Source organism: Larimichthys crocea, chromosome XII (genome assembly GCF_000972845.2).
Source record: "Larimichthys crocea isolate SSNF chromosome XII, L_crocea_2.0, whole genome shotgun sequence".
Classification (NCBI taxonomy): Eukaryota; Metazoa; Chordata; class Actinopteri; family Sciaenidae; genus Larimichthys; species Larimichthys crocea.
The window spans coordinates 25,764,530-25,834,367 of record NC_040022.1 but is presented as its reverse complement, the minus strand read 5'-3'; the positions used below and the strand labels follow the sequence as shown (position 1 = coordinate 25,834,367).

The window sequence follows — 69,838 nt, the reverse complement described above, 5'->3', positions numbered from 1 at the left end:
TATGATATGTCTGTATCTATGATAGACAAATGGCACGTCACTGGCAATCATATTGTGGTGTCAGATACAACCTCCACAGCATGTACTAGGAAATAACTTAATTATACTATGTATCCAAGTCAACATGTAGCCTATAAAGAATACTCCAGCTGTTTTAAAGGCACACACTGCTGTATGCGTATCCCTCTGCTGCAGGACTTTGTGTTATTGTGTTTCCTGACTGACACCTGTTGAAACACAGGAAACTCTGTCATGATGAGACATGCATCTATGCAGGTGAATCACAACCAGCTGAAAGAGCTCCAGCAGGTGACGAAGCCACAGGCGCACACACACATGCAAACAGACACACTTTTTTTTTTTACAAAGGAGGCACGAGCAGGAGTGTACAGCTGATCTTCTGATCGTCGATAAACAGCTCAAAACTCCTAATCAAGGCCAACCAATCACCACCAACTCCATGAAATCAAACCCAGCACTGACTTACACAACTTATATGATACAATATGTTGTGAATTAGGTTGAGTTATGCATGTTTAAATGCATTCTGTGTGCCTGCAACTAAATCCAGATGGTTTTGGAAGCAGCGGAGTGATCCACAATATTCATAGCAAGATTAAACGTGCCTTCACATGTGTCTGTGACACTGTGTGCAGACCAGACTACAAGAAAAGCTAAGCAGGTTTGAGCCCCAGCCATTTCAACCGTATGATGAAAATCCGAAGGATATGTCTGCTAACAAAGCCAGCGATTCAGCGGTGGGCTCGCTCTGCACCTCCACCCTGTCTCCTCGCCAAGCCTCAGATCAGACCAGCAGCCTGCAGAGTTGTATGTTGCACAATGGGCCCATTGTAGGTCGTGAGGTAACACCATAATTGTTACAATCTTTCCATTCAGGTGAAAAACACTCCCCCTTTTGACTCCCGGTGACATTGAGAGAGGCTTGTGGTTTTTAGTGATGTTATGTTAATCAGATGTAATGACAAAAAACGTGGGTGGCTCATGCACCTGAGGTCAAGCTGAAATAAGCTTTTGTTTGTATTTTTATGTGCGTCTCCTTCAGCCAAAGTCCAGACCACAACCTCCGTGGAGCTGGATTGACAGATTTAATAACATCCTGATATTTCCACGAGGTGGATCAGTGATCTGTGATGAAAGAACGGTCCAATGGAGAAATTTAATAAATCCTTGCTGCCAATCTGAAACCTCAAATGAGAAATAAGTTTTCCACTTGGATGATATTGCAGATAATTTGGCCAGCCTAACGACACATAAACGAATGTGCTGAAAAGAGTACATCTATATTGCTGAGATTGGGTTTCTGTTTTCGGCTTGAACATCCATTTTATTCTTTCCCTGGGCTGCCTCTTATCACGGAGCTTTATTGTGTTTAACAATAGGGACGTCAGACCCCTCTTCCTCCCCACGCGCCTGACACATCCTGGGGAGATAAATCACAAATATGGGTCTGCGTCTGGGAGTGGCCAGCGAGGAGCAAACAGTATTGAGGCCTGGGCGGTTCCAGCTGGCCGGCTTCCAACTCCTAGTTGAGTCTAATGTAGGACTATGAGGAGCTTCCCTGCCTTTCATCCGCTTAGGAAACATCTGGAATCATCTGCCGGTTGAATGAAAGCTTGCACATGTGTGTGTGTCTTCGAGGAGGTTTGCCAGGAATGTTATCATTGTGTAAAGATTAACCTCGCTGGCAAGAAAATAAATGAAGGAAACTCATTGGTGAATTGCCAATAGATGTTTGGGCTTTGACATCATCTCAGTGAATGAATTCCAATTAGTTTACAATCAGTCCCCTCCTCGTTACCGATGGAAGGGCAGTTCACTGTGCCATATCTGCTAACAGAAGACATGTTTTATGTACAGCACAGCATTTTCTTTGTCTTTTAGCTTGTCAAAGAAAAGAGCTCAGAGTGCTTACAAGAGCCTGAATAGTGAAAAACAGTTACAAGTGCATACCGTTGCTGTTCAACAGGGTGCATATTGTATCTACGGGAGCAGGTGAGTAGACAAAGCCTGTGGTGGTGCGGCGTGTCTCTCCTTGCCCGAGCCAAGACATCAGGCCCAGTTGTGTTGACAGAAGCAAGGTCAGGAGTCACACCTGTCGGTAAAACACACTCTTTCTGTACGCACCAAGTGTCGTCACCTCAAAACGCTAAACACACACTCGACGTTGGACTCCAACTGACTGGAAATACCTGCAAGCATGCACACAAACATTTCAAACCCTTTTTGTCAAGACCGCCAAGAATAACAAGCGAGAAAAAACCATCTCCAGCATCTGCTGTGTTAGAGTGTGGTGAAAAAAATGTCAGGGAGTAAAGAAAAATGGCCCTGTTTTCAGCTGCCATGTATTTTTGAGCACATTTAAATTTGTTTTTTAAAGCAACAACACAAGAACATGTAATCTTTCCTACGGAGCTGAAACATGAAAATCACCAAGTGGTTGAGTTAAAGAGGTAAGTGGCTTTCACGCCACAACAAACAACCTATAAAAATATCACGAAAAACATCTCTTCCTCTTTTTCCCCCCCCTCGCTTTCATGTATACAGTGCGGAAACACCCTGTAAGATAACATACGTGCCTCTCAGACATTACAATCTGAACGTTTTCACAGCTGAACTTTGACGCGCCATTTCATCATTTACATACTAGGTGTGTGGGGAAGAGAGCTGCTGTGTTTGGACCGGGGAGAGGATGTTCAGGTCTGGCTGTAATGACACCAGGGGATGTGATTTTTGGGAGTATTGTGGAGGATGTTTTGCCTCCTGTGTGGTGACTCCTGACCCCCACCATCCTCTCCTAACCTGCTTTCACCTCTGTCCTATTGTAGCTCTTATCAAATAGCTGCATGTTGTACATACATTCAGTCCACTGGCCTGCACAGGAGATAACACCAGCTCAGCCACATATCAAAGCAGCCTGTCTTTGCTGTTTTGTTTGTGTCATCTGACCCCTCCATGTATAGTATATATCCCATGAGGTTCGTCTTCCTCAACGTTGGGTTTCTCCATCCAAATCATCACCTGTGTGTCCTGCTGCTCTCTTGTGCTGTACCTTTGCTGGTCGGCTCTCTGGCACATCTCAGCTCCCGTTCATGGGTGTTTTGTCAGTGCTGCGTGACTCCCTCGCCTGCTAAGACAACACAGTGTCGTCCTGAGGGTGCACCGTGGCCCCTGCTGAACACACTCTGCTGACTTGCACTGGAACCACTTCTCATCTTCTCTAACACACACTGACGTGGCCCTTTGAAGTCATGGGGAGCAGCGTGGACCCTGGGACTGGCCCAACAAAAGCAATCTGATCCTCGGCTGATGTGTCCAAGCATGCCTGTACCCCCTTTGACAATGGACTAGGAGAGCAGGGGCCCCCTTTGCAACTTCTGTGTGTACGCAGGAATGGACCTGCATGTCGTTCATGGGGAACTGGACATGTGAAAGATGTGATGAGAGTAGGTGCTGTTTTGTGACCACAGATTGACAGAGGTTGTTTTCCAGCCTACTCCTAGTCCAACTCTCTTGTATTTGGAGGACTGGATGAGCAATGATGCACCACGAAGCTGGTGGTGATTGCAGAGAGGCAATTGGTAAAAATGTAGACATGAAAGTTGAAAATTACTCAGGGTGGGGAATGTTGTGTATTTTTTCTTTGTGCTGAAAGAAGGGCGAGGGACTCACCCAAAATTTAAACTGACAGCTGAGTGTATACTTCAGCCTTCAGGACCAATAAGTCAGATTAAAGAAACAAAGAATAAATGTAAATCCTTTATAATAATAATATAATAATAATAATATTATAGACATATTATTAAATGAATTTATCTCCACCAATAGCTGGCCCCGCCTTACGTTAGTTGGCAGAGAGTAAAAAGAAAAAGTTAAACATGTCATAAAAAGTTGAATATTATAATTGAAGTTTCATTTAATATCTCTTCTTTCAAAGTAGTGAGTCACTGGATGATTCATCATTTTATTATGTTGTCATCAATTTAAAAACGGCTAGTTCCTCTTATAATGTTCCACTTATAGCACATTGTTTATGCTTTGCCTGTTTTAGTTATTAATTTAAACTATATTTTGGGATATAAGTTTTTTTCAACCCCTCTCCCCATTATGCAGTTCGCCTTCATGGAAAACAACAATACAGTTTAGATAATGTTTAGATTTTCATTTTCACTTTATGCTGAATCATATTTCATAGAAGAGTCCTTGTTTTGGCTGGAAGGCTTTATTCATGATGCTTTTTTCGGTCATGAGATTAAGGTATGAAAACCACCACAGACGCCCATCCCTGACCTGTAGCACAAACTCGTTATAAGATCTTTATAATCTGCATAGAAGTTCCTGTCAAACAGTATTTGCACAGTATTTGCATACAGAGAAGGAGAAACCCTGAGTCACATGCCAGACGTGCCGTTTGTTATCTTAACATTCCAGTCTGTGTTTTATGTGTGTGTGTGCGTGTGTGTGGACGTGCTTATGTGTTTACATTTGCTGATATGTGTGCATTAGGCAAGTCGGAACAACGCAAACTCTGCTGGATGTCTTGTTCTGGACTCAAGGCTAAGACTAAGAAGGACTACAGTTGTGTCTGTGTCTGGGACCATTTGGACATACATTGATTGTCTATCTAACAAGTGGAGAGACAGGGATTGTCTTCTGATCTGGCCTTTAACGCTTCTGGTATAATTTATTCGATCCAAGTCGATCACTTGGACTAGAGTACTAGAGATTTGATGATGATTGATATATTCCAAACTGATCAAAGAACACTTGATGGTGAAAGAGGACAAAGGAAGGAAAAACAGAGGAAAGAAAGACAGAAATCGTTGAGAAAGAATTTCTAAACCATAATAAACACCACACTGTTACACCAGAGGGTCTCCGTCTCACTCTGCAATCTATCATCATTATGCAATAACCATTTTTTTCGCATGAGTGACGCTGCATTCTTTGACATCACAAACATGTAATTTATAAATATAGGCTATCTATATTCCCTTCACATTTAGGAAACCATTAGTGCTGTGTGGTGCCTGTGACTGGCAGGTTTAAAACATGAGGCTCCAGTGAAGGACTGTGTTCACTCTTAGCATGAATCATTCTCCAATATATGGAACGCAAACCTGCTCTTTACATCTTTGCCTTAAATGTGCCAACGGCTCTGCCAAAAGACTAAGAGGAACCATGCTTTTATACAGTACATCACTTTACCTATTTTCGGCTTTGGGATCACTTGACACACACCGACAGGAAGGACAACTTCTTTCACACCTGCACAAAACACTTCCTTGTTTGCCTGCAAAAAGTTGACATCATTGTAAGAATGCAAATTATAGGCTATACCTCCGCCCAAAACTGAGCGCAGAAATGACCTCAGCGCAGAGAAATGCGTGCATGTCCCATCCATTACATCTGGTTCACTTTAGCCTCAGCATCAACAAGTGCTCCAACCTCCACACACACACACACACACACAGAGTACATATGAATCATGGTGGATGATGTGCTACAAAGCTTTGTAGATCACTGGGAAAGCATAGCACCTGATGTATATTTCATGAGGCATTAGACGCCGTATTATTCATGCCGGTCTCCTCTGCTGTTTTGTTTGGGAGACAGAGAGCCGAACAATAGATTCATGGCATAGTGATGGAGGATTAGAATACCTCCACAAAAGCCCACAAGCATTCACTGGAGGGGTCCATTCATAATTGTATTAAGTGATTTTCTATGGAAGGATTCTTGTTAATCATTCTGAGGAATTTCTTTACATAAAAAAAAAAAAATGTCTCTGTTTTGGTGGCGGGCAGAGCCGAGGGGTGAATGAGAGACGACTGGAAACAAAGAGTGAAGTTGTGGATTGTGATACTGTAGCATGATAAAGCTTTTTATGGCGGGGTACCATGTGCAAAAAAAAAAAAAAAAATTGGATAATCATCTTTCAACATCAAAAACGGGTCTTGAACTCACACCAACAAACTTTACCCAGACACTGTGCGTGTTCAGAAGAAAAGAACACATTCACTGAACCACCTTAACATTGACCTAACCCCATCCATAAACCTGCTTCTACTACGGTCCCCCTGTCCTGAACAACGCTCCCTTTGTTCCTCCGTGTGAAGAGTGGAAAATAGAGGAGACCGTGGTCCTGTGCTGTAAATCATTTGAAACAGACGGGGGTCACAGGATTTTAGTTATAGTTTACTGTAGTTCAGCCCTATGAGCAATCCTTTCTATGCCAGCTGCTTCTTTCTGCAGGGCTGAATGCAGGTAGCTTGGCAGGAAGCAGGCGCGTGCTCCTGTGACATGTCAAAGATATTTATTTGAACACAGCATAAACTGTGCTGCCATTCATCTCCTGATACATTCCAGTGGGGGAGTGGTTAATGACACATTGTGCTTGGAGCACTTTGTTTTTTTTTTGGGTTAGAGAATGTTTACATCTTTAAAAATGTTTTAATTTGTAGCCTTTAAATGCACATTTAACCAATAAAATGATATTCTTAATTGAATTCTTCACCGATAATCAATATTAGATCGCAGGACAACTTGTATATGAAAGGGCTCGCTTGCTTGTCCCACAGAGAATTATCAGCAGGAGTAGCCGAGCAGCTGAAAAGCCAGATATTTCCCCCGCTGATCAGAAACAGGACTCCAAAGAAATGTTAATGCTGCTTTGCATCTGCTGGATGAATAAACAGACAACTGTATGCTAACAAGTCTAAATGTACTGTAAGACTTACTTACTGATTCTGCACTGTTACTGTGTTCACAATCCTGCGTTTATTGTGTTTTAAGAGTTGCAAATTGATTTTCTTTCACTTTCTATATCAAAGTCAGTTAGATCCACCAGTTTCTCAACAGTTAATGTTGCTTCAGATTTTATTTCCACCAGTTTCTCAACAGTTAATGTTGCTTCAGATTTTATTTATAATCATCTCTCAAATCTTGTTCACAAATTTGATGCTGATTAAACAGCATGATCGTGACACAGGTGTGCCTCGGGCTGGTCACAGAAGAATTATGGAGCTTTTTCTCAGCCGCAGACCACGTGTAGAAACTTCACATCCAGCTTCTTTACCTGCAAAATCAAGACAAGCCAGCCGGGCCGCTGTTCAGTGCCTAATAAATGTACTCTTTAAAGATAAAAGTGATTTTTTAGAGTGGTCTGCTATCGTAACCAGTCCATGGCACATATGTGTTATAGTCATCAGCATTTTGATATGCCACACGTGTCAGGTGGATGGATTATCTTGACAAAGTACTCAATAACAGATGATTTAATGAATTTGTGACGAAGATTTGAGAGAAAAAAACCTTTTGTGCGGATAGAAGAAGTCTTTAATCTTTTACTTCAACTCATGGAGAACCGGAGCGAAAACAGAAATGTTATATTTTTTGATTATTGTACTTCTACTTGATACATTTCAATAGATAAGTAATTGATGACACATTTTTGGCAGTGTGGACACATCACATGTAGATATTCTTTGTTCCCTTCAAATCCACGTTTAAGTTTTTCTTCTGTTAAAATATGATACATTATGTGTGTATGTGTAATAAAGCTTCGCAGCACCGTGGCAGGTGTTTGTGATCCATCTTGATCATTTTGAAAGGTAGATGTTAAAAAAATGACATTCGCGGTGGAGCAGTGTGGAAAAAGCAACACTGAGGAGAACGAGAGTCAGGGACACAGAGAGAAATAATAAAAAACGAGTGGGGGGGGGGAGACAAAAGTGAGCAAATCCAATTTAGCCATATGTGATCCTATCTCCACAGCAACTCTTTGTGTTCGCAGCGAGCAGTTTGTGGGCTTTGGCACTGAGCGACTCTTCTCCCCATGCTAGCCCCTTCCTAACTGCCATCCCTGAAAAGACGAGCAGCGAGATAGAAGGGGGGACGCGATGAAGGGAAGAGATAAAGTGGGAAGAGGAGGAGAATGGACAGAAAGTACAAGGAGAGGAGAGGAGGAAAAATAAAAAGCGAGTGGGGGAATAGGGAGGTGATGAAGTGAGTGGAGACTTTAGAGGGGAGTCGCAGGACATTCCTGAGCCAGCTGTGGGTTGGAGGGGGAATTCTCACTGAATGCCTGACAAATAAAACAAGACACAGGCTATTTCAGTATTCCAGGCAAAAACCCACTGGCACATCATAGTGGAATGAGGGGGAAAGAGGGATTTTGGAAGGAAAATGAGGCAGGCTAATGAGAGAACCAGCAGGCTGCATGGTCCAGTAAGGCAGGCCTAAAACCACAGCAGTCCAGCGGTTAACCTTTAACTGCCTCTCCCTCTACTGTCTCCTCCAAAATGGAGGCAGAAACTGGCAGCAATAACACCGCTTCTTGGGACAGCACACACATTCCTCTTACACAGACAGGTGGTGGGGCTGTTTAATAAATACAGGATTTGATGGAGGGAGTCAGCAAAGACGGGGGGTGTCAAAGGTCATCGCAGACTGTAAACAGCAGAGTTGAGCAGCCATAATATGGCTACTGCTCTTCAGGGAATACAAAACCCGGACTACACTCATAACTCCTTGTTAATGACTCATCTATTCATCAGAACTGCTGCAGACTATCTAAACACTATTGTTCCTATGAAATGAGTCACTTTAGATGGCTCATTTTATGAAGTGGCTTTCTACTATAAAGCTATTGGATTGGAAGAGAGAGCAGTACAAATAGTTTAGTGACTCTTAAATTTGTGTTTGATTTTCTCTAAACACAAGCTGAGCCAGTTGTTTACCAAAATTGTCCGTCTTACAAACATGTAACACATAGCCCTGTCAGACGATATTGTAATAGATCTTTGTTCATAAAGTGGGTGATGTTGGCTGACTCATTACTTTAGCTGTTTTCCTTGAGTTAACCATTTTAACTGTTTATCCAGTTTGTTAAGTTTGTTACTTTAAGCTAATTATATTTAATCATGTAATATGTTTAGTTAGCTAAATTATCCATTAAACAGTTATTTATCCAGTATGTTAGGCTGTTTTAACTGTTGTTTCAAACCTCTCTGCTCACATGCTCACTATGTTTTACACACTAAATTAGCAAAACATTGTTTCCAGGTGTTACAGCTGACTCAGGGACGTGGGAGGGAAATGTGCTGGCAGCTTATCATAAGCTTAAAAGTTATTGTGACAATGAATGTACTAAAGAGAAGCATTTCAAATATATATATTTTTTAATTTAGCTGAGTAGTCTACTACACATATTTTCCAAGAAGCCCAACCCAGGGTAGAAGTTCCCCAGGTTGGGCTACATCATATCTAAGAGAGACCAAGCACCTTTGCTTGGTGTGTCTAGCTGAAATGATTTTTTTTTTTAAAGATTCATTGTGTAGGATTTAGTGGCAAATGAATACTCTTCCACTCCTCATCCTCTTCTTCCATGCATATAGGAAAAACTCAAAGGCCAAGGACACGTCAAATTCAATGTTTGGTTTGTCTGTTCTGGGCTACTGTAGAAAAAATGGTGGTTCAACATGGAGGACTCCATGGTAGAGGACCCACTTTCTCTGTAGCTCTAAACAACTCATTTTGAGACATTCAGTTTTATTTTCAGATGATTATACAGTAATGAAAGCATACTAATGGATATTGTATTTCATTCCTGCTAATAGATACTCCTAAATCTTACACACTGTACCTTTAAACATGCAGTAATTTAATTATGTCCTTAAAAAGTGAACATTTGCAATACAATCCAACAGTAAATCTTACTTACTGACAATGAACCAGATAGTTATTGGATAACATTATATGTGGGTGGAGTGGGTTTAAACAAGCCGATGTATCTTAAAGTGACAGATAAGATGAAGAGGTTTCCTTTATTAAAAAAAAGAAAAGAAAAAAAAGCATGTCATGATTGGGATCTTTTTTTTATTTACTCTCATGGAAATACTGAAGAAGAGCGAAGGAATAAAAATCCCATCTTTTGTTTCACATAACCGTTTTTTTCTCACCTTCAGAATCAGTTGGCGTCGTTACCCATCTATTGATACGTCAGTTGAATTTAATACTTCACACCTTGTGATCCAAATGCGATCTGATGCACCCACGTTCATAAGCCAAATGAACTCATAGTGAACTCAAACTGCTGACAGGGTGTCAGTTGGTGTTTTTCTCAACATACCGTAAATGACGGATAACAGAAAATGGGGGAAAAAGATTTTTTAGCAAGCCTTAAATGACTGATATGTTTATAGTGCATTGTGTCTATCTTTACGGATCTCAGTGCCATCATGACAAACACTTGCTATTGTTCCAGCCGCATGCAGAGACTTGCCTTTTCATCACAGCTAACAGAGTGCATGTATGCGCTGGTAGGGAGGGCTGAGCTGACAGCCACTAATAAGGCATGAAAGACAGATTCACTTGGACAAATGCCACAACAACATGTGATGGGCTGACTGCACCTGTATGACACCTATGACCTAATAGGCTTATATGAGCAATGTAACAATGGAGACTAATTTGTGATTGTGCAACAACCTGTTATATACATGATTCATACATTTTCTGGTCTTAATTAATAATTAGAAACTGTGGCTTAGCCTACGTTACACCACCTCCAGTTGTAGGGCAGCGGCAGCTCTGAAGTGGGACACATCCACCGCTGTCTTTCAAGTACTTTTTTATGTCATGCAGCAGAAGGTCGGGGCTTTCCTGTGAGCAGCACTCCACTGTTACCACCCAGGGCCAGACTGGTGACCATGTGTGTATCAGTGGGGCGCCACGTCGCAGCCTACCCTCCCGCCAAACGTCTTTGTGATCTCGACAACAGCAGCATGCGAGCTGGCCTGCGCCCCTGCACGCGCTTTATCCTTCCTCTGCCCTCCTCCTCCTCCTCCCCCCCCTTAACCACATAGATGAGAGAAGAAGGATGATCATTTCATAGGGGGAATCCCACATCCTGCAATTTTATCTTCTTGTCTGTCTGAAAGGAACCTCAGAAAAATATGATAACATTTCTGGGGTAAAGCAGACAATACTCCTATTTTGACACTGGGCACATTCACTTCCACTGATAAACAGTTCAGTCCAGTGCAACATGCACACTTCCTTTACTCTAGACTGTATGTCAAAAGCCACTTCCTAGAGTCGAGTCAGTCATTTATGATGACAGCTGCTGGTAGGCCGCTGCAACCGCATCCAGTGTCCTTTCTTCCTCAGTCTACTCATCTCAAAGGTCCTCTCTCTCCCTCTCTCTCTGCTCAGCACTAGAATTAGTCTGCACACGCTTCACCCTATTCATGCTGGGTCAAAGCATGAGTGACGCAAATCATTGACAGTTTCAAAGACTTTTCTACAAATGGTAGTCGTGCGGTGATCTTTGCTAAACCGTCTGAAACCATTAATGTGGATAGAGAACGTGCCTCATGGAAACAGCCCTGGAGCGGCAGAGGAGTTTCGGAGTCCTGCTCTGTATTCCACATCACTGATGGAAATGATTAAGTATATTGGAGTGTAATTCCACCCCCCTCGGTCTGGCTCTTAAAATAGAGAAATAGAGGAGGGCGGCTTGCCTGGGCGGATGTCTGAATTCCTCTGATTGGAGCAGAGCAGCAATTTGTTATTAGGCTGATGTCGACCCATGACCACAGCAGCAGGCCTGCCATGTGGGGGAGAAAGAAGTATGGCATCACTCACTCAGAGGCCCCTCTCTCTCTTTGCTTTGCCTCTTGTATAGCCAGCTTTTTCTTGATTATTGATTTCAAAGACATTCCTTACATTTGAATGTAAACACAAACATGCTTGCACACTCACAGTATACCCCTGATCATGAGTAGACTCCAACATCAGAAGAAGTATCGGCTTTGAGTCATGTTTTGATTGGTTCGGTATCTCTAAACATCTATTTCATAGTGTTGGTTTATATGAAACATGTGTTTGAGTACTTTGTGCACAATAGCGCTGTAACTAGTGTGATATTTATCATGTTAATAACCCACACACGTCTGGCACTGTGTAACCGCTCTGGACGTTGTGTTCACTGGAGGCTGGTAGGAAATGAGGCATGAACAGCTGAAAGATTTCAAAGGAAGCAGAGGTTACGCAGAGTATGTACACTGCAACCACCTGAAAGTCGCAGCTTCCAGCCCTGTAATTTGTACTGCTTGCTAAAAGATGAAGCGCTTGCTACAATAACAACAGAAAAAATGAGGAAAGAACTGGCGCTTATTTTGAAAGCTGAGGCTTTCTTTCGCGAACAAAGAGAAGCAAGCAGCTTTTGAAAACAGGTCACTGATTTGTCTCACTGAGGTTAACCAGACAAGACGAAACGGCGGCCGCAACCACAAATCAGACGCTAAAACTCTTGTTAGACAGACAAATAAATAGGATTATTGAGCAGAGAGGCGTTGAAAACAAAAATCCCATCAGACTAACAGATGTCGATGAGTTTTTCAAAGCTAAGCCGTTGAGTCAAATCTGAGTTTTGATGCTACCTCAAATAATACGGCAGAGCAGATGCACCTAACCACAAAAAGCATTTGTTTTTGAAGTGGCTTGGATCCGTCCTCGAGCACATGTAGATGAGTAATATCAGTTCTTGCAACCCGGGCCTTTCCAAAAATATTTCTCTAATCCTAAAAGGCTCCTTGATTTGACCTTTGCTGAACAAAGTCCCGAACACCATAAAGACTTCCTTATAAAGATCACAGTGAACGAAACAAAGCGCATATTGTAAAAAACTACAGCCCCAAAGAAATACGGTGGCAGCGTCGTGCATCACATGACAGGAGGATATAGAAGCTGTCAATGCAAGACAAAAGGACTTTAACAGCCACCCTATCATCTGATTTGAGAGTCCTGTGACGGCCCTGCAGGTCTGAAGCGTCCATCTGTTTGCACATCACAAGTTCAAGACCTGCCACGGTCGATGAACTATCCCCGGAGAGATCGACTTCGGTCATCAGATCCACTCAGCGCTGCAGTCTTATCAAATCACATGCTCCAACCACAAACTAGTGACTGCCTTTGAAGCAATTCACACTGCTAACTGGAAACATTTAAATAACATTTAGTGTGTCAGATATGTTGTAGTTCCTGTGAACTGATGCTATCTGATGTGATTCAACCGTTTTTCTGACTAATAAAGAAACTATTATCGCTATTTCAGTACTGCACAAGTACATATCTCTTGTGTTGCGTCAGACAAGCACAACTTTTCCACTTTTACTTCATTCTGCATTATTTAGGAAATCATTGACCTGAATATGTGTATTTGTGCAGAGGTTTCATGTTAATTCTGGCTACCATCAGAGCTGTCAATTTTTATCCTCAAATAACGGATGTTGGAGTAACGGGTAGCATTTCCATCATCTGGGAAATGGAACGTAAATATCCATTTTTCGCCAAGACTTAAGAAAAGAAGTCAACACTGTCAAACACAATTTCAGAGACGTGGGATGAACTTAATCTGACCAAGTGCACTTCTGGTTTGATGATATTGTAGCAATGAGATGCAATCACAGTGTTTTTTAATTCTGTGTCAAGAAGTCAGGTCCCCTGCCAAACACTGCAAGCAGATCCAACTGGGTCCAGGGTTGACCTGCAAGCCCAGAATACTGTAAGACCTGCACTTTGTAACAGATGTTTTTGATTGCTTTGTTTTTTCTTTTTCTTTTCTAGAAACCACAGCCTACTCCAGGTTACACCCCAGAAGAACACCTCTCCTCCATCTTCTGCTCCTATAAAACCCCCTTTAAGGGAATCCCAAACCCGAACTCCGATGAGCCAACTTCAGACAAGTTGTCACATGGATTCGGCTAACCACTATATACCTATCTAGAGTCTCCAGAGAACCAGACTCCCTGCTGTGTTGGCCCTCCCACTGGGTGATTTCCAAGGGAACAGCCATTAATCTGAGGGAGAATGGTGGAGAACGTCTCCTTTTTAATTATCAGAAAACTCAGAGCCGGGTTGGATAATGGATTCCAAATGGCGAGCTCGGGTAAGAAGTGGGTGCTGAGTTGGAGTTGGAGGCCACAGAGAGAGGGAGAGAGCATGAAATCGGGAGGAAGAGGATGAGAGGTAGGGGGAGCAAAGAGATATGACTCCTTCTCAGGTTCTGACCTTTGGCTGCCCCTGCGCTCGTGTGCTTTGCCACAGATTGAGACCAGATTGATTGTGTTAGCTCAGGAGATGACTGAGTGACAGAATAACCTCACTGACAGAGTCACACACAGCCCAGAGGAGCTATCTTTCTCGGCTGCTGATACCTCAATATTAAGCTCCAGAGATCTGTAACTTGTGCTGATATTATTGGTAGTCGTAACGGCACCTCTTCAATCAGGATCATAATGTAGCTTGGGGCTGGAGCTAGTGGCTCCGTACTGTCCCTCAGGAAGCTCATCAGTACTTTTCTTCTGAGAAAAGTTGAATGAGTTAGAACCATAATCTTTTATGTGCTGTCCTCCTCTCTATTCCCAGGACACGCTGGGAGCTCGACAAAGACAGAGAGATCTTACTGCCCGAAGGCTTAACACTAAAGCAAAAATAATAGAATCACACAAAAACAAAACACAAGCTAATCATTATGGCTCCAAACACATCGCACATAAACGGACTACAGGACCACCCCTGAGAGCTGACCTGGCCATGCCCCCTACCGCTCAGCGCTGGCGTGTGTCCAGAATAAACTGGGCCTCTCTCCGTAGGGAACAGTGGAAGCCCGAGGCCGTGCTGCTTAGCAGGCGCCGAGGGGGCGGCAGCCTGCCAGTGGTCAGTCCCTGTCGGAGCTTCTGGGAATGGTGTCACACTCGCACTAACCCCCCAATCCTCACACCAGCCAGCTCCCGGGTTCAAGGCCCCCCGAGTGCAGAGGTCGAGAAAAGACCGGCACTCTTACGACTGAGCAGCTGGACTCGCTGTCATGGATGAGCTCATTCTGGCCACAGTCCAAACTAGAGGCGAGCCAGGCCCCCTGACGTCTGAGCTGTCTCCATGAAGTCACTCTTGAACACAGAGCAGCAGCAGCAGCAGCGGCGGCAGCAGCACGCCGTCTCTGCACAAACAAAGTCTTGAGACTTTCTGAGGTTCAACCAAGGCCAGAGTGATGACAGGAATAGGAGTTACATCTTCACTGGACTGAGACTGCTTGCTCCATGTCCAAAGAAGTGCAGGATTAGCAGTTGTGTGTATGATGGATTGGCAACAGAAAAACAATTTCAAGGCTAAATTTAGTCTTATCATGCCCATAAACCAGACTACTGTGAAAAAACTCTTATCTGCCTTCTTTCATCAAACACTGTACAAAGGAAGACATATCCCAGGAGGCCACAAGGAACTCTCGGCATGCCTCTTGAAATCATTTTAACCCCAACAGACCAGCTGGCTGACAACCTCCTTTCCTGCTACCTTATGCAACGATAACACAAAAGCATCCGTGCGCTTGCTGTTCGCCGGTCAGACAGATATTGTATATACGCACACAGTGGGCATGTATGCACGTACAGATGCTGTAAATGTGAAACAAATGTGGAATCTGGGAGCTGACAAGGGGCGGTCAGACTTCACCGTGACAACAGCAACAAGGAAAGACAGCTAATTGGAGACTGCCTGCTCTCCAACAAGGCCAGCCAAGGAAACCGTTCAACATTTATAAATCACATTTTCTGCTGTGATAAGGTGGTCAGAGCATCAACAAGGTGATCATTGTTAAAGGAAATAAACAACGTGGCTATGAGACACTGTCAGGCTCGCCCAATCAAAAGTTTGGCACACTTTTTAATGGACGAGTGTCCCGTGGAGAATGAAGAGGAGTAGCAACAGGTCAGTAGCAGAATATGACCCTTCCATTCAATTAGCCAAATTATCTATACACATCTGTGTGTGCTGTTGATATAAAAACACACTGCCCATTAACCTGTGGTCTCTAAAAAGGACACAGGCTTAGCAATTAACCCACATTCCCAAACTTACCCAGCTGCCTCCATTTCCAAATGACTATAATTCCAAACGTGGTAATTTCCTCGGCAGAGAGCGCATGCCTGGTGTGCTGCTGATTATGGCTTTTTGGAAACTTATAAAGACTGTGGTTTCCTGGAGGGAGACCGCATCAGCTGTCATATTCATAATTATAGCATTTCTGCTATTTCTATCAATCATATAATTATCGTATCTCTGCTATTTCTATCAGTCATATAATTATCATATTCTGTCATTTCTGCCTGAAATTTGTTCCTGCGATTTTCTTTACAGTTCAAGATACACGCCGTCCACAACATTTCGGAGGCAGCTTCCTTCCTTTTCCAACTCGCTTTCAGCGCGCAGCTTTGCTTTGAGTGCTTGTCTTGATATTTGTACGGTTAAGTCACGACAGACTTACAATCCTTTGATTGTAGAGGAAGACATGTCTCAGCACATGAAGTGCTGCCTGTACACAAACAGTAAGTTAAGCTAAGTAACACACACACACAGCCGCCCTGTTAAATCACATGCTTGATATTAAGAGAATAAAAACCACCGTCACTTCGAATTATGACAAGTCAACCTTAGAAAATGTGAATAAATGTTGATGTTTAAACGTAATTTGGAGGGCTGTAACAAATCTTGAACTCACAGCTAGTTGTAACAGCTGCTCCACAGTAACCCCACTCCATAAATTTAGGACAATTAAGCTCTGAGCTACACTAATGAACCTGACTAACAAGCTGGAGGAGGGCCATGGCTCCTACACCAGGTGTTGAGGCCATAAACAGGAAGCCCCCAGCAGGAGCAACACCTGGGAATAATAAAGTCTCTTAGCAGACAATAGCACTATCTCACACAAAAATAAGTAAAAGTTTAGTAAAAACACAGTGTAGAATCATGCTTAGTTCAGTTTAAGTACCTCTTAAACCGTTTCTGTGCAACCTTTAATGTACGTTTCCAAAATCCCAATTTTCTGCCAGCAATTCCCAGATGGATCAGTAGCTGAACCAGCTCTTGTGCAAGAAGTCTATAACAGGAGTGCTTTGGACCAAATGTGCCGTGATTTGTCGTATATTTTATCGCTTTTATTGCTGAAATGACATGTACCGTGATATTATATTTGATGCGTATCGTCCAAATAAAGGAGTGCAGCCTCACAGAAATGCATCTTTGCTTTAAAAAGCAGCGAATATTGTCTTCCTGTCCTTTGCCCTGCATGTACTCCGGCTTCTTTTAACCATAGAAAAGCAGACGGACGACTGAGTTTATCCTGAGGGCAAGTAGTGTAACATTCGCCTCTTGTGTCCACCACAGTTGAGTCATTGATTGTGAAAGGGGAAGTGATTCGACGATACGCGCTTTCTGTGATGTTGATACCAATCAGCGGATCATGAGGGAAATTAGAAACACACTGTTTTCTTTAAGTAGTAACAGTAACAAGTCTTCTAAAGAGAGCCTGACTTCATTTACAGGAAAAAACTGCACAAGCGTACACATTGTCCTCAGTGACATGTCGCACAAAACAAGAACGAACTTTAATCAAAATCATGAGCTTCCGTAATCTGCTGTATGTTAAGGAAATGTTGCAATGATCCGAGAGAGTGCAGCCACAGTTTACAAAGAGCGACGACACCGTGTGCACTAATGTATGCATCATTTACATATCTTTAATTTCAGATGGATATGCAGACATGAAACCATATTAATACAGTGCGCTGTCAACAACCTGACCGTGTTCTATACATCAAAAACACTACTGCCCTGTCTGCTCCACAGTCATTAATTTAGGCAAACTGCTATGGGTAGCACTTAATCTCATAATAAGCAGAACAGTGGAAAGTGCAAAGAGGTCTTTCCTAATATCACACCAAACTGAGTCAATGAGGGAGCGGACCCCTCCCCTCTCCTCTCCTCTAAAAGGCCACCATTGTATGTGAAGAATTGCCATGGCTACTGCCGACGAACTGTAAGCCTTTTAGAATTATTAGCATTCCTCTCTACCCCGAGCACTGTAGCAAAGCTGCTCGCTTTACCATCAATCCGCCTTGGGAGAAACACACCATTTCTTTCATTAGAAACTACAGGAATTTCCATCTGGCTGGGAATTAATTAAAGTCGAATTATGGGCTGCAGCAATATTGGACTACCCAGACAAATTCAACAACACCCATGGAGGGTCAGAGTGAATGTGGCCTTGTTAATGAGCATGGTAAGAAGCTAGCGAAGCCACTTGTCAAGGACACTAACTCAGCCGTTATTAGGCAAGAGAGCGATAAGACAAATAACAATGTGATCATTGATAGATCCTTTTTTTTTTTCTTGGCCACAATTGATCTTTGTAGTGGGTGGCTGAAGTTATTCAGTAACGTCCGCACACCATCTTCTTCTTTTAAAAAAACTAATTTATGTTCATGGTCAACAGCTGAAACGTGGCAAAGTGTGGCTTTAAATTTAAATGAGCTCAAAGTTAGCGTCACATCTCCTGATTGTGTTAGTACAATTACAACATTGGGATAATTTAATGAGCAATTAGTTAGTGAAGAGTTTCCATACTGACATTAATCAAATTGGAAATTTAAAGTAAAACCACGAGTTAATGCCGATCCATTTTAATCAGTATTTTGGATAAAAGTCAATGGCTTCATGATTATCGACTGTAAAAGATTAACCAGGCAATAATGACCAGATGTTACTCATGTTTTTGAAGCGTGCACACACACACGCACACACACACATTAAAACAGCTCCAGAAAGCCAGTTTCCCAGTTTAATGAGCGTCCAAATACACTGCACATTTAATGGGAAAGGATAAACCAAGTTAAATTAATCATATTACACAGAACGTAATGCACTATTGGTTCCCAAACTGTGGTGCAAGTACCACTGGTGGAATGTAAACTTCTTCTAGTCGTACACGGAGGAATCTCATCGGTTTTTGAAATGATCCTTACTCATTATTTTAATAAAAAATACTACAAAGTTTGCAATGGAAATAAACTATGAGATCGAAATTATCGAAACAAAACTTTTGCAGTTCGATAGTAAGCAGAGGTCAAATGAATGACACAGAACAACACTGGAATCGTGGCTCTTAATGGGAAATAGGAGGAGAAGTGTGCACCAGGAGTACAACTTTTACACCAAACGAGCTTTGGCTCTTGAACTGGTTCTGTTCAGGATTTAACAGCTGAGAGCAGAGTTGGCCTATATTGCTGATTAAGTATTATGATAAACAATCTTATTCTTTATTATCTTTATTATTATCTTTGTCTGGCTAAGACAATGTGACCACTATCAGACTCTAATAACAAAGTCAGGATCTGACTCAGTCCCACAGGGAGGGTTCACTATCAGGCCTGGGACTCCTCCAGTCCCTGCCACCTCCACTGATGTGGAAAAAGTAGGTCTGCGTGAGACCCAAGGGGATGCCCGGCTGCAGTGACATTCCATGGTTTGTGCAAAGACTAAATGGCATGCGTTTCCCTGGAGTGTACGCAAACTACAGTTTCAGTTTCAACTATCGGTGTTGTTCCAGGTACGGATTACAAGTAAACAGCACTACAGAAGACAGATTTCTAAAGACTCACTACACTGTGGCCTGAATGAGACAGGTAAACAGGTGAGAAAGGTCACTACAATGAAAGCTTTACACAGATGTGTTGAACAAAAATAACAACAAAACGGGAAATGGCTATTTGTTTTTATCCATTTTATATGACTAGCTGTTTTTGTCCATTTATTGTCATGCAAAGATCAGATTTGAATTTGTTTCATGTGACAAACAAAGAGATTCAGGGACGCTTCTGAAGAGAAATTTTCACAGTCTATTCTTAATTCTTGATTTCTGCAGCCTCAGGTGATTAGGGAGCCTGGACGGGGCTCTGTGGATGAAAGAAAGTGGAGTTAACTCAGTCCCACAAGATGAGAAAACATAAAAAAGCTTTGCTGTTTGTTCTCTACCTTCAGCTGCGGCCTGGAGACTCCCAACCAATCACAAAGCTGATTCCTGTGTGTCCGCACTGTTGCGAGATCACTCTCCCTGTAACAAACGACATGTCTAACGCACACACACCAAAAGCACTGAACAATATGAGAATATTGAATAACTGCATCCAGTGAGACCACTAACCAGTTAGTATCACTGAGCACGTTCATGACATCATCCAACACTTCTGGATCTATGACGTCATCGTAGGTCAGCAGCATCTCGTACATCTGGCTGGCCGTGGTCTTCCTGATCTACAATTGTAAAAGAGAAACCGACTGACTGATAGTGCCACTCCTATGCCACCCACAGCTCATCAGTAGTTTCATACAGTCAGGTATTCCCGTCTTGTGAACTTACCACAGGGAAAGAGTGGCAGAGTAGCATCAGCAGCTGAGACAAAACTTTCTTCCTCACCTCACCCTGGAACTGGATCAGCCCACAGAAGCTGTGACACACCAAACATTGCAGTGAACACGGGTGATGTTTTTCTGCCTCGGTTCAGTTCAAACATTTGTTAAGAGAGATGGAGACTTACACAGTTACGCAGGCGCGCAGCTTGGAAATATCTTTGGTTCTCTTGAACTCTTTGAAAAGAGTCAAAAGCTCCCCACAGAATGGATGACTGCGAAAAACAAAAGAGAGAAAAACTTAAGCTGTTGCAGATATCGTGCGCTGTTCTATTTCTTTTTAAACAAAAGCTGCTGAAACACTCACTTCTCTTGTGTGGTGAAGATTTCAAAGCAGCTGTTTGCCAGGATCTGATTGAGCATCTTAAGAAAAGGAACAGACACCCTAGAAAACACAGAAAACACTGACGCTTAAGAAAGGATATATTGTGCTATAAATATATTGTGTGTGTGTGGGCGCGCGTGTGTGCACCTGTCATTGCGGAGATTGTCTCTGAAGATGATCAGCAGCGTCTCTCCAAACTGTTCCAGAGCGGCATTATTTTTCTCGATCCCTCTCAGATAGTGAAACAGCCACTGGGAAGAAAACTGCACCTGAACGGAAAGATTAGCAACGAGCAGCAGCCTGAAGGTTAAAACTCTGAGTCACTGTGGTGAGGTTGGGTCATAGGTGTGATGTTGATCTGGGGATATTAAATACTGAGTAAAAGGTACAAGGAATTTGTTTTGTATGACTAATAAAGACAGAAAACTTTACTGGCAACGGAAACAAAAACTGACTGCAGGAAACAAAGTGTCAAACCTTGACACTTTCAACATGGCAACACAACAGGATATACATAAACACATGTACCATGGAAACTTTGTATCTGACTTTCTCATATACACTTATATACTACTTATCTACACCAATTATTTATGTTCATATTTGTTTCACAGGTTATTTCAAGCATTTAGAGCTCAGTTTAGTGAAATTATGAACATAAACACTGAAACTTTTGTCCTGAAAACACTTGTTGGTACTTTTTCAATAGCACATTTAAAACTAAATAAATCTCTGTTATTTAAATATCTGATGGTATCTAGTCCCAGAGTTATACGAAAAATAAAGCGGACTAGTAAACAACCTCCACCTTGCTCTCCTCCTCCTGTACAGTCAACTGATAATCTGGTATTTTGTTGAAAGACGCGGACGCAGCGTGAGCACGGACCAGATGAAGCAATACCTACGTCACAAACATCGAGCCTCCTACACACAAGAGTCACCTGCTGCTGTGAAAGCAGAAAACCAAAATGTGCGGTATGTTTTTGTTTTGTTTTTTTTAAACGTGCTGCTGTCCCTGCATGATACCAAAAGAGGCGGGGCGCGACAAGCCGGTGTGTGTGTACAGGTATTGGTATAGGTGTGTGTGATGAAAAGTATAGGAAAGCAGGGTGAGCACATTACAGTAGTTTCTCTGTGAACAGATAAAAAATAACTAGAACTAGTGTAATGTATATCCTACTTTGTGTGTCTAGAACTGTTTTTCTTTTTGCTGTGGTATCAAGTATTGTTTTTTATACTAATATTGTACCAAAGTTCTTAAAATTCTGATATTGTGACAACCTCAGTTGCTACAGAAGTGTTTTTCTCAGCTTGCATGGCTTCATTGGTTTCTCTACATCGAGGCTGACCCTTCAAAGCAGTTCCTGGAAAGTTAGTGGACGCTCCATCTCTCTCTTGCCTGTGTGAATATGTGCCTGTGGTGTGAGAATGGTAATCTTGGCCCGTGTATTGATGCAGTGTTGGCTCGGCTTCCTGCACAAACATATCACTCTTTCCCGTCTCTGAGGATGTATCTGTGGCAAAGAAAGGCTGGAAGAGCAGGAGGTAAAAGCGAGACGAGATCCAGATCGTCTCTAAGGCAATATGTTTACAGCCTCCATTGGCGGATCAGTTCAGCTTTATTGACCTCGCTGCTGCTATTACAGGCTTTAGAATTATTTGTCTTTCGTTATATCTACAAACAGTTAAAGTTAAAAATAACTAACTAATATATTTTTTGTGGGCAGGACCTCTCCTTCCTTTAACACATTTGGTTTTACTGTAGGAGGAGGGGAAATCTGATGAACCCCAGTTTGAGGCCCCAGCTGAGCCTCCCAAGTGATGGTGTGTAAAGGGTCAGGGCATGGGTGGAAAGTAGCGGACATGCTTTTAAGCTGAGCTGCAAAGATTAACTGATGGGAACTTCTCGCTTGCCAGAACCACGAGGGACCCGTCAGATCAATTTGTTCTGGATGAATCTGGATCAATGCTTCGAGCTCAGGTGGCCGCCACAGTTGGCGCGAGTAGGGACGTGGCGTAGATAGGGTCAAAGGAAGACGGCCTGTGATTTTAAAAGGTTTAACTGAAAGTCAGGCGTTCTGGAGAGAGTGAGGGATTATGGTGCAGAGGATGGAGTCGACTATATTAGACACATGGCTCCCCCTGTTGGCCTGAATTCCTCCAAGCAAGAACCGACCTTTGCCAACTCATAGGTGACAAAAAGTCACACATGACCACCCAACAAATAATCAGGCCTAATTGTGTGACGATGTGGGATGAAAACTGAATTTCCACAATATAAAGAACCAGCATAATGATGCACCATTCCTCAGTTTCTCTGTTATGTGAGGGCGACAAAATGTGATCAGATGAGCTTTTATGGGCAATTTTAGACACTTCTACTAAACCAATTTTGTACATCAAAGTGCTTTTAGAAAATACAGATGGGTGACAAACTTTGTTTTAATTTCATAAAAAGGTGTAGGGGACAGCTTTAGCGACTGGAGGCAAGGAAAACTATTCTTTTCCCCAAAGGTGTTTAAAATCTTGTGAGTATTTCTTGTGTTTGTGTTCTGATTCAACAAGGTTCTTCTTCTCCGATCATGTTTGACTTACTGTGGACTCTGTGATCCCTCCAACAGACACAGTGAGGCCCAGCAGGGTGTGGCGCTGATACTGAGGCAGTCTCAGCAGCTCAGTGATATACTTGAAAGCTTGGGATGGAGCATTCCAGTTCAAACTAGTCATGGTCGTACTGAAAGACATAACAAGGGGAGTCAATGGACAATGAAAATGACAACTGTCCCCACAGACTTTCATATTTTACGTATATTTGCGCTAAACAGTCTGGAATAAAAGGCTGGCTACAGTCACTGCAGCTGCCGGAGCTTGTAATGTGGCCGGATGAGCTGTGAGTTCAGGACAGGAGTGACTTACACAGGAAATATTGTCAACAACTCCTCTCTGTGGGGAATGTGAAGTACTGCAGGCTCTGTGCTGTGGAGGAGGCTCAGGAAGATGTTACCAGCGTGCGCTCTGTAGCGGTCGATCTTCTCTGCTGCCTGCTGGGCCAAGCAGCACATCATGCACTTCACTCTGCATGGAGAACAACGGGAAATAAAGAAGATCAGTGATGATCGTTTTGTTCCACATAATCAGAAATCCTCCAACTTAATTACCTAGAAACCAGAAGAAGAATTAATCTCGGTGTGAATCCTACCATGATGTGAGGTATCAGCTAGTGCCCAATCAACAATTAACTAAATATTACATCATGTTTTTGGTCCTAAGATCATTACATGATCATGATCCAAGTTGGACTGACTTAGGCTGAGGTATTGTGACCACACCTTGAGACATTGAAGATTACAGAAGCCAACAAGTCTGAGATTGACTGATATAACAACATTCACGGTCTCCTGCTGGTGACACACAGTGTGAAGATTAAAAACTCACAGGTCTGGTGAAAGGATCTCTGGAGCACTGCCCGCCACCAGCATAGTCACCTCCATCAGACTAGTCATTGCTGCCTCTCTCACCCTGAACACGTGACAGAAAGAATAAAAGACTTTTATGTTTGCAATTATAACAAATATAATCTATAAATATATGCAAATATAATCTTGATGAAGCAAACGCCACACATACAAACAAGCAGGAGCTAACACAAAGACGCACGCCACCATGTGCAGATCGAATTTCAGCGTTGATGGATTCGGCAGTTTTATAGTCAAATTAGCTTTGCTGCCGTGGGGTTCAATTTGTTTATGTGCAATGTTAGACATATTTCAAAAGTCACACCGCGAAACAGGTGCATATGCCACCAGAAACAATGTAGGCAAAGACAAATGAGAGTGTTCTACAAAAAAAGAGAAAGAAAACAAGAACAAGTGAAAAAAGGACGTGAAAACAAGAAGGAAAACAGATTCGAGACGAAGAATGAAGGAAAGATTTCTAGACGGTAGAGACGCGGCCCATCCCATGTTGCGAGGACAAGTGACAAGCCTGGTGACATTCCTGGCAGTAAGCATTGCCTGAAGCTAGTAGTGCCACAGGCACGTATGTCATATCTTTGTGTCCTTAGGTGGAGGGACAGAAAAAAACACCAAAGGCCTCAGGCGGTGAAGCATTCCTAATCCCTGAGGCAAACTGTGCGTGTTTGTGAGCTATAAGCGTTTGTGTATGTATGAAGATGTGTTGAAGTTCACTCACCAGGCCCCTACGTCCCCTCTGCTGTCTGTAGTGTAGTCATTCATGCTGTCGAGCAGTGTGCCATAAACCTCGGACACGTTCTCTGAGCACAGGTTGGAGTCTAGGGAGCCGTTGGCACAAACACCCGCCTTCAGACACACTCTGATGTAGGATGGAGAATAAATGTGTTAAAAAAAACACTAGAGGAGATACAATATCTGAGGAAATAAGAAAAAAAATATTTGATGCAACATATGCCAAAAAAACGAACGTGTCATTCAGGTCCTGCAGGGATAGTCAGTCCACTATTTATTTTAGCATTACTGCCTACACATCTAGCAGACAGGTGGGACAAAGAAAAAAGGACAGATGGACGGGCCTTTACTTACTGAGCAATCGCTTTGACTGCGTCTCTCCTCGCCTCAGTAAAAGTCCCCTCCTTCTGGCTGACAGTGCACATCTGCTGGAGGCCATCTAGGATCTAACACACACACACACACACACCATCTTATACCTAAATACTGGGACAGAGTGTGTAAAATAGCTAGAAAATGTAGATACGTCCAAGACACACCTGCTTCAGTTTGCCGTGGATCATAAATCTCGGCAGACAGCCGAGAGCGAGGGCAGATCCACAACGAGTGAGCATCTGCGGACTCTTCAGCCCTTCAGTGTACTGAGATACCAGGACATCTACACGTGTGTAGACACACACACACACACACACACACACACACACACACACACACACAGACAGACAGACAGACAGACAGACACACACACACACACACACACGTAGATCAGGCAGAGATTACTTTCAAATTCAGACAAACGTCGTCACTGGTGGAACTAGTGGATAACAGTCACCTCACCCTGAATTTGTGAGTCAGCCTGGCCTGGCTCGGACTGGTAGTACTCCTCACACAAGGCAGACAAGGCCGATACCACTGCGCCCTGCAGACGAGGGAGGATAAGGATCAGTGAGTCAGTAATTGAATTTCTTGAGAGCAGCCACTTTGTTAAACAACTGGCAAAGATCTTCTTGTGGATGCGTAACATTTAACCTGTTCTGCTCACCATGACGCTGTCCTTCACTCCGCTAGAAACGAGATGAAGAGTCTTTATGGTGTCGTCGATGAGCCACTGCCAGCCAGCTGAAACGCAGTGTCACAACATTAGAGACTTATGATGAGATGCAAATATTTAAAAGCATGCTCGAAACATCTGACTTACTGATTACAGGATCGTTCTTAAAGGGCATTTTGGACAAGGACAGCTTTTCTATAAGACCGCACACTGTAGAAAAATATGAGAAAAAAAAAAGCATCAGCTTTAACGTCCTCCATCATGTTTCTGGCAACAGATTATCGCTTTGTCAACGATTGTGGACTTACTTGCTGGCCTCATTAGCTCTCCACCAAAGCCCCTACAAAAAAACAAAGCACCATTTTGATATGAAGCCATGAAACAATATTTTGCCATACTGCTAATAAAAAATAAAAAAGATTCTTTCAGTTAACTTACCTGTACTGTTTTCTGTCATGCAGCTGAAAGTAAGTCAACAAATACACACATAAACACATTTTATTCAGCTTTAAACAACTTTTCTGGCTTCTCGCTCTTTGAGCACACGTACCTTCTGGTGTATGTTTTTTAATGCATCCACACATTCTGGAGAAATAATGTCCACCACAGTCCTGTCGGACAAATGCAGGAAGACAACACATGAAAAACAGAATCACCTAAGAGTGACCTTCTGACCATTGAATTGAATCTATTATAATTTTAGGTTATTTTTATTAACGTTACGTTGAATGGGTACTTGAAGTCTACCTGTTGGTCTGAAGGCCCAGTTTGTACAGAGCGTGCGTGATCTCTGCACATGCCAGAATGGCTCCATGGCGACCTTGGAGGTCAATACCCACTGCCATGGGCAACAGCTGTGGCAGAACTGAAACCAAAGAGCATTGTATACATACTCGCGTCCAATAATTATAGGTCTTCAAAAGCCATGTCTCACAAACAATTTACTTTCTTCACTGTCTGGAGAACAGGTAAGGTGACATTGTTTACCTGTTGTTGCCATATAATCAGGCGCTTGAGGCGTCAGGTTATGTAGCGCTTTAGTAGAGAGCTCGCGGATCACACTGCAAAACACATATAGCATTGTGTTCAAGAATTAGGAAGTACTATACCTATACCCTCATATCATTTTGAGGACAGGACAACTCGAGAACTTACCCATCCCAGTGGTTAATCTTCATGGATATCAAATGATCTATCATGGCCTTGGTGTACTCTGGGAAACTGGCTATGTAGACACTTTTAAGAACAAACAAAGAAAAATATTAGCTGCATAGCTGCTTATATCAACAGAAAATCAACACCTGCCTCATAGATTTCGACATCTTCATTAGCTTCAGTCATATCCTGAGGCCTGCATCTTTCTCAATTTTCACTCGAGTGTTTGCTCGGGCTGGTGGTGACACATTTCTGCCAGTGATGACACTTCCTGTAAGGCTTTTCTACGTTGGTTTTTGATGTACCTAACCAAGTTATTCGTGTGTATACAGACAAACATTGTTACACGGGGAGAGGTGATGCAACAGGTGTAATGCAAAAAGGGCGTCTAGCTGAAGCTAATTGCCCAATTGCAGCTTCACTCGAGTAATATGGTTATAAAGTGTCCTTAAGGACTGCAGACGCGTAGAATATACAGTTTCTTACCTAATGTTTAGATAGCAGTTGTTGAGATTCCCCACAGCATAGTAGTCTGCTGCTGTCACAATGTCAATGCCATGAGGAAATGTGCCCTATTGAGACACAATGCAAGCAACAAAGAGCTGAAAATGTATTGTAGTGTATTTTGCATGAATGGCCCATTTTCAGTTTCAAGTAATGTTCTAAGATGTTAGCTTCACAGGGCAAGTTTGAGCAAGACCTGGATATTTGGCAGCAAATAAATATAAATCACGGTAATTCTGTTAGTCATAATGCACAAGTAGTCAAAACTGCGGTCACAAACCTGTCTGCCGACATTCTCCTGGAAGGCAGCCTGGGACAAAATGAGACATAAAAATGAACTTTTGTCTTGTAACCGTATATCTTTCGTTCTGCAATTGTAGGATGTTGACTGGAGAACTTACAGATGCAGCTCTGCGGCAGTTGACATTTCTGTCAAACACAGTTGTGATCAGCAGAGCTCTGCAGAGAGAAACACAAAGAAGGGAGCATGAAGAAGATATTTCTTTAACAGTTAAGTGCTTTCAAAGTTGCAGGATGCTTAAAAATCAAAAAATCCACTGTAGCTTTATAATGGGTGGAATGACGTTTTTCTTGCTAGGGTATTACAAATTGTTCTACAAATCGTTTTGGAGTTTGGAAAAATTGATGCACTTTGGGCCTCATCCAGGGAGGAATATATTAGAGATTTTTATTTTATTTATGTATTTTTTGCTCCTTAGGTAAGAGACAAGTAGTCAAGAGCACTCCACTTACCAACATAAGAAAAATGTTGTTTTCACATGCCAAGTGTGAAGAACACAAAAAAGTGACAATGATGAGATTATTACAGAAATATTAATACTTCATTAATAATACTCTTTGATCCCATTTATCATGGTCCCTAATTGAGACTATGAAAAACCCTTGGTTGACGGCATGCATCCAGCTCCTGAATGGCTGTCGTTAGATGCTTTGGCTGTGCAGTCCTTATGCAGAGATCTATTTGATGAGAAGGATGAATCGCTGCTGAGTCGTTTCAGATTGCCGAGAACACTGTTTTTAGTTTCGTGCAACACTCGAGTCTCATCTTAGGGAAAAACCCACACCGGTCAGATCCTGTGTCTCCACACCTCCAAGCATTACAGTTACTGTGTGTCCTCTGTGTTTTTTTCTATTATTGGCTTTTTGATCTTTCTGTAACGTCAGAACTGACACAGAGACTTTAGTTTATTTAACAGTATGTCAATTTCACTACTAGTTCATTTTCTTCTAGATATAGATCATAAATATCAATATCATATATATCAATGAGATACAGATAATCTTATTATAGTTTATTCATTTGTTATGCGACATTTGGATGGTTAAAAATGTTGTGCATAAGGAGTTAAATAGGAAAACGTTGCTGCATGAGGCCCATTGGCACTGACTTTGTTCCAGTGCACCCACAGTGCATCATCATCTTCAGAATTTGCAAAGAATTAATGACTCACATTAATGTCTACATGAAGTTTGCATCATCGTCACCATGGAACAAATTTTAGTTGCGCCAACACAGGTTCCCGGCAAAGAGAGTTAATGCAGCCACAACATGATTAACAGTGACTCCACTGCAATACTGCAAGTTGTGTCGGATTCTGTTTTGACTGCAACATCACTCCCCCCCCCCACAAGTCTCACAAGGGGTGGGTGTGTGATGTCAGTTGTTAACGGGGGACGAAACTACTTTTACATCAGAGGCGAACCGCTGTTTATCTCGTTTGCTCTCCTCCCATCTTCCCTGCCTCCAAACTGCAAGATCTGGTCTGGAGCTTTACTGACTTTGGCTTTATTAACTGCCCTTGCCCTGCAGGCCTGGAAACAAAAACAATCCTGATTGCACTCTGGATACGGCCCTAAGGATAATCTGAAATATATCTGCGGCTGCTACAAATTAAGTACACAGTGTAACTGTAACTGCAAAGATATGTGTGTGTGTGTGTGTGTGTGTGTGTGCCCCCAAGTCACTTAGTCCCTCGTTTATAAGAGTGAGTTTTCTGTAAATGTCATCAAGCTGTGATGAATAGAGCAGGAACCAGCTTGTCTGAGCTGCACTGCCAAACAGCGACCGAAACCTACAGCAACAGGCGAAACCTGGCAATCCTGTAGGCTAGGGAAAGGAGAGGGTGTTGTCACGCCTGCTGATGATAATGGTAGTCGCAGGGGTTCAAACTGACACTGCAGAGCTGGTCTGCACAGTCAGAAGCCACAAGTCCGCACATGCACACCGAGAGAAAGGAGATCAAGGAGAAGGTAAACCGTTACTATTGCCAAAGACTAAACGCACGTCACTGGATGATGTCGCACCCTAGTTCCTCTGAATTAGTTGCTGAATCCAGAGAAGTTTAAAATATTGCTGCCTATTTTATGCATAAGTCTGTTGCATAAGTAAGGGGACTTTCATAAACAGTCATTGCAGGTCCTCTTCCACTGAGCATGCCATGTTTCTACAGTACAGACTAAAACTAGCTGTAGATAGGGCCGTGTTTACCATACATTTCATGGTCACCAAGTTTCCCTTCCACGATAGGAAGCAGAAGGTACAAGGGGGTGTGTATCTGTATGTAATGTATTGCACACCCCCTTGTGGGTTTGTCACTTAGCAGTCATCACAAATGGACCTGGTCGTTATAATACCAATAAAATAACCATAAATCCCCAAATATGCACCAAACACGCTACTGGTGTTTTTACTGAGTCAGACAGGGCAAGAAAAAAATATCATTAATATATAGAGGAGGACATCTGTCACTAAAACACAAGAAAATCAACAGCATGTAGTGCTTGGCTGCAGCATCTTATCAAGATCCATATTTATTACCTCTGGAGTCAGATAACACGTGACGATTGTCTTTTGTCTTTTCTGTGTTTAAGCTATAGATATACTTGCAGCCTAGTCCAATATGCAAGTACAAAAACAGCACACGAGTGTATCTGATGGTTATGTGCAGACATGCAGGATTGATGAGACACAGAAAAACTGGTTCGAGGCAGTAAATAACTGCTTTGAGGCAAACCATGCAGCCTCTATGCAAATCACAGTGAGAAAACTGTTTATTTGGCTTTCGTCTCTTGATTGTCGCTGTCAGTTTTTTTTAAAATTATAAACAGCTGAGAGATATATTTAGAATTTGTAAGTATTAACATGATGATATTATCCTTTTACAGAAATACCAGTGTAAATGCAAAAACATGTTTGCGGGCTTATTTGACCTTCTTTGCCAGGAAAGATAGGATTATGTTGTTGAGGGTAATTATGGCAAACTGGTGATGTTATACTGTTGTTATCTTGAGTTCACATCAACGACAAACAGCAGCAAGAGCGTAGGCTTCTGAGTTTCCTTTATTTGTGAAATGAATCATTTGAGCATGTTTTTTTTTTCTTAAGGCAAAGGAAAGAAGAGGAAGATTACCTGGCGATCTGAGTGACAAAAGGCTTCAGCTCTTTGGGTTCGTAAGCCCTGGCGAATGACCAGCACACGTAGCAGGCAGCATCTCGCACATTGGAACCAACGCTGCACGCTCCCCTCTTTTCTTCGTAGGTCAGAGATTTGATAATGAGCGGAACAACTGCAAGCAGACAGTAGAAATGGATGAAAAAATAAATAAAAAAAATCAAGTAATGAAAGCCATGACAGAAACATGTTACTTATTTGTTACGCAATCTTTGTGGTGCAGAGAGTTCAAATCTCACTACTTCAGGTACAAACCCAAAATCCCCGGACAACGACCAACTAGAGATAATGATTATGTATGCCGAATGTCCAGTTTATTTTAAAATACTGAAGAATTCAGGATTTATTTTTCGTTAACATATGCATGATTTACATGCAAGTAAACGTTTCGCGTTCGTGACACATTTCAGTTATTTGCATGTGCAGCACAATGACGTGGCTGATTATCAGTTTCTAGTTTATTTGAACCTGAATTCAGTGCAAGCTTGTGCCTGTCTACCTGTTGCTTTGCTACTTTGAGAATGTCAGTGACATCAGTCTTCCCATGCATAGTAATTAGTGTTAAAATAATATCCAAAGAAGAAAACACAACATGATTTGCATCATTATAATCTGGAAGAAAAGTGTTTAGCACAAGTCAGCTCATTTATTAAAGTTTTATTTATACTTTTATTAGCAACGCTTAACAATGCACCAATTTCACCTGCAAGAATGCAATTATTACGGTCGGTCCTGCCAGCTTGCTATTGAACTTAATTTGAAAGTTGCATTTATGTAAATCAACATCATGACCTGTGGTCATTTCTAAAAAGGAGAGAAAAGGAGCAGGACGGAGCAAGGAGAAGTTAGAGCCCCCACCCCTCCTCATCATGTAAATCATCGCTTGAGGCTTGACTAATATCAGGTACATCAATGTTGCCTGAGGGCCCTGCTGTTTGGGCTGAAGCCCCACCCATTAGTGAGACAACACCTCAGAGACAGGAACTCACCACACAACTAATATCACAAATACAGCACGCACATGCACCATCACACACTTACACTGACAAACACACTCTGAACTTTTCACACGCTGGAGCGTTGTCCTGACCAGATACTAACGCTGGCTGTGGACTGTGGAGCGGCTCTCGGCAGGCTGAATACTCAGGACAGGACACTGCTGCTACAACCAGAGCAGGTATTTATTTATTTTTTTATCCTTTTCTTTATTCTTCCATAATTAATAACTTATTAACAGAACTCTGTCAGAGCCTTTCTGTGTTTTAGAAAAGACAAAGGTAGAGTTCACTAGTTTGTATGGTGTATTTATGGCAGGTATATGCTACGTATGCACCTGTTACCTGGGGATTTTAATTAGCCTCTGCTTCCACTGCCATACTGTGCACAGTGAATGCTGAAAATACTTATCCTCACCAATAGACCCTCTAAACATTCATATTCTAAAAGATAACATGGTCTTTTTAAACTATTTTCTAACAATTCTATATCATTATAGAGATTGATCTGTACATTTCTAAGGAAATACATATCCCATGAGTTCAAAGTAATGATGTATGTGTGTTTTTATGGGAGGGAAAAAGGTTTTGACTGCATTATGTTCACAGTGAAGAGACACACTCTTCAAAAAAAGGGATTTTCGAAACGATTTCAGTTGTTAAGAAGGGAGTGGCTTTGCGTGCTACTACAGTTGGACAGAAACTTGAGTGACAACTTCTTGCGACAGCGCATGACAAGCAGGTTCCTCCGTGCAGCGCCCAGCAACACTCAACACACAGCTTTAGGAGATGTTTCGTTTCAAAGTGTTTCAGATGCCACCGCCTTCCACTAAAATGCCTCGTCTGAACTATTGCTACTCATGCTAGCTGGAACACTGCACGGAAATTTTTTCATTCAAGAATTACTTCTCATACCCATTTACCTTCAGAGCCGGTGAGCTCATCGAATGATGATGTTTGAGTGCATCCCGCAGGTGTAAGTCATGGGAAGCAGGTGGCTGGTAGTTCCCACGCCGACAGCACAGAGTTTAGTAAGGCTGGGAGAGAAAGCATGTCTCTGCATGCCCTCCAGGTCTGTTAGTAAGAGCCTAGTCTGCCCAACACCTGCCTACCTAGTATCGCAGCTTCTCTGACTTTATAGCATAGATGAGTGGAGCGATATCAGATTGGATAGGCAGGTGACAAAGCAGGCCAAGTAGAGGCGTTTGCAGGCAGCTGCCAATCAACCAAAACCACCTCAAGACTCGAGTGCACCTATGCAAACATGCGGGTACAAGTTTTGCATACAGTGGACGATTTTCATACTGAACCATTTCTCTGTTTGGTGTCCAACAAAGTGTGTAAGTAACAGTTGCAGAAATACATTAGCCTGAGGGTGCAGTGTTTTGTGCGGCTTGAGATTTTTCTGGCTGAGCAGTTAAAGAAACACTGAGAGAAAACCTTTCCAATGAGAACCACTCTCCACCTGAACCAGTCAAACAACTCCTTTAGGCTCATTACTTGACAGTCAGCCCAGTGACAATCTGGTACAAAAGCTGCAATGATTCATGAGTTGCCGTGCTTTACTGACGCATTGCCCAACAGGTTTAGTGAAAAGATGAAGAAGGCCCAAATGACCAAACTGCAATGTCTTTTTCTTTCAGGGAAGGTGCGCTCAAATCGAGATGGAAACAAGTCAGGAACGCAAGCCGAAAAGGCCCCACTACATTCCACGACCACCCGGAAAGCCCTTCAAGTACCAGTGTTTCCAGTGTCCTTTCACCTGTAACGAAAAGTCCCATCTCTTCAACCACATGAAATACAACCTGTGTAAAAACTCTATCTCCCTGGTGTCACAGAAAAACAGGCAAACGGCTCGACAGTTTAAGGTTGTAGCAAAGGGAGTCCCTGTTAAATCTACAGATTGTCCAAGCCCCTTGCCAGCAGTTGAGAATGACAGTCCAGAGAAACAGGGAGACGAGGAGAATCAAGATGAGAGCAAAGATGACACAGAAGAACTAGATACAGGGTGTGACAGTCCGGTCGGTAATGACAGCCAGAGTGTGGCAAAATCAAATACAGTAAGAGAGGGAGAGAACAGTGAGAGCAATGAGGCCAAGTCTCTACCACGCCCATCTGCCTTTTCTCCTGTCACACCCAAAAATGAGGGAGCAGAAGCCTTTAAGTCACCTGTGCAGCAGTCAGAGGATTCACAGGCTCCTGCTGCTACTTTCAACCAACCAGGCTTCCCGTGGGGCAGGATTTCATCATCCCTTCCCTTAAAACCATTCCCCCCTCCCATGGTTCCTGAATACTCTCCTTATCTCCTGCCAGACCGGTCTCTGTATCCACCATATTACCTCCCAGGAAACCACCATGCAAATGAGCCAAACTCTCCTTCTTTCCGGCCAGAGTTTCTGGATCCCAAAAGGCCTGTGGTACCGCAACCCATTGCTCCAACTCACACTTCTCTCTTTCCCCCATACCCATACCCATACAGATACTGCCACCCTCTTCACCCGGGTCCTCCTCTGCATTATACCCTGTACAGACCCCATGAGCTCTCCATGCCAGTGACAGGACCCAGATATATTCCTTTGGATTTGTATGGCTCGACATTTGGGCCTAAGGACTATGACTTATACATGCATTCACATCCCACTCACAACAGCCCCGACACATCCATGCAAGCGGAGAGCAACCAAGGGCAAAGTGGAGACAAGGAAAGAAGGTTAAGCCCTAAAGAGGGTTGTTCAGCCTTGGGGTCCCCTGACAGACCCAGTCATGCACACACCATCCAGAGAGACCCAGACGCCCTGCGCTTCACTAACATGGTCGAGTCAGAGTCAACCACCCAACTAGGACACGCTACAACGCCGATAGAAGTTGATTTAAGAAAAGAGGAGTCTGCAGAAACTTTGCTGCAGTTAAGAACTCAGCATGTGGATGGAGGGTGAGTAAAAATCCCCAAATTTACATTTCTTTGGCTTGTTTAAACTGCAGTATAGTGTGTTTAAATTATGGTTATCAGTTGGTTAACTTTTTTATTTTGGTTTGTCTTGTTCAGATCAGCTGAGAGCAGCAGATATCCCTCTATGTCTGTTTCTGATCCAAGACCTGAAAGTACATCAGTACAAGATGATGAGGACAACAGAGAAGATGTGGCCCCCCTCAATCTTTCGAAAAGGAAACCAGACAAAGAAAAAAGTCCATCTGACCACAGACTGCAGTCTTCAGACACAGAGAAATTAAAGCGGGAAGAGCTGCCTCTAAACCTCAGCTTGCGAACGTCTTATAGCAGCCCTGTACTCAGCTCTGCCCAGAGCACTTCAGAAGACCTCCAACAGAGGCCAGACGCTGAGCAGGGTGAAGAACCATGTGACCAGAGGCAGACCGCAGCACTGGCACTCTGTCAGCTAGCTATTGCAAGCTCCGCAATCACTACATGTGACTTCACTGCCGCAGATGGGCCGTCAGACGATTACACAGACGCTACGAGTCCTTGCTCCCCAAAGAAGACCAAGCACACGACCAAGGCTAAGGCGACAGGCATGAAAAGAGCAGACAGCGGTCAGGTTAAGAACAACTGCCATAAACCAAACAAGAGAGCGAAAGCTGCAGGGCGGGCCCTGAGGAGGCGGCCTCGCTGCTGTTAATTCTGACTGTTCAAATATTTGGTGATAAGTACAGAATATCTCTAACCTTCAGCAAGCCTCCACATGAGACAATGAGAATGAAAATTGTGTTAAAATATTAATCAAGCACTAAAAGATTTTGTTATTCTAGCAGGAGGAGATGTGACATGTCTATAGCACTGCCACAAGGTGAACTGTACTAAAAAAGATACTCGATCAATGCAAAGACTTCTTGTCACAGGTATCTGTATAAATTATGTCTTGTTCTCACACTTGATTGGAAGAGGTGAAAGGCAATTTTTCTAAAAGGGTTTTTTAATATTTAATAATGTAATGTCGACAATGGTAGATGTGTTAATGTAAATATGCTGGAAAAATAAATAACAAAAAATGACTTGTGTACAATAGTCTGTGTATCTCATGATATTTATGTGAATCTGTGGACACATACCATCTGTCAACCTGGAAGGCAGCAGCAGGCCTCTCCTACCAAGCTCTGCCAGTGCCAGACAGCCTCCATGCCAAGCATTGTCCGTCTCCTGAAAGCTTGAATAAGAACACACATATAGACATGTCAAAATGAGAGAGTGGAATATGGGGCTGCTTGAGAAGTTTTGATGAAAGTTTCTCGATGAAAAGAAAAAGACGTGTATGAAATAGAGCCAATATGCCCTGAGCATGAATCCACCTGAAGCAATCCAGCACTGATCCAACCACCTCATCTGCCAGCTCCTTGGGAAGCCTCCCAGTTACCCTCCCAATGCTGAAGGGTTGAAGTAAAACAGATGATTATTGTAACACATAAACATGACATACATTTTTTTTTACCAAAGACAAGTAGCAACAAGAATGTTATCAACAGGTCAGGTTTGTTTACCCCTTTGCTGCAGACCAGCGCACGATTGTTTCTTTATCTTTCAGTCCGCCCAGCAGTTGCTCTGTAAAATAACATGCACATTTCATTTCCTGGGCAGATCTATTGCAATAACAAACGTCTTAAACTGAGAAGAGGCTAAAACTGACCAATAACAGTCTCCACCTCCTCAGGAATGTCGTAGTCCTCCTCCTGTTCTTGGGTCTCCATTTCAGGAGTCACAGCGGCTGTGGTTGTAGCAGACTGCGACATGGAGAGGTTTGCAGCTAGGGAGCGGTTGCCTCTCTGGTACCTGAAAAACATGCACATAAAAAAAAGATATCAAATATGTTGAGAGATGATATTACTCACTATGAAAAACACATGGTGTTTTGCCAACTGAACAGGGAGCCATATGTGGTAACGGGAATCAGTTTTGTTTCAATATTTATGATTTACATCGATGGCACACATGTTTTCTATCAAACAAACTCAAGATAAAGATCGGTGCAAAAAAGAAGATAAAGATAACTTTAGCTCGTATAGGTGGATATAATAGCTGGTATTCTGAGGGTATGTCTGACCTCCAAGCAGCCAAACGTGGCTTCAGGAAGGTAAGGCCAAGCCTCTGGATTAGTTTGACACCAAGCTTCCTCAGCGTGGCCTGGCTGCTCTCTGACAGATGTTTCTGTTCCAGACACTGCAGAACTGTAGGAGCTGTGAAACAAATGAAAGGACATTCATTTTATCTGTTGTTAAACTGTTATTACAAGTACAAACACATAATATCTCCAGAAATATCTGGCTAGAGGCTAAAAAAAAAGATAAGATGCCTTTTGGTTAAGAAAAGGAGTTCTATGCACTATGCAGACAATTCACCACAGACAAATTATCCACATGCACAGGTATGACTGGACTGTCTTTTCAGAAAATGCATGTCAAAGCAAATTATATTGTAGCTCATACTCATGTCTGAAAAGGCTCTGTTGTTATACTTGAATGGAAATATCACCTGACGTCTGGATTCAAATGTCTCCCCTCTGGCACGGGACATTTAGATAAAAATTTGTAAACTGTTGCCACATGCAAAAGCAACTGAAGAGAGACAGAATGTCACAAACTTCATCAACTCCTGTTTGTTTCTTTCTTCTGCTCTGTTCCGTTGTTGCTTTGACCACCTCGTGAAGCTTACAGAGCAAAATATTGATCCATTACTTTACTGCAGATAAATGTAACCTACCATATTGCAGGAGGTCATCTCGTTTTCCATGTTTGAAAAGCTTCGCCTGGAGGACAGAAATAAGATGGAAAGTTCTATTCATCAGTGGTCAGACACTTGTCGTACCATGATGCCGCCCCAGCTGTGAAGAAGCTAGTCTATATACCCTGAGGATAATGCCACAACTACTCTATGTCCATAAATGCTCATGCCTAATGCATCTACAGTATAAAGGTGTTTATCAGTGGGTCATTCATCTACAAACGGGGAAATATGTTGATACTTCCGTGGAGGAGATGTACCTATCAGTTGTGTCTATGGAGTGAGACAGCCGTATCATCTGACCATGTTTGCCATATTAATGATCAGAACGGTGCCTGCTTTACTAAACAGAAACATATAGCTGCTTTGTGTCTCAAGGAGAGAAGTCAGTGTCCCCTAATAACCTCATAACATATGCTTTACCCCGTGTAACATCAATATGTGGCATGCTAGAATAGAAAATTCCCTCACAACCAAATCAATGCAGAGCAGTAATATTTGGGAAAGGCATCACACATGTAGAAATATTTCATGAACAGACTAAAAACATATGCAAAAACCAAATTCATACTAGTGACATTTATTTTTTTTGTCCTTAAACCTTGAATCTTTACAGCACTTCACGCTCAATCTATACACAAAAACACACGCAAGTATGGGTCCTGTAGGCTTGTTGACTGAACAAACAGAGCCATTTTTGAACGCCCTAAGCACCAGGTTCACTCCACACTGAAGTACAAAGGGATGCCTTCTAAACGTGTTGTGCAAGTTTATGAGCCAATGATATGAATGTAATGTACTTGCTTAAGGGCTGATTTACATTTACATGGCTGACAGGAAGTGGAATGAGAAGCATTAATTTTTTATAAAGATATGCCGTACGGACAGGTGTAATGTGAGAGGTGGAAAAGTGGATTTCACTGGAAGTGCTGTTCTCATTTGCAGAACAGCCGTTTAGCTCAAAGCGCTGGATTAAACCGACATAAGTCACTTGATGCGGCAGATCCCACAAACGCAGCAGGTGCATTACACACCTGCCAAAACCACATTACGAATTGTGTGATACATACCAGTCATGTCAGCTCTTGTAAACTACTCTCTGCAGGTTTTAATACAGCGGAGCACAAAGATTACACTTATGTGGGGTGCGTGCAGCATCACGTTTAATGGCTGGGTATGTGTGTGTGTGTGTGTGTGTGTGTTTACCAGAGACTGCAGAGCACCATCGAGCATCATGATGTCTCTCATTGATTGGTCACTTGTCTGGGAGACAGTTGTGAGGCTCCAATCTAAAAAGTCTCCGAGGCACTTCAGTTTCACATCAGGGCGTGTCATGAACCTGTGCAGTCATGTAGAATAAGAGGAGATAGCAATTAAAGGTTTCAGCATAAACAAACGCAGAGACCAAGAAAGACATTTCAAGAAGAACACTGCCCTCTATTGGACATTTTTATAGGCTTCCAGTCCTTGATTTTTGAGTCCATGACTGACAAAAGTTTGTACACTCTGCAGCACGAAGGTTTATTCTCATTTGCTGTTGTTATTAATGTGGATATTTCTTCCAATATTTATACAATATGCATCGCCATAAAACAAACATAATAATCTAAAAAAAATGTTAATTGTAATGTACTGGTATGCGCCAAAACGCTTTGTAAATACTTTTGATAGCTAGCTTTGGTAGCTATTTTGGTATGCAAGGCAACATTATTGTTCAGCTCTAGTGTAAATGCATACTGACAGGACTGTCAAGACTGAACAGAGACAAACAAAGTCAAGAGTCTAAATAAGCCTGACACTCTGTCTTTGAATGGAACTTTTTTTGTTTGCCTTGTTCTTTATGATCTAAGACAGTACAGAGGTTTTACACACTCGGGATAAGGGAATTATCTGTTATGTAGTCTTTGTTATCAGCTGACTATAGCCCTGTACATTGGACAGCTTACCATAAACGACTTATTTCACTGTCACCTTGCCTACAGCAGAATATAAATCCTTGAAATAAACTATATATTTTTGCCTTAAAACATATTTAAACGGCTTGACTAACTTTAATAAGTGCCTATGCACTGTAGGTTGTATAATGAAGGATTTCATCTTGTCAAAAATAGAATAAATGATGCATCATAAAACGTGATCTAGTATTACTAATTTGGCCCCTGCAGTTCTTCAGATATTTGTACTAACCTTTCATCCATATTAGCAGTTAAACTAAAAATATTGACCGTCGCTTGCACAGAGTTTAAAAGATTTCCAGATTATAGCATATATCAAAGACAGGTCTTCTTCCTTTAAGACCGCTGAGCTGTCTTCAGCTTTGTCTCACGTGGTATCGTTTGTTTACTTCCCGTTACCTTCAGGTAACAGGAAGGTGGCGCAACATGGAAAACTGGGCTAAACATGCTGCTGCTGATAGTAACAACAAATATGTTTTAATGCTACAGGTCACACATTTCTTCACACTAACTACTAAAAAATACTAAAAATGACAGTCGTCTTGGTTTATAGACGCATTTTTAATGAACGACATCAAGCTCAGTGATAAATTCATTTCCTGTGACTACTTCATAATAAAAGTCAACTCGCGTTTCGAGTGCTTAAGTTAGAGCGGTATGAAATCCAGACCAGTCCTAATAAATATTTTCAGCAGTGGGCCAGAGGCTCAGTCACCATTTTGTTATCTCTTTCGGTGATAGATAGTATTTTAATAATTTAAATAAAACTATTTATTACTTAAAAGGTGCAATATGTAAGAATGGGCCTTTCTCACAGCAGCCATTTTGACATAAAATAGTAGGGTCAACGCAGGTGTTTACAATGATACTAATTAAGGCTCAGTTCCAATTAGTGCATCAGAGACTTTCCAGTCAGTCAACATGCACCATTGCAGCACCCTGACCTGAATGGAACGGGACCTTAATTAGTATCATTAGTAACACCTGTGTTTACTTATGGTTTGTCTTGTGTCGTTGCACTTGCTTGATGTTCGATGTGCAAGCATCAAAGCAAAGGAAAGTTATTGTAATGCACGAGTACGTCTATTCATATTCACAACGATGGTGTTGCTAAATTGCAAAAAAATACCAATTTCTATATAATACTGCTTTAATATTTTAAAACGTAATATATGCAAACCATTATTTCCTCTGATAGCACAAAGGCATGTTGCATCCTCAACATTTGTTTAATGTATTTGTTTTAATAACTGCATTATATTTTATTCTTTTGTTTCTAATTTATACATTTTTCTTACCAGTTGTGATTAAAATTTAAAAATGATGTTTTACATTAATTTATTGGTTTTGCTTATTATGCCCTGGCATCTTTTCATCATTTATGTTATAAATATGTACCTTCTGTCTAACTACCAAATAAAATAACAAATTAATAATGGGTGATGGGTGATGTTTGGGCACTTACTTTGACACTAGTACAGATGCAGCATCCCTGGGACTATCACTGACGAGTAGATAAGACTGTAAAGGAAAACAATATGTTATTCATACAGTGTGATGACTGTACACTGTACTCTAATATTACCAGATCTAAATTAAATTCATTAAAATATAATCAATTTAACACATATAACTATATACACACAAACACAGTTTGACTTTATTTCAGCATTTCAACATTCTTCTCAAAATGCTAAATTAAACTTTTAGCCAGTTTGCTCTCCCTAACGTAGCCAAGCCATTAAGATCTAGACATACAGATCTGTGTAATATGAAACAGAATAAAGATGATGTCTTCTAACTTACCTTTGCAATGGCTAGTATGCGGTCCATGATGGGCACTGTGGCCTTGCTGCCTTCTGACTCCAGATGGCCATCCAGACGATACAGGTCAAAAGGTATAAGGCAGGTCATGGACAGCCATAACAACAGCATGTAGCGAGTTTCCCAAGTCTGAAATGAGTAGATGGTAAAGCAAATGTTTGACAACAAAGACAATATATGCAAAAAAAACACAGGAGGCCAATGTGCAGAGGTGTAATTCTGGTACTGCCAGTCTCACCTCAGAGTCCGTGGGATCCTGCCTGGACAGCAGGTCCAGGACTGGCTGGACATCTGCCACCTCATGGGGAAAAAGCTGCATGAAGACTTTATATCCTCTGACCTGCTCAGGAAAAAAACAAATACATATTAACACCCCGGGAGCTGGCTCGCAAAATCAGCATTACTGAATTAGCTGGACAACTTTGCTGAGTCGGCACTCCGGCTTTTAACTGTGTGTGTGTAGCGGTGTGCTGGGTTCAGACTGACTTAGCAGACAGGACATCTTGCTTTTAGCTGAGTCTGAAGCTGCACTATTAAGAATCTTGTCTACTTTGTTATTCATTTTTCTTTTGTTTTGTTTTGTTGTTTTTCATTTCCGCCCTGATTGTAAAGCACTTTAGGTCCACTTCTTTTTTTTTTCTCCAAAATATATTTATTGTTTTTATTAGTATTACAGAAGAATTACACTACTGCAACACTTCACAAACAGAACCAACAACAATCACTCACTCACGCACACACACACACACAAACTTGCACAATATTAATGTATAGGTTTGCCAAATCAAAGCAAGAGAGAAAAAACAAAACAAAATAAAATAAAATGTAATAAGGGTCCTCCTTAAAAAACATTTAAATATACACACAAAAGAAAAGCAAATAAATAAATAAATTTACATTCGCAATTCTACAATGCTCATATATGGTTCCCAGAGATGCACAAACTCTTTCTGTTTTCCTTTAGTAACATATGTTAGTCTTTCCAGTCCAAGGCACTCTGATAGTTCCTTTATCCATTGTTTCATAAAAGGTGCATCTGCACTCTTCCAATTAAGTGTAATCACTCTCCTGGCTTGTAGAAGTCCAAAGTCCAGTAGCTTAGTCTGTCTCTGCATTTGTATGAAGTTCAATGGATAAATCCCAAGAACACATAGCTTAGCATTTAGTGGTATATTAATGTAAAAGACTTCTGACAGACAATTTATAACATCCTTCAAAAACTTCTGAATCTTTGGGCATTCCCATAAACAGTGAAGAAGAGTGCCTCTGTTATCTAGACATTTTGTACAAGTATCTGGAATGTTACCAGACATATAACGAAGTTTGACAGGAGTCATGTATGTCCTCATCAACCACTTATATTGGAGAAGTTTAAACCTTGTATTTATAGTTTGTGTTTGTGCCTTTAAACAGGCCTCATGTCTACTCGCATATCATCTCTCCAGGCGTTTAACCTATCCATTGCTGATTCTTTAGAGGTAGATATTATTAAATTATAATAAATAGAGAGTAAGTGTTTCCTTTCCCATACGCCCAAGGGAAACTTCTTCTATTTTTGATAATGGTTTAGGTCCACTCCTGTTGTTTTTAAATGTGCTCTATAAATAAAACTGACTTGACTTGACATGGACTGACCTTACAGATGATGTAGAGAAACCTGAAGCTCAAATGGACCAATGATGGGGAAGACTGCTCACTCCTCACAAAGTCCAGTATTATGTTCACCATCCATTCTAAGACAAAACAGATTTTAAAAAATGAACAGACAGTGCTCATGCAGACTGAATTTAGAGTTATATAATGATAATAAAGTACCTAAGTGTGGGTCCAGCAGATGAGGCTGCTCTTGATATCTGTTCATTATCACTGTGGGAGGAAATGGGCAGAGTGTGATGAACAGGATGAGCTAATTAAACTGATTTTTTTTTTAAAACAACACCGTGTCCTCTGTGGACGGACAGCCTCACCCACCCAGGAACCTCTCTGTGGCGGACTCGCTTGTCAGCGTGTCTCCGTGGACCTCCGGCAGGCTGCACATCAGAGCTCTGGTCTCGCTGCTCTCGCTGAAGCTCCCCAACAAAGACGCCTCGACAATAGCGTCCGCCTCTCCTTCACCGCCTGAACACCCGCTCTCTGTCTCCGATAAGGCCATTTTGTCAGACACAGTGTTTGTTTGTTTGTTTGTTTGTTTGTTTACAGAGTTGTTAGCTGACTAGCTGAGATTAGCATCCATGCCCGGCAGAAGAAACAGCTTCGAGTGAAAGTTACAGCTTGAGAAATGACGGGCTGTGGTAAAATTACAGATAACGACACCAACTCAGTCCAGAGGATATAATAAAAACGACTTCTCACGAACTGTAAATGAGTTCACGAAACAAAACCGAGGCGCTGCTGCTGCTCAAACATCTCTGTTGTGATGCTGAAGAAGCGCGTACTGTCATGCTAACGCCCCGGTACGGGAAGCGAGAAGGTTCAAATGTTTCGCAAATCCTGTGACGAGTGAAGAGATTCAAGTAATCGCTTGAAATTAATTGATGTTTACTTTGTTAAATATTCTATGCTTATTAACAAATCACAAAGATTTTGCTACTATTGTTTAATAATAATTATAACAACAATAATTATTATAACAATTATTATTGTTATTATTAGTAGTAGTATATTATTCTAACATATCCATTTACTCTATATATTCTTTAGCATATTCAAATTTGTACCTGCACTACATTTATATATCCTGTTCACATGTACATACTCTGCACTTTACTACTCTGCACTTCTGGGGGGGGTTCAAAACTTTATTTACAGTCCTCTCGGAGGAAAATAAGTAATTGAGTCCATAAGAGTAGAAAAATAAATGAATAAACATAATAATAGTCATAATTAAAAATACATAAAATACTTTTTTTTTTAAATAGTACTCTGCACTTCTGGTTACATGCTTAACTGAAGTAGTACATATTACTTTATTCAATGACAATAAAGTTGAATCTAATCTAATCTAGTAGTAGTAGTATCACTAAGACTCAATTTCCGGGTTCTTTGCTTTGTTTGTTCTTTTACTATTTTATTTATTTTATTACTTTTCCTTTTTTTAGAAAGTTAAGATTTCTATTATATTAAAACTAGTTTTATAGTACACTGTGTACCACTGTGATATGTTAGTTCAAGTGAAGTTCATATACGATTGTGATTCTAAACCTGAATAAAATACAGATGGAGTTAAATCTTGTTTCCTCAGGACCAGAGAATAAAAACTGATCATATTAAAGCACAAAGACAAAACAATAAACATCTCTAGCTGTCTAATTCTATGGGCACACCAAAACCTGAGAGCAATATATAACAAATATTGGACATATTCACACACATATAGGCAGATGAAAACATTCATGTAAGACGACTATGTTTATATGTGTATGTTTATGTTACTAAGTTGAATGTGAGTGCTGGGTGATAAGGTTTACAGCAGTCTAACAGCCTGGGAGAAGAGGCTTTTGTTTATCCTGGTGGTGGTGGGTCAAACAGGCAATAAAAGGGATGGTAATTACTGTTTTCATACTAGATAGATACAGCAACAACAAATAAAGCAGGTCAAGACAAACACTTTGGATCATCATAGGATTTATTGTTGGTGCAGATGATGTATACAGGATGGCATTCACTGGGAAAATCAGATGTAATTTGCACAGTTGTGTGGTGGTCACATATTGGCAATGAAAAAGGATCCAAAGGGTTTATGGCATACCAAAAAAATCTTCAAACCAGCCTTAAAATTCTTGGTACGTGTTCTTTAAACTAACAAGCAGGCCTAATGAAGAATACCCAAAACATGTTCTTCTTGGACTTGCAGAAGTTTTAAGTTGGTCTACAGCTAAATTTTTAGTATGGTTGATGTTTGGTTAGGCAACCTATACTCATGTATTTAAAAAAATAAATAAAGAGTTGATATCTTTGTTTTGAAACCATGTTTGTATAGAACAAGCAGGCAGGGCAGAATTATTTTGTTAGTAGTAGTAGTCAACACAATATAATATAAATTAAGATGTTATAATGTTATGTTTAGTCTCTTCAACAACACTGTTTTGGTCAAATTAGCATCTGTCATTATATACATAATACTTGGCTTAAGTTTAAGACTGTGAAGCTTTCTTGAAGTGAGTGTGAGTGCAGTTATTTCAGCAGGGTCTTCATAATGCTTACTGAAGAGCCTCTGTAGCCACCACCAAAGTGGTTCCAGTGATTCAGATAGTGGAAGAGTTGGTACAGCTGGTTTCTCTTTGCAAAGCCTGGTGCTTTAGGAATCTTTTCATGGTAAGCAGAGTAAAAGGAGCTGTTGAAGCCACCGAACATCCCTGCAATACCCAGCTCATACTCTGAATGGCCGTAGAAAGAGGCTGGGTCAAAGATAACTGGGCCGTCCGCACACTGTGCCACATTGCCTCCCCACAAGTCTCCGTGGAGGAGAGCTGGGACGATCTCCACATCTGTGAAGAACTGAGGGATCTTCAGCTGGAAGTAACATACACAATATGCAAGTTTCACTGTCAGATTGTTGATACAATCATACAGACGTGTGTCATGTTTTGTATCTGATGGTGTCAAAGGGAGGGTGCACCTGTAGCTTTGCCCATAGTTCTCTGGCCTCCCTGTCTCCATAAGATTTCTCCACCATGTTAAGCTGGTGCTGCAGCCTCTGCCTGGAGTAAAATGACACCCAGTCATCCTGCCACTCATTTTCCTGGATAGGTAAGGAAAGACAATGAAAACTTTAGTGACAAATGGACAACTGTAACATCTCACAGACACATATATACTGCCAATGTATACTGCCAGGTTTTTTTTTTACCTGTGGTAGATATCCACAACATGTAGTTACACTGAAGCCAAATTTTTCAACAGCAGGGACCTCTGACTGTCCAGCTCCTTTTCCTGTGTACAGTCAAATAAATATAACAAAGTAATGGCAAGACTATTTTCCATTTATCTACATTTCCATGTTTTAAAGTAAGTATAAGGTGAATTACCGACTGTCTGCTGCTCTTTCTTTAATTTCTCCAACTGCTTCTTGTTGTGAAGATGCAGATCTGCCAGCTGTTCTCCTAGGTGCTTCGAGTACCTACACACGGGATTAGAAAATGTAATTAAAGAAAAATCGTATCGTGATACTGATAATGACAGACTGTATGATCGAGCTCTTACTTGCTAAGGCCTCTCATGTCCAGATGTTCCATCACAAACACACATCCTCCTGTGTCAAGTTCAATCACCTTCACAGGCTTGGGGACTTTAACAGTTTCTGTCTTTGAAATGGCTTCCAAACTGGCCATCTCACCATCAAACATCAATTTGGCCTGAATAACACAAACACACACACAAACATAGATTTGGGGGTTGGTGAATTGTGCAGTAGCATAGACAAGACAAGATAAGATAATCAGAATCAGAATCAGAAATACTTTAATAATCCCAGGGGGAAATTTTTTTTTGTTACTATACTCCAGTATACAAACAAACAAAAACAACATATGTAAACACGTAACCATCTATTAAGAACAATATATATATATATATATATATTAAAAGGTCCAATGGTGCTACAGGCAGATGTTAGTTTGCACACTAGGGAAATTTACTTGTCACAGCAGCTCGTATACACACGGTTGGTAGGAAATTAAAGTAAAATATAGAGATAAAAAGCCATACTGATAAAAGTCATTAAGTTGTGCTGGTGTTAAAGAGTCTGGTAGCTGCTGGAATGAAGGACCTGCTGCATGATGGGAGTAGTAGTCTATTGCTGAAGGAGCTACTTGCCCCAACAGTCTTATGCAAACACTAGTTTGCATGTACAATAAATACATTACAGTATTCTGCATTTCTTAATGCATACTTACATTATGCACAAACTTCAGTGGCTACTGTAAATACTATCTGCTTTTCAGATAGCTACTGTTACTAATAGCACATAACACCTATAAATAACATATATGCATGTATAATATGATAGATTTGTTCATGCAATATCATTAAAACATCATAAAATACCTCGCTCTTGTGATTTATCTTCACAAACACTCTCCCGGTGTCAGTATCATAACTCTGTCCGTCGCTGATACATCCACCTCCTGAGTGACCAGTTGACTTCAGCACGGCTGTCCCCAACTCTTTCTTTAACTTGGCCTCCATGCTTATTTCCCAAAATCAATACAAGTTGAATTACAGTGACGCCACTAACAAAACAGCAGCAGCACAACTGCTGTGTCAGAAGTTTAGGGGGCGTTTTTGGGACAGTTTCCGTCGTGTGATCCGACGAGGACCCTCGCTAGAGGACGGCGATGTTGTTTTCTTTCCGTTTATTCACGACAACCAATCAGAAACAAGTCTACAGATGATTGACGTCTACATCGTCCTATCACAGCGATGCAACGCAATCACGTGAGCGTCGCCATGGTGCCAAATGACTCTGACATTGGCTACATGCTACTATGCTTCTGCTGTGAAAACCGAGATGAGCGGCAAGACTTGTCTGCTTCTTGGAGCGACTGGTGTCGGGAAAACGCTGTTACTGAAACGTCTACATAATATCCTTTGTGCAAAACATCCTGAACCGAAACTTTAAAGTACACAGTTGTTGTTGTGTAGCTTAACTAGCTGCCAATTTAGCCCGATAAGCTAATTTGCTAGTAGCTAATATATATAAATATGCATAAACCTGACCAGACAAGTTTATATTGAACACATTTTGTCTCAGCACTGGCTCCTGTGGATGTTTTTCCTAACAGATTTTCGTTTACAGCTCAGTTTGCATGGATTTGGTGAACTGGGGGCACCTCCTTCTACTCTTCCTACAGTAAGTAATATTAAAAGGTAGTTGTAATAAGTTTGCATGCTCGTTCCTGATGAGACCGACCATCTCTTACTCCTAAAACCTCCACAGGTAGGAACCAACCTGACAGACCTCACGCTGAAGAAGAAGAAGGTGACGTTAAGAGAGCTGGGAGGCTGCATGGGCCCCATATGGCCGAGTTACTTCACAGACTGTTCCTCTGTCATTGTATGTTCTTTCTGCATGTGTTTTCAACAATCTGATGGCGGCACATGAATGAACTGTTGGAGTTAATTGATTTAATCTTTGTGTTTTTTCATAGTTCATGGTGGACTCGGCCAACATTGCTCAGATATCCTCCTCCTGTATCCAGCTGCTGTCAATACTTTCTGCCGAGCCTCTGCACGGCGTCTCTGTGCTTATTCTCTTCAACAAGAGGTGACACTCTTCAGCATCAACTTCTACATTCATTAAACCATAGCTGCAAGATGTTAGGGTCAGCAGATTATGTATCCACTGCCGCTGTTCTGTCTCTTAGTAAGAGCCGCTCATGCTATTGTCTGTTTTCTTATTTTTGTTCTTGTTTCCACCTTTTTATCAGGGACATGCCTTGCACTATGAGTCTTGTAGAGATCAAATCTCTGTTCAGAATGGATGACATCGTTGCATCTGCTACTCAGCCAATCACAACACTGGAACTCAGTGCCCACTCCGGACAAGGACTTCAGGAGGTGTTAAACTGGCTGGAGTCCATCACAGTAAAGTGAACTATCGTACGTCTGTACCTTTTATACTGTGATACTACTCGCACCGGGATTCAAACCAGCGAGAAAGACTGTTCACACACTAGTCTGATTGAATGATGTGTTTAGTTTTGAACTCGCTGAAAAGTGGCAAGACAAGAGGTGACAAGAAGAACTGTAAATGCTGAATCTTTGGTACTATATAAATATGGTGACCGTTCACGAGGGTCACTGGGAAAGAAGATGAATATATCATGGCAGGATGGAATGATTATATACATACATTTTACCATCTGATAAATCAACAATAATGCAGGACTTACCTGCAGATAACGCTGATTCAATTGGTCGCTTTTACTAATTAAATTTCAGACACATAAACAATGGATTGCAAGGATTCATAATGACTCTATAACACTGGGAAAAACCTCATGTTCCTATTACGTGAACACAGTTTCAGTTTTACTAACAAGTCATTCGTGAAAAACAGAAACGACTAGAGCAGTAGTTCCCAATGTTTTTCCTCAAGGAACCCCTTTTTTTATCATTGGTTAAAAACTGACAACCCCTGACTTAGTATACAGAAGACACAGGGCAAATGTTTTTTTGTTTTTTTAAATATACAGTTAATCCCCCCAGAAGAGTTTGTCTATTGAGTATGATTGGTGTATGTGATGCATCATCACCAGCAGGGGGCATAAAGTGCACAATAAATACTGCAACTGGGCGTGTGCCTGAGTTGTGATGATTTCATATCAAATGTATTTATCACAGGAAATGAGAAAAATACAAAAGAATAAAGCTGAAGCTGAAGAATGAAGCAGTGTTGTAATCATACCCTTATATTTGATGAGTCAGTGGTTCACAAGCAATGAATAAAACTCATGATTCATACAATTTCTAATTCTTTGCTTATAGTAAATTCAGAAGCACTTACAGTCCTCCCAATCTATAATTTCATTCAGTTAACCCCGAGCAGTTCATTTCACAATCATAAAATCATGTACACAATCAATGTTTCTCATTAAGTCTCAAATAGTTCACCATGTTGATACAGCCACATTTCAAGGACCGGACAGGTCTTCAACTCTAATCACAAATCTTTCTGGAGCCGGAGTATATGACAGCAGCAGTAGCCAGCTAAACTAATCACACAAACAGCTAAGTGAGTAGGAGACTTGTTGACTACTTGAAAAGCTGTAATACATTTGGTAATCATGGCGAAGAAACATGACAAAATATCAAACTGTGCTTTTGCGTACATTTGTATCTGAAGTCAGTTTGCAATAATAATGGCCTCAAAGAAGTTTTACATGACACTAATAGTTTCCGATACAAAAGAAGTGACCTCTTTTGTAGCCTGTTACTGCATTCATGGCAAGAGCAGCAGGAGAGAAGGTTGCAGTGGAGAGCAGAACCAGCTTGCATCAATCTAAGGGTTACTGTGTTATACCACAATATAAAAACAACTAAGAATAGGATGTTCATACAGGTCCTTGGGGCTGCAGTTCGGTCCGCGGTTAGAGTTATATTTCAAGAGCATAACCTAATGATGTTCCCATTTTCTCTAAGATATTTTCACCAGTTTGATTGGTCTTCATAAGAAAGGGTTTTGACTGGTCTGTGCAGCCTGTGATCCGTCAGTACTGGCTGAAGAGAAGGGCAACAAGGGTTGAGGGAGGTTCCCTGGCAGGTCCAGACCAGGCTGGGTGGGGTGAGTAAGTGATGAAGGGAGGCTGGCAGGCTGGTGGCTCATAGGCAAGGGCAACGAGGCACTGTATGGAAGCGAAGTGTTGTGGGGAGCCGAAGAGGTGGAGCCCAGTTGATTCAGAGTTAGTTTTGGTGCCTCGGTTTGGAATGGATTGGTGGCCGAAGGAGCGCTCAGGCCTAAATGGAAAGAAACAGATAGGATTGAACATTTTAGGTTCACTTTAACAAGTTGAATATGTGTGAATACAGGAAGTTCTGCATTGAATTGGTTGCTTTTCAGCAGTACATTGCATAAAGCTCCTTTCTTCCATATAGAAATACAGTTATCTTATACTTTCCTTGTGAAATCAAAATGCTCCAAGAATACAATAAATATACCTGATAGAAAGGGGTTCATGGTCTTGGCCGGAGGCACTGCTGGGATCAAGCTCTCCAGGTTAACCAAGGAAGCAGCTGTGGGGCCCAGGAAGGACTCGGGTGTCCGGCATTTACGAGGGCTGGGAGCAGCTAGGCTTTCTCCGAGATGTGATAGGTCAAAAGGCTCAGGGGTTCCCTCCACTCGCCCATTTACATTCATCTGACCTCCATCCATGGCCTCATCAAACAGATCCCCATCTAACAGCAGACAAAGAGCCAGTTTCTGACATTGCAACTGTGTTGGAAGCACAAAACCATAAGAAGAGTCAGAAAATGTATTGCTTACCTGAGGGGCTTCCAGTTCGTAGGGGAGGTTCCTTGAGGCCTGGTCTTTCTGATGGTGCTGAGAATGGATCAACTCCAGACGAGACTATAAACACACAAGTACAATTTAGTTTTTGTGAAATATTTATCTTTGGCTTAGCGGCGTGTATGCACACAAACACTCACCTGTGTTGGCAGGGAAAGCCCATTCTCTGCCCCTGGTGTTGAGGTTACTAACATTGTTCTTGTCATCCCATGGGTCGGCTGGGGGCTCCCATGGTGGAGGAGGACTGTTGGAAGGTGGCGGTGCCATCCAGGGAGGATCTATCCTCGAGGTGTTTGTGCTACCCTCTTTAGAAACAGAGGTGAATTAGAGTGAGAAAGGTTCTCTTCTACGGCTGTACATTTATTGTAACGTGAGCACAACAAGTATAACTTGCGTATGTACAACTTGTTGCTTAAACGCTTGCTAATTGCTAGATCAAAGCTCACCCAGGGAGTCCCAAGGGTCTGTACCGCCTAGGCGAGCAGCTGCCTGGTGTGGGGCATTATTCCATTGGTGGTTACTAGGAGGTTGTTCTGCTGGCACTGCAAAAACATCTACCAAGTCCATGAAGGCGGTCTGACCACATAAATAAAAAATAAATCTGTGTCAGTTCAGTGTAACACTGATAGATCACTAATCACTAATCACTAATCCTGCCCATCATTATCATACATACATGTACGGTTATATTTTATCACCCCCCATTGAGATATTCCATACCCCAATAGTTCATACCCCGCCTTTAGTCTCCATCTCACGTTTGCTCTCCTCCAGTGCTTTCTGGAGCATCGTCTCATCTCCTTGGCGACTGAGTTGCTCCTGTCAGCAGATACAGACACATTGAGGCCTTTTGGGCATAACAGCTTCCGGGCAAATTTTACATACTGTCACATCATACTAAATTTATGAGTCAGCGGCCACAAACAAGCTCAATAGCCAGCTTGTATTTTTCTCCAAGGCAACATATGACACAGAGATAGATGTGTGCAAAAGGGGACAAAAACCAGAAAATTCTCTGGTCAAACAGAGGACAGAGCAGACAAAGAGACAGGGTGCGACTGGTAGAGAGAGTGGCATAAAAAGGTTGCCAGATACAAAGAGTAAAAGGAATACAACTTTAAATAAAAAAAGCAAGATAGCAGAATATTATACAGCAGCAGCTCCCTCAAATGGAAAGTAAGTAACCCCCTTACCTGCTGGTGCTCCTCCTTGCTCAGACTCAGGGCTAACTGGAGCTGGCTTTCCTCATCCATATCCAGTGCGGGAGGTGCTTGTTGGGCTGGCTGCGAGTGTTGACCGAGGAGAAAACTGCAGTCAGTATTTGGTCAACAAAAGTGGAAATGGTGCTTGGAGATTCTACAGGTCCCCTCCCAAAACAAAGTGAAGGGGGTGAAACTCTTTACCAGAAAGGGTCAGAGTGTTTGACATAGGTGTAATTCATAATGCTGGACTAAAAGGAAAGATCTGGTGGTTAGTGAAACAGAAGGATGATTAGTCATTGGAGAAAGTTACATGTCTCTTCGCTGTTCAGGAATGAGGAGAGTGAGCAGTGCATGCAGCCGTTTCTGAGGTAGGTTTCAGTATACAGAGTAACAGGAGATGAGCTTTAAGGCAAAGGATGCAAAGGAAGGGTCATCCCTGGTCCCAGCATACTTGTACCTTCTGGGCTTCCTCCTTGCTGAGAGTCATAGCGATCTGGAGCTGGGTGTGTTCATCAATATCCACTGTAGGAGGTGGCTAGGGTCAAGCAGGAGTGATTAGGAGTAAGGCTGATCAAAGCACATTCGATTTTTTGGCTTATGTGATTCCTAAATGATTCGAGGTGATTTAAAAGAAAGGTGATCAAATATATGGATCATCATAATCACAGTGCATTGGCTGGATCACATCAGTGGAAACAGTTATGTGCCATATTATATTCCCATAGGAGCAGAGCAGAAGACACAGAGGGCAGTGGCTGCCCTTGCCATGGAGACTAGAGTGGGTTGCGCGATGCTTAGAAGTGGATCAATGCACACATCCTGCCTGGCTTCTCACTCTTTCACTCACAGCATTCTCGCTCATCAGTGAGAATGCTGCTCTTTGACACTGATTAGTCAAAGTGCCATTATTGACCACATCACGGGCGGAGTTGATGATATCACTTTCTGTTAAAGGTTCTGGGAAATAGTACAGGCACACATAGCACAGACAGGCAGTGGGAGTGTTTCACCACCATGACAGATAATGTCCGAGCATGTGTGTGGGAGCTGTTAAATATTTTACTACAGTGTTACAACACGACATGTCAGCAGCGGGGCATCTAAGAAGCCTCTTTCTTTCAGGTCCATGTGGTGCAGGGATGAGAGGATTGTGCTCAGTGTGTGTGTGTGTTATCACAGTTAGAGGTACCTTTTCACTTTCTTCTCGGCTCATAGCCAGGGCCAGCTGCAGCTGCAGCTCCTCTTCTCCACTGGTCGTAGGCCGAGCTTGTTCCAAGTCCGGAGCAACTCGAGGAGAGGAAGAGGAGGCTGCAGGGACAGAGGAAGAACAGAGAGGATTGGGTGTTTAGCATGGGGATGTAGACAGAAACATTGACAGATGGAAATAGAAGGGGAAGAAGGCGATAAACAAAGAAAGAAACACTTTAGGCTGATTTTAAGGTCAGAGAAGCCCAAAAGAGCTGGCACTGTTTGTGCATGTTAATTTTTTTCCATGGCTTGTTGTTTAGGGCCTTCGCTGGCAATGCTCGCCATGGTCTGCCTGCACTGAGAACAATGGTGTGCCTGTGTTCAGAGTTAGGGTGGTGGAGGGGTAGAGGAATGGATGGGCTGGAGAGGGGCCCACCTTATTACCCCGAATCATCTGGGTGGGTTCCAGGACTTAGGTCCAGGTTTGGGGGAGGGGAGGGGAAGAGGAGCTGGCGGTATACCAGTCTGGGTGCCAGGCTCTAGGTCACAAGGCTAAAAAAGGGCCACACACTGCTAATGTCAGGTCTCAGAAACTAATCATTTCCACTGTGCTGCCTCTCAATATCCTTTGCCTGAGCTGGAATGCTTGCTGGCAATTAGCTGCTGCCAACCTCCTGACCCCCACCCACGCCATCTATCAGCATTTGGTCCAAAAATACTCCAACCATGCGCTGGTGTCCTGGAATCTCCAAGAGACCACCACTATCCTCCAAATTTATCAAAAAAAATCACCAGGGGCAGAACAAAAAATGCTGTTGTGCACTGTTGCACAAAAATGTAATTACTGCACTTCCACAGGCTATATGCACCTTTTTTTGGATAATCTAAGGTCTTTTTGGAAGCATTTTCTTCTGGATAAGGATCAAGTCATTTTTAATCACGCTGCCGATCGTCAGAGTGTGAAATTGTTGTGGTTATCCAGCATAAACTCCTGCGACTGAGGCTTTAAACTTCAATCATATCATGCTGTTATCAGATGTATATGATTGTCTGGTGTATTGTAAACCATGCTCCTACTGTACCATCACTGAACCCCAGGCCCAGAGCTTGGAGGTAACGGTTTCTGCCACATGTTTTCACTGGCACACATTGTGGCTCAGAAAACTATGCAAGGAACTTGAATCAAGTGGAAAATGTATTGGAAGGAAAGGGATTTTTGCGGATACCACCTGTGGGCTTGTCTCTGTTTACACCATGAAAAGCAGACCTCAGACATCAAAGTATAACTGAGTAACTGGTGCTTTCATGAAGCCACAGCTTTGCTACTGACTAACACTTTTTTAATAAACACCATGCGCCACACAGACCACACAAATGCTAAAGTATATGGTACGCACCATTTACAAATGCTACATAAAGCTACTTGATGCTTTGAGCTGTTTAATGTAGCTGATAAGTCAATGACATCAAGAGTTTTAAACCCTCCACACACTCACACAGGGTTGACCTGGTGTTATATAATCTAGCCACCAAAACCAAGATCTCCGCAGGCGCGTAACAGATTGTAACACTACAAGTGTCCTGTTGTGGTTTCACATTCGATTGAGACCAGTGCAAACAGGGCCTCCTCTCTTTTGTCAATCCAGTTTAGCTGACATGACTGTGAACAGGAGAATGAAAGGAATGCAGATGTCCGACCATTAGCAGAGAGCAGAACTGAAAACACCTTCTATTAAACCACCAGAGCAATTCAGGCTTAAATGTCTAAATCTGCTACTGGTATTAAAGTAACAGCTACTTCAAAGATAAATCACAGGTGATAGATGTGCAGAGCTTAAAAACTCATGTGAAAGAGAGTAGAAAACTGACAACATCTCCATAAATTACCTCTAATTGTCCCTTGATGGAAAAATCAGAGAAATCAATATGGTCATTCTGTTACTTAAAGATCACATTTGAATATATCTGTTAAACTCGTGACCAAATAAACTTGTGACCTGTCGTGTGCATTCCTGACAAATGACAGCTCACGTGACAAAGGAAATATTCAGCTGTCATTCTGATGTTTGTCTCCTAAAAGGTATAAAGTTACATCGCAGTGTACATGCATACGTCAGGAGACACTACTACTCACAATGAAAGGAGGATGGTGAACTGCACGTGCCAAACTCATCCCTGTGGACCCCTGAGCTCGGCTGGCTAGTGCGACGACCTGGATATGCAGGAGGCATGGATCCAGAACCTAAGCCACTCGTGACCCCGGCCATGCGCGTCTTAGTCTTCAAAGCCTGGCTCCTCTCCTTCTTCAGCTTTTCCTCGTCCCTCAGCAGAGCCACCAGGTGCTTGGCCTTCTCCCGGACATTGACACCCTGGTCGCGTCCATCTCGATCAATGTACTGGAAGTCTCTCAGAGTCTGGATGGTGTATATGTTCTCCCGACACTCCTGGGCCACCCGCTCAGAGCCTGTTTTGATCAGGTAGTCCAGCAGGGTCAGCGACTTATAAACATGCCGCCAGTTTTTACCATGGTCATTGAGCCGCTTCCAGATCATACCCATAACCTCAGTGAACGCCACCACGTTGAAGGTCAGATCTGCGATCTCAGACATCAGCGAGCTTGGAGGACCCCAGGGATCGTTGGAGGTGGCCTCTCGGACCTTGATCTCGGCCTCCGTGTAGTTGTTGACCATGTTTTTCATCTGGCGGCGGAGCGATGAGCTCTGCATGATGGCAGTAGTGTTTCACAGGTGGCAAAAGATGAAGTCTAACAGCAGGCCAGCCCACTGCGTTGCCTCTGGCAAGATGGCTCGTTGGAGTTCAGTAGATGAATGCAATGAAGTCGTCCTCCTGTTGGCAACTTCAGTGACGTCCACAAGTGTGTTCCTGCTGGGGAGGAACACACAGATCAGATCAGTCGACATCTGTTACAGGTCATATTAATATTCGTATGTTAAATATGGTCCGGGGTGTACCCCGCCTCTCGCCCAAAGTCAGCTGGGATAGGCTCCAGCCCGACCATGACCCTGATGAAGATAAGTGGTTACAGATAATGGATGGATGGACGTTAAATATGAACAAAGAGAACCTTTTCCCAGTTACACACACATAACACACACATATTAAGTGTTGTTACTCCTTTTCAAAAGCTGTTACTAACAGCACTAGCGACTACAGCTCCCACATTATTACGCACAGTAATTATGTTTGGAAGGAGAGAGGAACAACTCAGGAACCTCTAAGCGATGTGTAACACAACACCTGGGCTCAGTTGTTGATGTGTGTGAGCGAGTGAGAACAAAGCACTGTTCCTAAAGCAAGTAAGCAACGAGCAGCTTGACAAAACTATTTCACCGAATTCAATTTCGCCAAATAATTGTCCTTTCCCTGTAAAGCAAATATTAGTTTCAGGCCCAGGGACTAGAAATCTGTGTTTTACCTTGGAGTGTTATCAGAAACCCGGGGAGGGGCTCCACCTCTCCTGTTTTTCTGACCTGATTACATCACCGCAGCAGCAGTAAGGCTTCAAAGTATTCAGAGAATTCACCAAACAGGAGAACTCCTACACGGATGCATACACCAGTCCAGCAGAATCACTAATAGCTATATATTATAGTGCGGTACGGTGTGTCTCACTTTGCCCTGGACATTGGACTGTCTTTCCTAACATAGTTAGGGTAGTGAGTCAGTCTAACCAATAACTTTCCCCTCCCAGATCTGCCTCATCTATTTAACTCAAATCTGAGACGCATGAGTGCGAACAATCAATCCCTTTACTTAGGAGTCGAGCGCTGTGTCATGAGTAAGCATTCCAAAATATTAAAAAAAGGCACATGAGATGAGAGATGGGATTTAAAAAAGGGGGTTTGGTATCCACAGCCGCTTTGAAGTAAAATGCACACACACACTCTTCTAAAAAAAAACGTCAGCAGGCTATAAATAAATACTATAAATAAAAATGTGACAGCACTGTGTTGGCCTGCAATATCTGTTATCCTATGAGAGAGCTTCCTACGCTGTAAATAGATTGTTAAGTGGTAGTAAGAGACAAAATGTTTGTGGCTGCAGCTGACCACAGGTTAAATTTCAAGTGGTGACCAAAAGCTTTCACCATTCAAGTCCCGGGAGGAATAGCTAGAAACTCAATTAGAAAGATGTTCCTGGAACCTGCAAATGAAAGTTATAGGAATGGTTTTTAATGCAGATAATGACAGATCAGGATGGTGATTTGGCCAGTTGCACTCGCGCTCATAACGAAGAGAAATGAATGTTGTGAGAAACAAATCAGTCAGCAGGGAGATGTGGGAGGCAGCACCCACCTCCCCAGCACAACAAAGATAACCCCTTTCAGTCAAACACACATCAGCACCCTGTCTTTATTATTAAGATTCCTCACACACACAACTAATGACCTTGACATGATGACACACTGAGCTGTATTTACTTTACTCATGAGTATTTACTCTTACTCATTTACTCAGTTAACCTGTAAAACATATTTACCTACTCAGAAAGTGTAAGGTGCGCCAATCACTTCATAACCCTTTATCTATACTGTAGGAAGCAAAGTATAAACTGCTCCCAGATCAGGCCTAGTGCAACACCGATCGCCCAGGTATGTTTTATCATCCCCATACAAAATGTGTGACAAAACACCAAGCCGTTGGATTAAAAACACAAGTCCAGATTCAACTTATTTCTCTTTCTATTTTTTTTATTTATTTTTTATCCCAAACCGGGACAGCTGGAGGTGAGGAGGGGAACATTATCATGCACGTTGCGTCAAACGGGACGATCGGGTAGGTGAAGTATGTGACCGTGACTCAGCTAATGTTCCCCGACTTTAAAAGTTAAAAAAAACCTAGACAGAAATAAGCCGAAAACACACGATCGCGAACGACTCCGATTGACCATATTTCACTTTCTCTCCCCCCTGTCTCTCTCTTACCTTCATGTCATAGCGCGTCAGTGGGGTCCCAACTTCGGGAGGCTTTGGGTGGAAGAAGAAACGCCTCCGCCTCTCGACATATCCCGTAGCTTTCGGATAGAGAGAGAGAGAGGAGCGAGAGAAAGAGAGAGAGAGAGAGAAAAAAAGACGAGTCCAAAACAAACGTAAAGCTCAGAGGGGGAAAACATCCGCGTAAAGCCGTGCGCGCTCAGAATGAATCCATAACCAAAACGCGGTGGTGCTGTTCTCTGTTATCAAACTTAGGTAGAGTGTGTGTGTGTGCATATCGCAAATCCACTGGGCTTGCAGATGGCACAGGCCCCCTTGAAAAAAAGAAAAAAAAAGAAAACACACACACACACACACAGTAAAAATGGATGGAGAGGGAGGGAGGGCTGCTCGGTGCATGCAGAGTCAGACTTAACCCTTTCACCGCCTGCCCTGAAAGCATCTGTGCTTAGGGAAGCAGGTGAGCAGCAGAGAGTCACACACATTATAGATTGTGGAAACAAATAAAAAATAATGTTTGTAAGTAGATGCAGATAATTATGTGCTTGTATCCTATCTCATATCCTGAAGAACAACCTGTATTACATTTCAACAGATATCTGTGCAAAAAAAAAATCACTGCAGGTAATGTGATATTTAAATATTACTGACACACACAGGCAGAGATATCAATTGGATATTACAGTTTTGCAGTGGGGGGTTAAAATAATAAATAAAAAAATGATAAGGCCTATAAGTGAGCAGTAAAGATTATCTCACTGCTGGTAACTTCCTGGCAGGGTGAGTGAGTGACCATGTTATCCCAGAGGAATTCAACAACGAGCCACATTTCCTTTTCAGCAGCTTCATCATTGCATCCCTCTCTCTCTCTCTCTTTACTTATTTATCACCGCTAATGGGCTTTTGTCTGAAGTCACATCCCTTTATAAATTATACAAGGCCTAGGAAAAAATAAATATCTCATCTGTAGTTATGTTGGCTCGGATTCAATCAGTTGTTGCAAATTCTCCAGCCAACTACAGGTCACCAATCATGATCACACGGTGACGTTAAGTGAATAATGATTACCTAGCTGAGAAGAGGGAAGCAGCAGGAGAGAGAGCAGTGGGTCTTTGCCTGCAGTTGGTTGACTGAGCAGGATATACAGGAAATACCAGCTCCACCTTGAAACAACAAAGGCATGACTCTTGGAGACAAAAGGAAAAAAGTATACAGGAGTAAGAAGTGCAGCAAGAAGAGTCCTCTCTTTGGTGTGGTGTTTCTAGAGCTGAGAAATGTTTCACATGAGTTTGTGGCGTTCATTTATTCGCTGCAGGAGTTTAAATCTTCATGTGATTCTCATTGATCAGAGCTCGGCTTCATATATACTTGTCTCTGCCTTGGCACCCTATGTCTTTATTTCTCCTGAAAACAGATGCCTGAACATTCTTTGTTTCCCAACAAAGGCCTGATGAGGTCAGTGCAGAGGAGGGGGGGGGGGGACGACATGCAGGCGAGGTCTGAGAGAACAGAGGGGGGAGGAGAGAGAGAGAGAGAGGGTTGATAATATCACCAGCCTACTTCTGCTTCTTGTGTGTGAGAGTGAGTGCGTGTGTAGGTGTGTGTTTGATATTTGAAGTGTTAAAAGGGGAAATAACATGAATGTCACTGATCACTTTCTGTTCCCGAGGAACTTGTTTCTACAACTTCACTCCAAAACATTTTTCTGTCTTTCTTTGCTACCCTCTAGTGGTTAATGGTAGCTTGTGTTGTGACCTCCTATAGGGTTATTTCTGTGATATAAAGCTGCTCCATATCTGTTGTTCTTAAATCATTTGAATAGTCACAAACTTGTTGGAGCATTGCGCCACTAAAGTACTGTATCAACTATAACAGGTCATCCATCGTGTGGCCCTGGTCTTATAGAAAGACTGTGTTAAAATCTAGTTTAAAGACCCTTTTTTTATATAGTTTATGTTGTGTTCATTTTTTTTCCATGTATGAGGAAATTAACACACAGATAACTTGGGTAAGGTAGTTTTATAGCATCCATAGGATCATTGCAGGGCTGCAACCAACAATTATTTGAATTATTAAGGGCTATGACTATTGTTTTTTGTAATAATCGAGGTATTGTTTAATGTATAAAATGTTAGAAAATAGTGACAATTCATACCAACAGTCAAAAACCCCAAAAATATGGAGTTTATTATCACAAAAAACTATATTTCTATTTGAGTCTCCCCTTTTTTTGTTGCTTAATGACAAATTGTTTCCTCTGGGGCCCCCAGGAGGTTTATCCAGACACGTACACTACATCCATCCTCAGACTCCTCTGCTGACAGTGTTGCTGTTATCGATGTGTTCATTTCCTGACAAAGGTGTCCTCGCTTCACAATCGGATAACACAGTCTAAATAAATGTGTTGTTGTTTTTTTTAAAGATCTTTGTTATATGCAGATTTACAGGACATGCATGCAAGGTGAGGCAGGTTTATTTTGTACGGCATACAATTTAAAAAAGTGTTCAGAAAATAAACAGAATAAAACATATAACAAAAGAAAACGCGGGAGAACAGGAGAATATAAATGACAGTGAAGCTACAGCACAGTACAAGATATGAACAATAATCCCAAGTTTAACTTAATGTAAGATGTTCTAAACCAAAAAGCCTTGTTGAGGGCTTGATTTAAAAGTAAACTGAGAGTGTTGCATAAAAAATGAAAACTGCTTCTCAATATTTAGTTTTGACTTTCAGGACAGTGAGTTGCTTCAGATGACCTGTTCATAAGAGATCAGTTTTGGTCCTAAAGCACTCAGTGTTTTATAAACCCACAGCCGTATTTTAAAATAGTAAATTAAAGCAGATAAAAAAACATTTTTTATTTGTCTTCTTTTTTTAATTCAAATTTCAAATTTTGTGGTGAAATGAGGCATGAATCTGTCCCTGGTATCAAACAGGTGACTTGTTACGTCTACACTGTAGTTACAATGAGCCATGTGACAAGATGATGCCGCAGTATGTGACTATTTGATGGGTGGACGATGTGGGCCAATCATTTCTATAAATACAAACCTAACTGTGTCTTATTAAAGTAAAAGTGGTTTCTATATTTAGAGATGTAATCAGAGAATGACAGTGCGTGTAAGTGCACATACAATAATGACAGCCATTAGTCTGATAAGTATGGCCTTGTGATCGTGACTAAGGGTAGTGACTGAGTCTGAGTCCCCCACTAAAGTAAATTATAGTAGTTGTAGCAGCATTAGCTTTAATTCGTCATTGTTGGGGGTCCCACTGAGCCACAAACTGAACTTACACATTTTAATCGTGACAATATGCAAAAAATAAACATAAAGCATTGTTTTTACATCAAATATAGAAATATTTTATACCAATGTTGAACCAATGTGTTGTCATTTTGTTAACAAAACTCATTCTACACAAAACATTGCACATATATGTTAGGGTAGCGAGAATCAGGTACGAATAATGTGTATGTTTCGGATCATTTAAAGCCCAAAAGATTACTAAAACTATTATTTTACTTGAACTCCAACACAACATGGGTGATTTGTAGGATTTGTTTTATAAGGTGTTCTCTGTCATCTTCAAACTGAGGATCCATGTTGCATAAAAAAAAAAATCTGTATAATATGACGCACACTGTGAGAACATTTTGTTTTGACAGTATTTTGTTGCTGATGCTGTGAATGACAGGTCTGTGCCAAAATGTTCCATCAATGCACACTCATATATTTCAGGACAAAAAGACAATGTACCTCTATTTCATTTTCCATTCATCAAAACATGATTTTCACTGAGCTGCACTTGAAATGAGATTGCACTCTCTGTAGCAATCTCTGCGTGACTGCATATACGACCCATTTTTCATGTCTCCATGAAGAAACTATTATGTGACCCTGTGAAAAGAACGGTTTTATGGAGAAAATGCTACAGTTATTCAGTATGTTCTGACTTGAAATTAAATAACAAGTGTTCAAATGTTCAGTGCTTTAAAGTCAGACAATGTGTCCTTCAGCTTTCATTGTGTTCCCTGGCTCAACCTTCACTCTAGAACATCAGATTCATCGGCACAAATGGATGCTATTATGTCATAAAAAAAAGTGATTCATGCCCTTTGTACTGATATCTTTATGCAGTGGATAATAAAATCAGGTTGCAGTTGCTGAAGCTGTTGCCGCATTAGAGGAGTCATCATCAGGTTATATGAATCCTGCAGCAGGATGAGCTGTTTCTCCAGCAAGTCGTGATCACTGATCATTGCAATGCAGGTACTGTTCATACTGCCCTCATCAATAACTAAATCCCAAAGGCACGTAGGAAAACACTGTGCGGCGCATAAAAATAGACAAAAGCAAACAGACCACAGGAAAACTGAGAACATATGAACATTGTACTGTAGGAGAGGAGAATGAACACAGATAATCAGCGCTCACACTTAACACCCACAGTGTCCATGACTACAGGGATTTAGACAATTATCTAGGCACTTTATCGGTTCATTCATCCATTTATCCATAATGAGACAGGAAACACCTGTTCCTGAGCTGCTAAAAATACACTTAATTAGGTTTGAACAAATCAATTTTGTTTTTTCAACCAGTCTCATTTTTTTTCTGTGAAAGGGGGTTTTGGGCAGGGGGGGTGCCTGAACCAAATGGGGGTTTAAGGGCAAAAGGTCTTAGGAAAATTGTTAATTTAAATTGTTCAATTAAATTTAAATTAATTAATTTCGATTTTTAATAATCGATTTTGTAGATTATTATTATTATTATTTAAATATTTGGAAAGCTGCACACTAAGTGAAAACTCAATTCTATCTGCTGAAGGAAAATTACAGTATTTTAAACTGGACATCTTGAGTTTCTCCTCATGCTTCTATAAAAGGAGTGTGCTCTCTGGATGAGACCGTGACGCAGACACTGCGCTCGGTGCGGGTGTATAAAAGACGACACTCGGCTCAGTTTCAGCGCACACATGGAGAAGCAACTGGGTTGGTAAGATTTTGTCCGGAGACGCTTGACAGGACATGGAGATGAACACAACTGAGAAGTTATACCTTCCCGTTGATGGCATCTTCGAAATGTTCAACTCTGTCACAGGGCAGTCACGCATTACGCACCCAGGTATCCAGAGCACAGCCCTCACCCCAGTACCCCAGCACCCTAAAGTCTCAAACATATCGAAGACAGGGATGGGCGTCATCAAGACGGTCAAAGGGAGCTGGAGACAACATGAGAAGAGAGCAAGTAGATCCTCGAGTTCTGGCAATCGGCAGGTTTCTACTGAAAGACTCCCAAAGAGGTCCGTGGATCTGCTGGAGCTGGGTTTGGCCAAGCCCAGGAACTGTCACAGAATAGTTGTGCTTGGGGCACCTAAAGTAGGCAAAACCAACATCCTCCAGAGGTTCTTGGGTAAAGAATATGAAGAGAACTATGAACCCACAACCGAGGACTTTCACAGAAAACTGTTCCATATAGGAGGGGCGGCATACCAGGTTGATGTCCTGGACGCAGCAGGTGAAAGGAACTTCCCTGCAAAACGGAGGTTATCCATACTGACAGGTGAGTCTTGTGTTGTTATAATGTGATGTTTAGACATATTATTTTGCATGATTTTGGTGGTTTAACATTAAATGATCAATCATCAAAGTGATGCTCTCTTTCTCTCCAGGTGACACCTTTCTGCTGGTGTTCAGTTTGGATGACAGAGAGTCTTTCGATGAAGTCACTGAGCTGCTCAACGAGATCAAAGCTGCAAAGGCAAAGTTACTGAAATTAAAACATCCCGCGAGAGTACCTGTAGTCATCTGCGGGAATAAAGTGGACTTGGAAGCGCCCAGAGCCGTGAAACGATCAGATGTGACAGACATCCTCGGTGAGGATGTCGCATTCTTTGAAACCTCGGCTAAAGACGGTACCGGACTGGAGGATGCGTTCAAGGCTCTTGCCTCTTTAGGCGGACTGCCAGATGAGACGAGTCCGTCACGGCATCAGCTCATATCAATCCTCACCTACCAGTCTCTGTGCATCGGTCAGAGGGGTAGGAGAGGGAGCCGGACGCGGGGAGTCGGTGCGCCATGTGCCGCTATGGACCCTTTGGCGCGCCGTCCGAGCTTCACCAGCGACCTGCGGCTGGTGCTGAGATCAAGCACCAAACAAAACAAACCTGAGAGGTGTCATATTCAATGAATTGTGAGCCTTCTCCATAAACCAATTGTAGTAGTATGCTGCAATGTTGTATTATGTAAGGAGTTATACTCTGTAGCACCTGGCTGGACCAGTGCATTCATATTTTGTTGGGTTTTTTTGCATATGTAACTGTATTATTATCCTAATAAACATTTCTAATTCTCATATGAGCTTCATCATCTGTTCTATCAAACACACAGACACACAGATATTGTTAGGCTTTGGGGACGTAAGCAATCAATTGTTTTTGAGTGACGATGCAAAACCTCATCATAAGTGTGCGGGGGAGGAGATGACTCAGACACAAACCCTAAACATGTTGTCACTAGACAACTAGAGATTGTTCACATCTCTTCAAACCTCCCACGACTTAATAAATAGCATCAAGGACTGAGGTGTGACAAAGCCTGCTCCTTCATCAGCACTAATAGTCTACACACTTATGTGTCACCATGGCACTCAGAGGAAACAAAAAGAGGAAGAGCATCATTTAATAAAGGGAAGGATGGAGGTGGGCGAGAGGAGAGAGACATATTGAGTCTGAGAAATCAGCACCATGGAGAGGGCTGGCATTGGACTCGGCTCACTGTTGCTCTGCTGCTGAGTTGAAGTTCTATTTTTATCCCTACACGAGTAAAAACCTTCATTTCTGTGTGGCTGTATATCCAACCCACTCTGCAGGTTACAACTTCAAAAAGACATGTTGCGCATCCTTAAGTGAACTGACAACTTCTCAAATGTCCTTCAGCTTTCGCTCCCTGGATACAGCGTCACTTTACAAATGACTGAAGAGATCAGTGCGCACACACTTCACACCTCCAGTATCCATGACTACAGGGATTCATTTGTTCATCCACTTATCGATAATGAGACATGAGATACACCACTGTCGTTTATTACTTCCTCTCCTGCAAGATCCAATAATTTGATTTACTTAATTGGTCAGTCTTTTTTTTTTTTTTAAATAACTTCAAACTGCCACTTAGTGACAGCAACAAGAAAAATATAGCTAGATTTTATAGTCCATAAAAGATCTATTATGTCCTACGTCTCTCTGTCTTTCTTCACCAATTTCCATTTTTTTTAGACTGTTATTTGAGTTTAGTTTGTTGAGTTGGTGGATTTCACTTTCATCTGGGTGTTTGATGAGTAAAAGACTCACATGAACATTATCTCTATTTTCTCAGCAATTTCTACCACATGATATAGATCTACCGAGCAACTTTCAGACCTGTGTAATGTCCCTTTTTCTGAGGATAAATGAATATATTAATGTTCCAAAAATAAATCTTAAAGCAAGTTTAACTTTGAAGAAAGTTAAACCTTTCATATGGATGTACAGAGGTGAGAGAGAGAGAGAGGAGGAAGTAGTACAGTGCATGGTCGTATTGATGAATCCTGTGGTTTTAATAAATGCTCCGCCTGCAAGACTTTCCTGGCTAAAATTGCATCTGTTAGTCACTGTGCTGGTTAAATGTGGAGTCACATTCATTTATTCACCGGATGTATTTACAAGAGCAGCAAAATTAAATGTATTCTCAATACAGACACCATCCTGAAAAGGCATTCACTTCATCTCAAACTATTTCCTGTGCACTGGGAAAGTTATAGTTATGAGTATCAAGATGAATGTTAAATAATTCAACAAGAAATGTTTCAGCAATACCAACATGAAAGCACCTGGAGGGTTTAAATATATTAAAATCTAATGTTCAGAGTGACAGAAAGGGGACTGGAGGTGATCAATTTGTGGTGGTTTGAGTTGCCATGACAGCAGCTTACATGTACTGTCAGCCTAACCTACGAACAAGCTTTCTCTGACGCCATCCGCTTTATTAACATTCCTGTCATCGTGGGTTGGAGGTCTTCTTTTTTGCATCAACATGACAGTCCTTTTGTAGCTGCTGACAGATTTGTCGTTCCAGCTCCACCAGCAGAGCTGGCAGCATGCTGTCCAGTAAGGCCAGTCCATCCCAGGAGCAGCGCAGACCTCTAATTGGGAAAGAAGAAAAAACAGATCAAGTCGAACACACGTGTCGAGCTGCGCAGATTATTTTGATAATCAATTTACTGATTCCTCAAGTAAAAATGCTAAACATTTCTTGGCTCCAGCTTCCAGGACCTGATGCTTTTCTTGGCCCTACATTATAGTTCATTGGATATTTTGGTCTTTTAGAGTGCTGGCCAAGTAAAACAAGCTATTTGAAATACAGATATTGACAATAATTTTGGCATTTAAAAATGAAATTGACATTTCTTCTCATTCCCACTTTGTGGATCTGACAGAGTAGGTGACGGTAATGCACCTTAATGCTGGTCACAAGTTGAGTGTGAAAAAAAACACAAAAGTTGAATGTTTAAAAATGAATTTGACTGACAGCATTATTTATTTAAATTTTCTATATTGTGATATCGTTATCATGAATTCTTTTGGCCGCAGTAGTCGTGTGCTGTAATATCGTGACAGCCTTATTTGAGTGTGTTGTGTGGGGATAATTGTGGGGAATTATAACATTTGACATTTTATAAACCAAACAATCAAATAATCTCTTTCTCACAAACTTTTGAATTCAAGTATTGTAAAATAATGGTAACAATGAGTCACCTGTCATCAAGAATGAGTCGTCCACTCTGTAGTAACTCTTGGACCTCGGTGGATGTACCAAAGACTTCACAGAGACCCAGCTGAGGGCTAAACAACTCCCAATGCTGCAGAAAATGTCCACAAGCGACATTTTGTTATTATAAAAGGGACTGAATACTTTACATCACCTCCACAAACTGTGCTGAATAGAACATTTTCCATTAGTGCATCTCCTGTCGGTATAAAGGGTCTATTGTGTGCACTTTACCTTGTGACTAATGCCCTCAGACATTCTCATTCCCATCACCAACACCTCCTCCAACCTACCAAACAAACATGTTTCAGTACAGATTTGTGAGTGAGTACACTTTGATGACAACAAGGACAGGACGGAGTGAGGAAATGGACAAATATGAGAATAGCTTTTCACACGGACAGTTTGAAAGAACGGGCAGTGACCTTCAGCACCGTGTCAATTACACACAGTCAATTGGCTAATACATAATTGCCACATTTCACATGAACTTTCTAGAAATAGCAGCTGCCCCCTCGTGTAATAAGTATTTATACACTCGTTACAAGACACAACACTTCTGCCTGTAAGTGCAACAGCTCACAGTTCAAGATGGCTGAGTTGAATCTTCCTACGTGTCCCATGTCCCCTCTGCTGCACTTCACGGATCCAGACATCAGGCTCCAGCGTCTGGGTCCGGGCCTCCCGAGTGACACCTCCATCCCCCAGTGGAACAAAGCGCCCATGTGCTCCTGTAGGAGAGAAACTAACAGTCAAAACTTAACTCAATATATAATATATTGCATAAGATATATATTGTTCAGTCTAGTGAATTGACTACCTGGGCCGACGCCGATGTATTGTCTTCCCTTCCAGTAGCTCATATTGTGATGACTCACTGCGTTCTGCAATAACACACAAGTGAAAACATTATTGTGTGGTCGTGACTCTCGTCCTCTCAGATGTGTTCACAAGGCTGTATGGTAGAATGCAGGAGTGTTTGTGAAAAAATGTCATCAAAAACTAAACAAAAAAGCAGCAACAAACGTCCTTCGTTTTAGAGGCAATGCAACTTATAACTGTCGCTCTATAACCTGAAGAACTAAAGATGTATATAAAATGTTAGTTTGTGACAATTAAAGGGTTTTACCCCAAGCATGAAGGTCTATTTGACTCAAAATGGTCACAAAAGTGTATCACATATCAGTCCATCACATAACAGCATCAATACCATATTCTAATCATATTTATTACGACCATTTATAGGCAACTAGACTCCCTCGACTGTTTAAGTCGAGGGGTGATGAGCTATTCTGTCTATTTAGAAAAATGTCTTTCCCCACTTAAAATTAAATTATTAATTAAGTTCACAGGAATGCATTTGTGTGGAGCTGGAGATCCTGCAAAGAGTCTGTGCACACAGGTCTGTAAACGAAAGAATGTCATAAATATTTTAGACATTTGTAGAAACGAGAAGTGTTTTGAAAGCGAAAATGAACAGCTCTGTGAAACTGAAGTTAAAATCTCTGTATAAAAATGTATTCATGTCGTCATCATAGGAGGTTCCTGTACCTCCTATCCCAGCATTTTATTAATTTCTGTAAAAAGAAGCCTAAATAAACATTAATCTTCAAAGTTTAACGTATTACTGCCGTATATAAACTTAAAAAAAAGCCATATCTTAACTTACCGCACCACTGTAAAAATTATAAATTATATAAAAAAAATTTAAATGCATCTAATACTCTGCTTTATACTGCTTTGATACTCTAAGGACTTACATGTCTTGCAAAGTTAGACACCTCATACTGTAAAAAGCCATGCTGGTCGAGGGTCCTCCTGGCACACTGGTACATCTCTGCTGTCACATCTTCGGCGGGCACGGTCACTTGTCCTCCTTGTACCTGTTTGAACAGCTGGGTACCTCGCTCTAGAGTGAGCTGGTAAAGAGACACGTGGTCGTCGCACACCCTCAACAGCTCAGACAACTCATCCTCCCAGGATTCAACGCTCTGTTTGGGCCTCCCGAACATGACATCCACAGACACCCTCCCGGGGCACAGCCTCCTGGCCTCTTCAATAGTTTGCAAAGCCTGATGAGAGCTGTGGTCTCTTCCTAAAATGTTCAAATCCTCATCCTGCAAAGACTGAAG

The 69,838-nt window shown here is 41.8% G+C and overlaps 7 protein-coding genes across 10 annotated transcripts in view; 3 read left to right on the top strand and 4 right to left on the bottom strand.

Annotated features, from left to right (window-relative positions):
- Window positions 1-18,686: 18,686 nt before the first annotated feature.
- tbcd (tubulin folding cofactor D) lies at window positions 18,687-44,009 on the bottom strand. The gene is made up of 39 exons (XM_010730424.3): window positions 43,515-44,009; window positions 43,359-43,409; window positions 43,179-43,276; window positions 41,782-41,883; window positions 41,526-41,672; window positions 41,185-41,240; window positions 38,971-39,103; window positions 37,744-37,789; window positions 37,088-37,220; window positions 36,674-36,816; window positions 36,528-36,588; window positions 36,339-36,413; window positions 36,102-36,196; window positions 31,000-31,156; window positions 27,970-28,027; window positions 27,849-27,878; window positions 27,551-27,636; window positions 27,065-27,145; window positions 26,897-26,970; window positions 26,657-26,774; window positions 26,460-26,520; window positions 26,348-26,370; window positions 26,218-26,249; window positions 26,057-26,119; window positions 25,901-25,977; window positions 25,696-25,777; window positions 25,398-25,516; window positions 25,213-25,304; window positions 24,845-24,985; window positions 24,089-24,172; window positions 23,570-23,728; window positions 23,249-23,387; window positions 20,801-20,922; window positions 20,636-20,713; window positions 20,457-20,543; window positions 20,279-20,366; window positions 20,063-20,172; window positions 19,894-19,972; window positions 18,687-19,814 (listed from the first exon to the last, which is right to left on the bottom strand). Exons 1-39 carry the CDS (start codon window positions 43,693-43,695, stop codon window positions 19,794-19,796), a joined length of 3,582 nt encoding a protein of 1,193 aa, XP_010728726.3. The 5' UTR covers window positions 43,696-44,009; the 3' UTR covers window positions 18,687-19,793.
- znf750 (zinc finger protein 750) lies at window positions 31,914-36,055 on the top strand. The gene is made up of 3 exons (XM_019261138.2): window positions 31,914-32,218; window positions 33,680-34,968; window positions 35,083-36,055. Exons 2-3 carry the CDS (start codon window positions 33,701-33,703, stop codon window positions 35,669-35,671), a joined length of 1,857 nt encoding a protein of 618 aa, XP_019116683.2. The 5' UTR covers window positions 31,914-32,218; window positions 33,680-33,700; the 3' UTR covers window positions 35,672-36,055.
- A 1,468-nt stretch (window positions 44,010-45,477) lies between the features above and the next one.
- fn3krp (fructosamine 3 kinase related protein) lies at window positions 45,478-47,911 on the bottom strand. The gene is made up of 6 exons (XM_010730423.3): window positions 47,589-47,911; window positions 46,746-46,897; window positions 46,571-46,662; window positions 46,393-46,475; window positions 46,162-46,284; window positions 45,478-46,055 (listed from the first exon to the last, which is right to left on the bottom strand). The coding sequence occupies exons 1-6, from the start codon at window positions 47,727-47,729 to the stop codon at window positions 45,717-45,719; spliced, it is 930 nt and encodes a 309-aa protein (XP_010728725.1). The 5' UTR covers window positions 47,730-47,911; the 3' UTR covers window positions 45,478-45,716.
- Window positions 47,912-47,975: 64 nt separating this feature from the next.
- arl16 (ADP-ribosylation factor-like 16) lies at window positions 47,976-49,895 on the top strand. Its single transcript, XM_010730422.3, has 5 exons — window positions 47,976-48,124; window positions 48,338-48,393; window positions 48,481-48,597; window positions 48,692-48,807; window positions 48,971-49,895. Exons 1-5 carry the CDS (start codon window positions 48,001-48,003, stop codon window positions 49,134-49,136), a joined length of 579 nt encoding a protein of 192 aa, XP_010728724.2. The 5' UTR covers window positions 47,976-48,000; the 3' UTR covers window positions 49,137-49,895.
- A 38-nt stretch (window positions 49,896-49,933) lies between these two features.
- Window positions 49,934-59,433, bottom strand: epn3a (epsin 3a). 3 transcript variants are annotated; one of them, XM_010730420.3, is made up of 11 exons: window positions 58,885-59,431; window positions 56,074-56,825; window positions 53,941-54,059; window positions 53,209-53,286; window positions 52,743-52,832; window positions 52,285-52,368; window positions 51,996-52,125; window positions 51,690-51,854; window positions 51,526-51,609; window positions 51,201-51,437; window positions 49,934-50,999 (listed from the first exon to the last, which is right to left on the bottom strand). In XM_010730420.3, exons 2-11 carry the CDS (start codon window positions 56,663-56,665, stop codon window positions 50,710-50,712), a joined length of 1,869 nt encoding a protein of 622 aa, XP_010728722.3. In that variant the 5' UTR covers window positions 56,666-56,825; window positions 58,885-59,431; the 3' UTR covers window positions 49,934-50,709. The 3 variants fall into 3 exon arrangements, with proteins under 3 accessions (XP_010728722.3, XP_019116694.2, XP_010728723.3); XM_019261149.2 differs by having other exon boundaries at window positions 56,074-56,822; XM_010730421.3 differs by lacking the exon at window positions 53,209-53,286 and having other exon boundaries at window positions 58,885-59,433.
- Window positions 59,434-63,882: 4,449 nt separating this feature from the next.
- Window positions 63,883-65,184, top strand: rasd2a (RASD family member 2a). Its single transcript, XM_010730444.3, has 2 exons — window positions 63,883-64,461; window positions 64,571-65,184. The coding sequence occupies exons 1-2, from the start codon at window positions 63,927-63,929 to the stop codon at window positions 65,086-65,088; spliced, it is 1,053 nt and encodes a 350-aa protein (XP_010728746.2). The 5' UTR covers window positions 63,883-63,926; the 3' UTR covers window positions 65,089-65,184.
- Window positions 65,185-66,228: 1,044 nt separating this feature from the next.
- The window catches only part of rsad1 (radical S-adenosyl methionine domain containing 1), a 4,569-nt gene continuing 959 nt past the window's right edge, over window positions 66,229-69,838 (bottom strand). The window contains exons 4-9 of one of the 2 annotated variants that reach the window (XM_010730417.3): window positions 69,467-69,832; window positions 68,527-68,590; window positions 68,290-68,437; window positions 67,941-67,995; window positions 67,694-67,797; window positions 66,907-67,080 (exon numbers count right to left, since the gene is read on the bottom strand). In XM_010730417.3, the coding sequence (XP_010728719.3) occupies window positions 66,936-67,080; window positions 67,694-67,797; window positions 67,941-67,995; window positions 68,290-68,437; window positions 68,527-68,590; window positions 69,467-69,832 (882 nt within the window). In that variant the 3' untranslated portion in view covers window positions 66,907-66,935. Of the gene's footprint in view, window positions 67,081-67,693; window positions 67,798-67,940; window positions 67,996-68,289; window positions 68,438-68,526; window positions 68,591-69,466; window positions 69,833-69,838 lie in introns of both variants that reach the window. The other variant, XM_010730418.3, reaches the window with a different exon arrangement.

Coding starts and splice junctions, on each gene's coding strand:
- tbcd (XM_010730424.3), bottom strand. CDS start 43,695: ATGGCCTTATCGGAGACAGAGAGCGGGTGTTCAGGCGGTGAAGGAGAG. Junction 36,197..36,338: donor TCAGTGCTGGATTGCTTCAG/GTGGATTCATGC, acceptor TTCTTATTCAAG/CTTTCAGGAGACGGACAATG. Junction 20,367..20,456: donor CTGCGCGCCTGCGTAACTGT/GTAAGTCTCCAT, acceptor GGTGTGTCACAG/CTTCTGTGGGCTGATCCAGT.
- epn3a (XM_010730420.3), bottom strand. CDS start 56,665: ATGCAGAGCTCATCGCTCCGCCGCCAGATGAAAAACATGGTCAACAAC. Junction 51,855..51,995: donor AGACCCTTGGGACTCCCTGG/GTGAGCTTTGAT, acceptor CTGTTTCTAAAG/AGGGTAGCACAAACACCTCG. Junction 51,610..51,689: donor GGCTTTCCCTGCCAACACAG/GTGAGTGTTTGT, acceptor GTGTGTTTATAG/TCTCGTCTGGAGTTGATCCA.
- znf750 (XM_019261138.2), top strand. CDS start 33,701: ATGGAAACAAGTCAGGAACGCAAGCCGAAAAGGCCCCACTACATTCCA. Junction 34,969..35,082: donor ACTCAGCATGTGGATGGAGG/GTGAGTAAAAAT, acceptor TGTCTTGTTCAG/ATCAGCTGAGAGCAGCAGAT.
- fn3krp (XM_010730423.3), bottom strand. CDS start 47,729: ATGGAGGCCAAGTTAAAGAAAGAGTTGGGGACAGCCGTGCTGAAGTCA. Junction 46,898..47,588: donor AGATAAATCACAAGAGCGAG/GTATTTTATGAT, acceptor TGTGTTATTCAG/GCCAAATTGATGTTTGATGG. Junction 46,476..46,570: donor GAAAGAGCAGCAGACAGTCG/GTAATTCACCTT, acceptor GACTGTACACAG/GAAAAGGAGCTGGACAGTCA.
- rasd2a (XM_010730444.3), top strand. CDS start 63,927: ATGGAGATGAACACAACTGAGAAGTTATACCTTCCCGTTGATGGCATC. Junction 64,462..64,570: donor GAGGTTATCCATACTGACAG/GTGAGTCTTGTG, acceptor CTTTCTCTCCAG/GTGACACCTTTCTGCTGGTG.
- arl16 (XM_010730422.3), top strand. CDS start 48,001: ATGACTCTGACATTGGCTACATGCTACTATGCTTCTGCTGTGAAAACC. Junction 48,125..48,337: donor GTTACTGAAACGTCTACATA/ATATCCTTTGTG, acceptor ATTTTCGTTTAC/AGCTCAGTTTGCATGGATTT. Junction 48,598..48,691: donor CAGACTGTTCCTCTGTCATT/GTATGTTCTTTC, acceptor GTTTTTTCATAG/TTCATGGTGGACTCGGCCAA.